Source organism: Bos taurus, chromosome 13 (assembly GCF_002263795.3).
Source record: "Bos taurus isolate L1 Dominette 01449 registration number 42190680 breed Hereford chromosome 13, ARS-UCD2.0, whole genome shotgun sequence".
Taxonomy (NCBI): Eukaryota; Metazoa; Chordata; class Mammalia; order Artiodactyla; family Bovidae; genus Bos; species Bos taurus.
In genome coordinates, this window is record NC_037340.1 from 52,787,112 (window position 1) to 52,859,200 (window position 72,089).

Sequence of the window (72,089 nt, forward strand, 5' to 3'; positions counted from 1 at the left end):
CTTACTCAAACTCATGTTCGTTGAGTTGGTGATGCCATCCAACCATCTCATCCTCAGTCATCCCCTTCTCTTTCTGCCATCGTTCCAAGCATCAGGGTATTTTCTAATGAGTCAGCTCTTTGCATCTAGTGGCCCAAGTACTGGAGCTTCAGCTTCAACATCAGTCCTTCCAATGAATATTCAGGGTTGATTTCCTTTAGGACTGACAGGTTTGATCTTCTTGCAGTCCAAGGGATTCTCAAGAGTCTTCTCCAACACCACAGTTCAAAAGTATTAATTCTTCGGCACTCAGCCTTATTTATGGTCCAACTCTCACATCCATAAATGACTACTGGAAAAACCATAACTTTGACTATACAGACCTTTGTTGGAAAAGTAATGTCTCTGTTTTTTAGTATTTTTTAATGTCTAGGTTTGTCATAGCTTCTCTTCTAAGGAGAAAGCATCTTTTACTTTAATGACTGCAGTCACCATCCACAGTGATTTTTGGAGCCCAAGAAAATAAAATCTGTCACTGTATCCCCATCTATTTGCCATGAAGTGAAGGGACCAGATGTCATGATATTCACTTTTTTAATGTTGAGTTTTAAGCCAGCTTTTTCACTCTCCTCTTTCACTTTCGTCAAGAGGCTCTTTAGTTTCTCTTTGCTTTCTGCCATGAAGGTGGTGTCATCTGCATATCTGAGGTTATTGACATTTCTCCCAGCAATCTTGATTCCAGCTTGTACTTCAGCCAGTCCAGCATTTCCCATGATGTACCCTGCATGGAAGTTAAATGAGCAGGGTGACAGTATACAGGCTTGACATATTGCTTTCCCAAATTTGAACTAGTCTGCTGTTCCATGTTGGGTTCTAATTATTGCTTCTTGACCCGCATAAGGTTTTCTCAGGAGGCAGGTAAGGTGGTTTGGTATTCCTATCTCTTTAACAGTTTTCCACAGTTTGTCATGATCCACACAGTCAAAGGCTGTAGTGTAGCCAATGAAGCAAATGTTTTTCTGGAATTCCCTTGATTTTTCTATGATCCAATGGACATTGGCAATTTGATCTCCGGTTCCTCTGCTTTTTATAAATCCAGTTTGAACATCTGGAAGTTCTTGGTTCACATGCTGTTGAAGCCTAGCTTGGAGAATTTTGAGGATTACTTTGCTAGCATGTGAGATGAATACAATTGTGTGGTAGTTTGAACATTCTTTGACATTGCCTTTCATTGGGACTGGAATGAAAACTGACCTTTTCCAGTCCTGTGGCCACTGCTGAGTTTTCCAAATTTGTTGGCATATTGAGTGCAACTCTTTCATAGCATCATCTTTTAAGATTTGAAATAGTCCAGCTGGAATTCCATCACCTTCACTTGCTTTGTTTGTAGTGATACTTCCTAACGCCCACTTGACTTCTCACTCCAGGATGTCTGACTCTAGCTGAGTGATCATCATATTTATCAAGATCTTTTTGATCTTTAAAAAGATCATCAAGATCTTTTTTGTATAGTTCTTCTGTGTATTCTTGCCACCTCTTCTTAATATCTTCTGCTTCTGTTAGGTCCATACCATTTCTGTCCTTTATTGTGCCCATTTTTGCATGAAATGTTCCCTTGGTATCTCTCATTTTCTTGAAGAGATTTCTAGTCTTTTCCATTCTATTGTTTTCCTCTATTTCTTTGCACTGATCACTGAGAAAGGCTTTCTTATCTCTCCTTGCTATTCTTTGGAACTCTGCATTCAGATGGTATATCTTTCCTTTTCTCCTTTGCCTTTTGCTTCTCTTCTTTTTTTCAGCTATCTGTAAGGCCTCCTCAGACAACCATTTTGCCTTTTAGAGTTTCTTTTTCTTGGGGATGTTTTTGATCACCACTTCCTGTATAAAGTTATGAACCTCCATCCATAGTTCTTTAAGCCCTCTGTCTATCAGATCTAATCCCTTCAGTCTATTTGTCACTTCTGCTGTATAATATTAAAGGATTTTATTTAGGTCATACCTGAATGGCCTAGTGGTTTTTGCTACTTTCTTCAATTTAAGTCGAATTTTGCAATAAGGAGTTCATGATCTGAGCCACATGAGTTCATGAGCTGAGCTGATCTGAGTCAGTTCCTGGTCTTGTTTTTGCTGACTGTATAGAACTTCTCCATCCTTGACTGCAAAGAATATAATCAATCTGATTTTGGTATTGATCATCTGGTGATGTCCATGTCTACAGTCATCTTCTACGTTTTTGGAAGAGGGTGTTTGCTATGACCAGTGCATTCTTTTGGCAAAACTCTGTTAACCTTTGCCCTGCTTCATTTTGTATTCCAAGGCCAAACTTGCCTGTTACTTCAGGTATCTCTTGTTTTTCTACTTTTGCTTTCCAGTCCCCTATGATGAAAAAGATGTCTTGTTTTTGGTGTTAGTTCTAGAAGGTCTTTAAGGTCTTCATAGAACTGTTCAACTTCAGCTTTTCCTGCACTCGTGGTTGGGGTATAGACTTGGATTACTGTGATATTGAATGGTTTGCCTTGGAAATGAACAGAGATCATCCTGTCTTTTTTGAGATTGCACCCAAGTACTGTATTTTGGACTCTTTTGTTGACTATGAGGGCTACTCCATTTCTCCTAAGGGATTCTTGTCCACAGTAGTAGATATAATGGTCATCTGAATTAAATTCACCCATTCCGGTCATCCATTTTAGTTCACTAATTCCTAAAAGGTTGATGTTCACTCTTGCCATTCTCCTATTTGGCCACTTCCAATTTACCTTGATTCATGGACCTAACATTCCAGATTCCTGTGCAATATTGTTTACAGCAATGGACTTTGCTTCCATCACCAGTCACGTCCACAACTGGGTTTTGTTTCCATTTTGACTCAGCCTCTTCATTCCTTCTGGAACTATTTCTTTGCTCTTCTCCAGTAGCATATTGGGCAACTGCCGACCTGGGTGTTCATCTTCAGTGTCATATCATTTTGCCTTTTCATGCTGTTCATGGGGTTCTCAAGGCAAGAATGCTAAAGTGTTTTACCACTTCAGTAGGAATATTTATAATGGGGGAGGCTATGCATATGTGGGAGCAGGGGATATGTGAGAAATGTCTGTACCTTTTGTTCAATTTTGCCATGAATCTAAAACTACTCTAAAAGATAAAATCTATTTAAAGAGAAAGGGAAAGAACAAAAATAAGAATAATAGTGATTGCTACTCAAGAATGGTATATAGGATTCAGTAAGATAATGGATGTGAAATATTGAGCACAATATCTGGCACATAAAAAGCACTCAATAGATTTTCAAAAATCCTTAGAACAGTAACTTACAGATTTACCCTCTCAATGAAGGTTAGATATTACATTTTTTTTTAGTGATTCCAATTGGTCACTTCATTCATTCATTCATTTATTCATCTACAATATCATTCACTTCTTTGGTCTTTAGTGAATATCTATGAGTACTTCATCTACACCAGACACTGCTTAGCGTGGAGGATGCAGGGCTAAAGGAAACCTGGTTTTCGCCCATGACAAGTACTTGTCTAAGATGGGGAGAGATGACCCAGATGACTTTAAGCCAGGTGGTCTAAAAAGACACAGTGAAGGGAGCCATAGATGAAGGAGAGGCCAACTGTGTTTGGGTGCAGCAAGTTGGGAGGGAAATGGAGAAGGTTTCTCAGAAGAGGAGAGCACATAAATGTATTCATGGAAATGGAAAAAAATGGATCCTTTCCTGTATAACTAACAGCAGGAAAACATACTGATAAAACAGCCACCTGCTCTGTGGCTGGTTAGGCTCCTGAGCAGTTCCTGCTGGTGTTCACTCCAATTTCAATTTCTTCAATAGATACAGAGAATATTTACTTTTCTTGAATGAATTTTGATAGTTTGTGTCTTTGAAGCAATTCATTTTATCTAAGTTGCCTGATTTATTAACAAAACGTTGTTCACATATGCCTCCATATCCTTTAAATAGCTGTAGCTTTTCTCATCGGAGAAGGCAATGGCACCCCACTCCAGTACTCTTGCCTGGAAAATCCCATGGACGGAGGAGCCTGGTAGGCTGCAGTCCATGGGGTCGCTAAGAGTCGGACACGACTGAGCGACTTCCCTTTCACTTTTCACTTTCATGCACTGGAGGAGGAAATGGCAACCCACTCCAGTGTTCTTGTCTGGAGAATCCCAGGGACGGCAGAGCCTGGTGGGCTGCCGTCTATGGGGTCGCACAGAGTTGGACACGATTGAAGTGACTTAGCAGTAGCAGCAGCAGCAGCTTTTCTCATGATATTTGTAATTTGTATATTGTTTAATTTTTCCCAGTCAGTTTGGCTAGAAATATATCAGTGTGATTCATTTCAAAAAAACCCACTTTTGGCTTCACTGGACAATAGGATGTTTGCAGAAATAAAATGTATAATTTAAACTTTTGACTTTCAGATTGTCCCCTTGATGGGAAAGAGGGTACCCATTGATTTGCCTTTTCTTCCTTCCTGCTGGACAGCCTGTGGCTTTTGCCTTCAGCTGTAACAGTCACCTGGAACCGGTAGGTGGAAGCTACACGTGGAGGATGACAGTGAGGTAAGATGAGGAAGCCTGTGTCCCCCTAACTGTTTCCCTTGGCTCTTATACAAGAGAAATTAATGCCCATCCTGTTTAGGACCCTGGCAGTTTGGGTTTCCCTGCTGTGGTTGCTAAGCATAGATCCTATCCAACAGAGCAAGACCACCTAATTTTGGGGTTCAGCCAGCAGACCCACTGCATCTCACACTTCACTACCACCTCTAACTTTAAGTCTACCAGAAATAAATGTGGTGCTGTGGCATTGGCCTGCTATTATGTTGTTTTATTGTTAAATTCTTCAGAAGCCAAGTTGCAGAGGGGTATTTAGCTATAGCTCTAAGACACATGTGCTTGGGGTTGATTAGAAATTCTACATGGACTTTTCCCATCACACCTTAGGAAATTTCCCTGAGGATGGAAACCCAAAGGCAGGGTCATGCTCTTGTTGGTTTTTCATCTCCCTGGAGAGAGACTGGCAGAAAGGATGCGCTCAGGAGACACTGGCTGATGCTTGATAGAGTTAAGGTCTGAGACAGGCCTCATGGAGATGGGAGGAAATGGAAACCTCTGGATTTCTTTGTTTCTGATAGAAACCAGAGCAGAAGTATGTCTATTTAACCCTTCCCCTCCTCACTCTGAACTGGAGCCCAGCCCCAAGGGGCACTTGAGAGAGGGGCAAAGCTTCAGGAGATGAGATGAGCTTCCCCATCCACAGCTCGGAGCCTGCTGTCCTGCAGAGAATGGGAGGCCCAGCTGCATTCAGACACCAGAAACAGACCCTGGTCAGAGCTCCTTGACACCAGGAGCAAACATGGACACAGATTCTGACGCTGACTGCCCACCTGGGGAACTTGAATTGGGCAGCTGAGGCTGGACCAGGTTGAGACGAGAAGGGGGAGAGGAGGCAGCTGGGGCAGGGCAGTGGAGCCCATGAATGGAACTGGCCTCAAGCCATCACTATAAGACCGCACTTCAGTGCACTTAGAGGTAGGGCAGAACTCGGGGGGCCCAAATCTGGGGGGACACACAGTGCAGAAAGTCTGCATTTATATACCAGCCATGTGGTGGGCTTCCATGGCCATACTACATCAGCACCAGTGAAATGGAACTTTATGGTTTTTCTCTAAATTTCCTCTCTCCCTGCTCCAACTCTAATGGATCAAGCAACAAAAGAAGAAGGAGGAAGTAAGAAGAAGGCATGGACAGTGCTTCCTACAAGCCTGGGTCAGGCCTGAGTTGAGAATAAGGAAGAAACTTGGAGCTGGATGTGAGGCTGAAGCTTCTGTTTAGATGGGACTGGTCCCTTATGTCCCAACAGTGAGCCATAATCGCCAAAATGAGGTTAGTCAGCACCGGTGACGGAAGGCTATGGGATCTTCTTGGGGTGATTTCAAGGGGCACAAACTGAGGAACCACGAGAGCATGTGTGAAGGTAGAGAAGGTTCCTGTGGAGTTAGCATTGCTTTGGCTGCAAGAGGAGGAGTGTGGCACAAGTTGGGGCAAGCCCAGTGTGAACAGAGGCTGGGCCACCACCCACAGCTGCTCTGCAGAAGGTTCCAGTGAAGACTGAAGTCCCTTCTCACTCTGATGCCCATAGAGGGTCCTGGAAGGGTTCACTTCGCCCTACAATGTCTGAACCTGCCTAGACAAGTCACTCCCTCCCAAGGCAGTCAATCTATTTTTGGACATCATCCTAGTGCAGTTTCCTAAACTGACTTGAAGTGTCTCTCTAGTTTTGCACCTGGAGCCACAAGGAACCAGCCCACTCCTTTTGGATATTGGAATGTGGAGAACACGGCTTCCCCAATGCCATCCCTCCTCCAGAAAGATATGGCCCCAGCCCCACTGTCTCCTTTTCCACCACCTTAGGCAAAGCAGCAGTCTTGTAGAGTCAGTGCTGTGTGATCACACTCTTTTTAACATTTATTTTGAGGGTAGTTGTGAGTGTCACAATGGATGGCTAACCATCATCCCCCGCACCTCCACAATGACCCAGGGGAGGAGCAGGAAAGTGCCAACTGCAGGCTGGGGATCAGCACACAGTCCAGACCGTCTTCTCCCCCAGTATCCATTTGGAGAATTGCTGGGTCAGGTGCCAGTCCGTGCCCACAACACTGAGGGTATGAGGGCTGAGCAGGGGCATGGGGCTCACACACTAGGCAGCATTGGGGAGAAGCTCAGGGAACGTGCAAAAGTGATCAAGTGATGGGCCAGGGTGGAACCAGCCCAGCCTGGGAGCGAGGCAGGGGTGTGTGCTGGAGGCTGGAGTTCCGGACCCAGGCCGCCTTGGGGTTCGGAGTGAGTTTCCCAGGCTGGATAGTGAGTATGGCAGGGGCTCACTCCACAGGCAAGTCCTGCCTGCTGCTTGTTCCCAAGTTTGTATGGGGCCACCTGGGCCCTTCACTCAGCCACATCAACGGACAGCATGGCCTTGATTGCGGGGAACTTGTTGCAGGAGAAGTTGGCAAGGAGCTGCTTGGTGCCACTCCGGGTGGGCAGGATCTCAAAACGCACGCGGGACCGCTCTTTGGGACGCAGGGCTGGCACGCTGATGGGGAAGGGCAGGAGTCAGTGTGAGGCCTCAAGTCCTGCTCTGGTCAAGGTCACTGCTCCTTCAACTCCCTCTAGCTGCCACCCTGGGTCATTGAGCCCCTTTAGCCCTGGGACCCCTCAGCAGGGAAAGTAGGAGTCCCATGAGCTCCCACATATAAGGACCAGCTCCAAGCACTGAAGACCTGGACTTCTCTTAAGTTCAAGTTTGGTGAACCCCTAAACCAAATGCAAGTGTGCATCCCTATGGGCAGATTCCCAAGTTCAGAGCCTAGCAGAGTTCTGTCTACCCTGCCTGGGGCTTTGGGGAGGTCCCTCTGACCCCCTCCCCGCCATCCCCTACCAGCCCTTCAGTGTGGGACTCACTCGATCTTGAGATTGCCCAGCAGCAGGCCGCTGCCCTCCACCATCAGCACGCAGTCCTTCACGGGCTCATCCAGTGGGTTGGAAAAGAGCATCTGCACGTTCACAGGCTTCTGCACCCGGGCCTCATCCAGCACCTGCAGGGAGAGGGCTTGACAGAGTCAGGGCTAGACTGCTCATCTCATCTGCCCTTGAAAGCCGATGGGGCGGTGCCTGAGACTTGGTCATGGGAAAGATATCGCTGGGGACAAAGGAAGGGAACACCATTTGGTTTAGTCCTCCTAAGTGCCAGTGCCATCCATGCAGGGGGTTCCTAAGAAATTGCTGTCATCCCCAGGCTACAGACAGGACACCCAAGCCCAGAGGGAGAGGCGGCAGGTCGCAGCAGCTGAGAGCACTTAACTTCCCAGCTGGGTTTGTGGGCCCTTTCTCAGTTCATCTTGGGAAGGGCAGCCCCCACTTCCCAGACATGTGGTCTGCACAGGGTCCTTTATCAGGGGCTGGTCAGAGAAGCAACCTGGACTATCTGTTTGCTCCTGAAGATGAAAGCTTGCACTCCTGCTGAGAAGCAGCCAAGCCTGGGCAGATGCGTCACCTCCCTGGGCCTTGACTCCCTCCCTGATAAAGAGGGCTCATCCCTCCCCTCCTCCTTCCTTGGACTAGAAGGAACAAATGAGATCATGGATGCAGAAGAAAGCGCTTTGGAAACAGAAACCGAAACTAGGTGACGGGTGGATTTTTCTTTTGAGGATCCCTAGAGGTAGCTACTTTGTGTTCATTTGGTTTTCCTTTTTGTTGTCACCAATTCTCCCTGCAACCCTTTTATAGTAATAAACCTGCAGTTCAGGTTGACTCAATAACTGAGAGATTTCTGGTTCCAGAGCCGTTTTCTCTTCTTACTAAACTTTGCAATGCCTGCCAATAATTTGTGCATAACTGAAAAGTTTTAGAGACCATGGTCTATATCACAATTTCTCCCATGGAACTCATTTAAGTGTATGACATGATTTGAAGGGTGAAGCATAATTTTATGCCATTGGGACCCAAGAATATATATAAATGTTGCCATATTTTTCACACTGATATTCAATTTGAGATTTTCCTATATTTGTTTTCCTTTCTTTATGGCTGCTTACCACTCTATCCTGTTGACCTAAATCTATACATACACCCAAAGAAGAGGATAAGAGCCACTTCAGAAACCTGTGTCTGACATTGTCAGTAGGTCACAGGCCAATGTGAAGGACCTCAGTCTTTGAAAGATTGTATAATCTGGTTCAAAAGTCCTCAATGCCTACTCCCAATCATAAATAAGACAATAGGGTGTTGCCCAAATTATTATCTTCTCATACAGATCACCCATGTGCCCTGCTCTGAGTCAGCTATGCATTAATTCATTCAATCACAATTAGATCATCTTGATTCTCTGAAGTCTAAAGTAAAGGAGAAGTTGTGTTAAAGGGCAAATGCATACAAAGATGTCCTAAAGAAGAAAGAGCAGATATTTATTTAAAGGATTAAATAATTTCCAGGCTGTGTGTATTCTGATTTCCTTTTAAAAGATGTTAGATTCTCTTGAAAGATGAAGCTGATTTGATATGGACATCTAAATGATGTACAGCAAAATTTTGAAAAAGAGAGAAAGCTATAAGCAAGTTTGAGGATACTGGATAAGGGAATATAATGGTGGAGAAACTAACTTTATCAAACATTGATAACTTTCACTCAGAATGTTTCATTTCTTGAAAACACCCTAGGAAACAGGGGCGGCTTCTACAATCATGGATGAAAACTTGCTGGGTGGGAAAGAAGGCAAGCCCGGAGCCCAGAAGCTCTGTTTGGTCCTGCTCGTGGAGGGGCCTCTTTCTGTTTCACAACCACTGTGATGGGCCTAGAACAGGGGTGGCTCCCTCTCCCTAACCTTGGAGATGATGGATCACTCTGGCCCCCATTCTGAAGCACAGCCCAGACTAACCAGGACAGTTAACCAGAGAGCTCTATTTCAGGCTAGTGTCAAGGAGCAGGCCCTGGGTCCCCCTGCCTTCTGTCTGAAATCAGGAATCCCTGAAGCTGGGGTGTAGCTTAGGGAGAGTGGGACGAGGGCAGTCACAAGTTACTCTAGAAATCTGGGGCTAGGGATGCTAGTGACATTGTGATGGAACAGCAATAACAAAAAAGGCAATTGCTGTCTAGACTGCTGGGGCAGATGGTGCTGCAGATTTGTGAGGAGTCTGACCCATGAAGCTCTCTATGGGGTCCCAAGGGAAGACCCATCTTCCTCATCCACTCATCTGCCTCTCCTTGCCTGCCAGCCCCTCATCCCTAGATTTGTGCTATCTGGCTCTGGCTGCCTCCACCCTGGGCTGAGGTTGGTGTGGGTAGGGACAGGCTTGGAGTCAGCCCCATACTTCCAGCACCAGTGCTGAGGAAGGGACAGAGTGGCTCCAAGTGCCTCCCACAGACCTTTGAGAGCCCACATGCCTGCATTCCTGAGAGGCAGCCTGGGAAGCAGAGCCTGCTGCCACAAAAATGAGGCATCCTCATTATCAACTCTTGGGAAGATGCTGCTGCTGGGTATGGACTGGCCAGATGTCCTGGAAAGGGCCCTGAGGTCTAGCCTTTGCTCTGGCAGTATTTGGCAATTCTTTTCTCTCTGGGTCTCAGTTCACTCATGTGTGAAATGGAAGGGCATGAAAGCTTGAGACCAGGTTTCTAAGAGTCTTCACTTCTGTAACTCTGGGGTCTAGAGTCAGGAGATGCATGTGAGTTATGCCCATTTCTGATTTGCCCTACAAATGTGTCTGGGGGCTGGGCTGTGGGTTCCCTGAAGGCAGGACCCAGACCTTGAGGTCTTCTGTGATTCCTGAGCCTAGCACAGCCCAGGACACAGCAGATGTTCAAAGCAAGTGAGCTGAAGAGCCCTCCAGCTGCTCCTCAGCTGGCATTCCCAGTGGGTCTAGAGCTGCAGCCAAAGAAGCCACAGGGCAACGTGCCCGTGGATCCTTCCAGAGAGGGAGCAAGGACATGCTTTGCTGCGCCACTGGCAGGATCATAGTTCCCTGACTGGGGATTGAACCTGCACCCTCGGCAGGGACAGCATGGAGTCCTAACCACTGGACCACTGGGATTTCCCAAGGACACTGCTCTGAGCAGAACTCTTGGCTGATCCTTTTGGTAGAGGCTGGAGCCGAGCTGGGCACTATGCTTGTCCTGTCGGCAGACAGGGCTTTCCCTGTGGTCAGGGAGGGCTGGACTAGCATGGAGCAGCGCCCCTTCAGCATCCCTTTACCTCAAGGGTCAAGGTGGGGTTGTCCAGGATGATGTCCCTCTCCACCACCACCTCAGGCTCATCGGTGACCTGGCACACGGCTGTAGTCCGGATCATGTTGTCCGCCTTCAGGTACTTCTCGTACTGAGCATATGCGATCTTTACAGGGTGCTCTATTTCTGGAAGAAGAAACCAGGGAGCAGCGTGAGAGGTGGGGTTGGCTTCTGAAACCTTAAAAGCTGATGCCAAGCCGCGTCAGTGTGGGCTGGCTGGGAGTACCTGGAGCCCAGGCTTGCCTGAATCTTCCCTACCAGGCCCTGGGGGAACACCCGCCTGCTCCACACCAGCTGCAGAGCGGGGGCCCTGGGACCAGGATGCCAGCTGGCTGGGCGGATTCCAGGAGGAGGAGCTCATGGGGGCTCAGACTTCCTCCCTGTCCTGGTAAATATCAGAGGGCGAATTTCCATCTAAGGGGCAGGGAAGAATATGAGTATTAACTCATTGCCCAATAAAGAAAACAGTAATGATGATAGCATGATAATAACTAGCAAGGGAAGCCAGGGGCTGTCTACGTAAGAGCTTGGTCCTCTCAGGTGACTGTATAGCCTGGGATCCTATTGCAACAGCATTGGAACCACCACCCTACTTCTGGTGTCTCCTGCTTCTAAGTCACCCGCATGCACCAGTCAGGTGGGCTTTAGAAGCACTTTCCCCTCAGATCATGTCACTCTTCTGTGTCACCTGAAAAATCTCCTGTGGTCCCTCGCTGCCCCAGGAATAAAGTTCAGACCCCTCAGTATGGCCCTGTGTCACTCTCTTCCTCAAAAGAATGTTCCTTCCCACAGTTCTCTTTGTCCTTTTAACAACACAGGTGCCTTACCACCTCCATGCTCTGAGTCACAAGGTCCCCTCAGATGGAGAGGCCTTCCCCAGCATTTCTCCGTTTCTCAAGCTTCAAGGCCCCTCTCTGACTCACTGGGCAAGCAAGGGTGGGGGGCTCGCCTGCCTCTGGGTGGTCTCCCCCTCCCTCATGCAGTCATGCTAGGTGGCTGGGGGGTGCCCGGCACCTACAGGTCACACACGCCTTGAGGTGAGGCTGTAAGGAGGGAGCTGTCTCTGTTTTTAGCACTGGAGGGATTTACCCAGCCTGCCCCAAATATGGAGATGACAGGCCCTGGCATCAGCTGGTCCAGCTCCCTTGAACAGTGAACCCTGAGGCTCAGGAAAGGAGGGAGACTTAACAGAGTCATCCAGAGAGTAGGTGATGACGTCAGGACTCCAAGACCATTTTGCCTGTTTCCTTCTGCCTTCCCATTTAACTCTGTTGCTTCTTGCAGAAGTACAGTTTTTTTTAAAAGCATTTCCCTCACATAAATTATTTTTGTCCTACAAAAATAGCTCTTCCCTTGAGCTTTGAAGGTAAATAACAGCCAGCCGGGTGCTTTTGTTATAGGGAAGATTTCTGCTCAGTTCTGCCAGAAGACAGGTTGCTAGGGGATGCTGCCTCTGACAGGTGTGATAGCTTTCAGTTTTTCTGCAGACAAAATTTTTTCAACGATGGGCTGTATAAGTAATCAGTTTTTATTAGTTCCTTATGTGAAGCAAATAGCCACCCCACCCTTATTAATCTGCTTTGTACGTCTAGACTTTCCATAACAGCTTGAAGGATTTTGCCATCTTGGGCACACCTGCCTGCTAGTCCTTCCACAGCCCCAGCCTCTCTCTGCTCCATCTTGTTCCCCTCCCATCTGTGCTACCCAGGAGAACCAACTCACTCTTCCTCCCGGAAGCTCAGGCCTCCAAGAAAACCCATCACTGTCACTGGAAATCAAGGAACTTCACCCACCCACTGGCAGCTGTGGGGGAACACTGGTGGGAATTCAAGCCCTCGTGGTATATTGCAACCCCTCTAGGGTCAAACCGGGAAAGTGATTCATTGTGGGATGGGGGTAAGGTAAGGTGGGAGCTGGAAAGGGGAAGGGGTCGCAGCAGTAAAACCGAGAAAATGGGTGGTGGCACTGGATTTCACATCAGGAATTCCAGGACCAGGATCTGGCATTGCCACCTAGTAGCTATGACACTTAATCTTTTAAGTGAATCACAATCTCTCCAAGCCTCAGTTTCTGGCTCTGTAAAAGGAATGCTGAAATCTGTTCTTGTAGAAGGTCAAATGTGATAGTACATAAGAGTATATAAGGAGCACTCTGCACACTGGGCAAAATGTATGTAAGGGGTATTGTGGTTTGTCTTTAACTGCCAAAGTCCTCTTCCTTTCTCCTCCAGGGCATGAAAGTATTTTGGTTGGCACCACCCCCACTTGTACTGCTCACCCTGTGCTGTTTCCTTCCTTAATCAGTTGATTTGGTTCCAATAGGAACTCTCCAACCCCAAGAGAATACCAGCTACCATGAGTGTGTGGCATCCCAGCAGCCTACAGGTTGAATTACCTTCTTCGGGATTCAGGGATTTAGTGACAGAGTCCTTCCACACCTCGTGTACAAGTGTGCCGTTGTAGACGATGGTCCAGGCTGTCATATTCACTGTCACTGTCTTTGTATCACTTGTTAGGTTTTTGAGCATTAGGATCAGGTTGACTTCTTTGCCCACTGTCAGTACACCAGCGACCTTGAACCTCCCAGAGATGCTAGGCTCCCGTTCCTCTCTTGCCAGGCTGCTTGCAGATGTTGCACTAAATGACATTGTGGGTTTAAGTTTCCTCAAAGCCTTTTCAAATACTTGTCTTTCCTGGCTGGAACCTGTGTGGTGGGAAAAGAGAGAAGTATCTCAGAGATGCGGTGGCAACGTGAACAAAGAACAGTGCCCTGCCTGGAAAGGTGGCCTGGAACTAACACTGGTTCTGCTGCTTGCGCAACGATTCTAATCCAAGCAAGTGTCTGACCTCCTCCAGGTCTCCATTTCACCCTCCTTAACATATGTCTGACCTCCAAGCAAGTGTCTGACCTCCCTCAGATCTCCATTTCATTCTCCTTAACATGAGGCTCACAGCCCAGCTCTTCCAATCAGCTCAAATTTCCATCGAGCTGTAGGGAAAGCTGCATAAAATACATAGCTTGATATTTTGCTTAGGTTAATTAGGTTAGATCCCTTCCTTCCTTCACTCTCTCCGTCTCTCCCTCCCTCCTTCCCTCCATTCCTTCCTCCTTCCCTCCTTTCTTTTAATAAAAGCTCCTTTGTGAGACTTAAAGAACAAAGCGTGTGTTAGTTGCTCAGTCATGTCTGACTCTTTGCAACCATGGACTGTAGCCCACCAGGCCCCTCTGTCTATGGAATTCTCCAGGCAAGAATACTGGAGTGGGTATCCGTTCCTTTCTCCAGAGGATCTTCCTGACCCAGAGATTGAACCCAGGTCTCCTGCATTGCAGGCAGATTCTTTAACATCTGAGCCACCAGGGAAGCCCAAAGAACAAACCGATAATTTAAAAAATAACAAGCCTGAGTTTAAAAAGATTAGAATGAGTTCATAAGTGAGAAAACTATGATTTAGAATTGCCTCACTGAAAAAAATTCCAAACCACTTTATCATGTTATTCTGTTTTATTTCTAATCATGCTTTGAGAATTAGAGAGTGGAACTTCTGTCTAGGTCAGTTGACAAGAACTTCCCACAGTTGGTATGGTTCCAGGTTATGACTAGTTTAAATTGTTGAGAGAGTTCAGGTTTCAAAAACACAAAGGTTGAACCACAGGATGGGTTCAGCCTTTGTTGTGGGTGCTGCTGAATGTGATACTATAAACAGTCCCCAGAAAGTGGCCAAGATTGTGGCCAAGAAACCATGGCTCTTGGGGCACTAAGAGCTGATAACCAACTCCAAGCCTCTGAGCCAGGGTAGACCACACAGTGCACATGAGTCTCCTTGCCTTGACTGGGAGATAGATCCACTAACGAGGCGAAGATATTGACTTTCCAGTAACATGGACAGAGATACTGAAAGAAGAATGACCATGTTTACCCTTCTGCCCCTAACGTCCCCTACAAACCTGTGAAATTTTAAGATGACTTATTAGAAGCACTTTATCATTTAGTGAAATCTTTCCTATAAGTTACATGTAACAACTGGCAGAGACCCCGAAGACATCTAAGCACATCATGTTAGAGTTAAGGTCCTAAAGAGGAGGAGTGTTTGGTCCAAGTTGTTGGTAATCTGAGAATTAGGGGTGGAAAGAGGGCCAGTCCCCAGAAGTTTAGACCTGAAGTCTAGTAGTTCCTCCCACACACCCCTGAAAAGAAGGCAGGCAGCCAAATTACCCGAGTTGATCGCTCCTGGTGGGCTGGGTTCCTTTTGGTGCCTTCCCATTCTCTAGCCGAGCTGTAAATCCACACCCAGGTCTGACGGCTGAGCAGGGAGCTGAGCCTCTGTGCCCAGAACCTCGAAGCAGTTGCGTTTGCACAATGAGGCTCAGAGCCTAGATACCTATATAGGTCACCTGCCGGGCTTACTCAAGACTAAGCTTCCTGCTACTGTTTTTTCCTTTGGTGTTGCTGTTGCGCAAATACTTAGCAACCCATTTTATGGGCTTTTCCTCCCTGCGGCCATCAGACACAAGCATCATTAGGTAAAGGAGACTGAGCAACAACAGGTGGAGTGATCAGTCCTGCTGTCACACAAGGGCTGGGGCATTGCCAGGGGTCTGGCAGGGATCCCTCCACCTGGCTGTGGCCCCTCCTCATTGCTCAGGAGGTTTGGCTGGGACAGCCAGAGCCCTCAAGAAGTGGAATTAAGGTGTAACACTCAGATAAGGGGCCCCACAGAATCACACAACTGTATAGACAGTGCGTTTTAAAAGTCACTTTGGGAGGTCATTCCGATGAGGCTGCAGATGTTCAAGTTGATAAAAATCATCACTATTTATTAAGTCCTCACTATGGGCCAGGCACTGCCCTTGATACTTTCTATACACTAGCTCATTTAAATCCCATTGAAGAGAGGCCTTGCTCTTCTCATTTTACAGGTGAGGAAGTGAGGGATCAGAGATGCTAAGAATCGTGCTTGAGGTTGCACAGCTATAAGGGGTAGGGCAGAGTTCACCTCCTGCCCGGGGTTATCAGTTCCTTGGCCCCTACTCTGGTTTCTACATCAGAACACTTTTGAGAATGCTTGTCACACTCAAGCCTGACCCCCAGCCTGTGAGCTCTGGAGGGGCAGGCACCCATCTGCAGGGTGCTTCCTGGCCTCCTGGAGTTGAGCATGAATGGGCACTCAGGGAGGTCTCAGTACATGTTTACTGACTGAGAGAAAGGCCATCTGACCCCAGTGGGAGGAATGGGCCGCAGAGGTACACTGGGGTCTAACGGAAAGCACCAATCTCATTACTCTGATGCCTCCAAAGGACCCACACCCAGCAGCTCATCCACCTGGACTTGGAGCCTACCCCCTGCTCAGCTCTCCTCTTTTGTATACGGCAGCCAGCAGCAGCAGCCATCCAGGGCACCGAACTGTGGGGTTTACTTTAGGGTGCACATGGGTACCTTCTCAAGAGCACTTTTCTTGACACCTCAGAACCAGCAGTGAGGACCCGCTAAAGCAACTATTCCAAAGCGTTTAGAGTGACACGTCGATCCCATTAAGGAGCGACTGGCCTGCTAGAGCAAGCATTAATTCACTGCGGCCTATTTCTAAAATGAACATCACCTTCAAATGTAGAATTTTGTCACTATTGAGATTCCTCAGAGATATTAATTTGCTAACACTGAAAGCAACTTCTGAAACAGAGAAACACACGTAATTTGTGTTAAACGTGGCCTCCTACCAGCTTCTAGGTGACTTTAGGGGGCTCGGCACTCAAGTGGATGCTGACGATTTCAGGGACTCGGGCATTGTCCTCATGGTGTAGGAGGTGTCTGCACCTCATCTGGCTTTCAGGGAGCCCACTGAAGCAGACAAAGCAGTCCCCATGTCTCTGGGGACTGTCCATTTCTTTTTTCAGAGGATGTTTCCTGCTTTCGCTTCTTAGAGGCAAGGGGAGTGGACTGACAGAGACCCTAGGGGGTCTTCTGTGGGGGCCATGTTTCTCCCTGTGATGTTCAGTCATGGTGCTGTCATCCTAATGGTGCAATTGGCAAAGGGACACAGCTGGAGACGAGCTAGACTGACAGCTGCCTGAGTCCTTCAGCACATTTCCGCTGGCACTGTGTCTGCCCCTGATGGTTTTGTCCCCACAGGAAACAGTCTGGGGAACTGGGCATTAGATGCCAGGGAGCAATCCTAATATTCAGGCACAGCTGGCTGAGAAAGCGGGAGGAGCATGAGCAAGTTTTCCTTCTCCCGCCTCAAAGCTGTCTTCCCACCGTCAGGCCCTGGGTGGCACAGCCCATCCAAGCCCCTCCTACCTTCTGGATACTTGTACTTTTCGGTGACATCCATGCGAGAGTTGCTGCCCACCGCCTTGGTACTGATGTACTTGCCGACGCTGTGAGTGTCTGCGGAATTCTTCTTCAAGGCACCGTTCGACTCGTAGATCCATGTGATGCGGTCGGCATTGACCTCCGCAAAGATGAAGGGCATGTCGAAGTCCCAGTCCACATTACCCTCTCGGATAGCGATCACCGAAGCAGGGCCGCACTGGAACACCCCTGGGGGCCAGGGTGCAGAGGTTGGATGTGTGCCAAAGCAAGGCCCCTCTGCAACAGCCCGCCTCATAGCCTGCTTCTCTGGGGGCCCTCCCCACCGCCCAGCTCCCCTGCCTCTACCGCAAACTCCTTCAACCCTGACTGTCTGCTCTCCTCTTGGGGCACTCAGCAGGACCCTCTGGGGCTACCGTTATCTTGTGCAATAGCACTCTGGTCAGACTCCAGCTCCACAGAAGACGGCCCACTCCCACATTCTGTAGGTGCATAATTGGTGCTAACTCCCTGCCCTCAGTCTGTTTCCTAAAGAGGAAAGTCTGACTGTCTTGTGCTCAGGGCTGCCTCTTTTCTACTCTGCAAATCATTCTTCCCAAATCACCCCCCAATTTTGGAAGACTTCTCTGCAAACCCAGCCTACAGAGATGTCCTGCTTCTTTGGGCCCCCAAGCCCTGACCATCACCTCCCTTCTTGAGCACTCAGCATAGCTAGCTCAGACAGCTAGGTAGGTAGGTGGGTGGACACATAGAGAGATGGACAGATAGGTAGATAGATTCATAGATGGATGGGTGGATGGAAGGACATAGATGTAGATACAGGTATAGATACACAGATACAGTTTTCTTCATGAAGTGCCCAGATGAAAAAGTAAGTTACAGCAGAATAGAAGAATATTATTCCATTTGTGTTTATAAAACAAACACACATTTATAAACCTGAAACAGTGACAGTGACTTTCAGCTTTTTTTTTTTTTTTTACCATGATCTCTAGAAATAAGATTTTACATCATGGCACATATATGGTCCTGAAACAAAAATTCCACAGGAAAATTCTTATTCTTAATGTCCAATACACTCTGATAGTTTCTTTTTCTTTCCTTTCCTCACTTCTTTCCATGCTATTCTATTTCATTTCTTAAAACAATGGTCACAACCCATTAACTTGATTTCATAACCACTAATGAGTTGCAGTGAGAAGTTTAAATAGTGGCCTAGAAAATATCTGGAAGTTACCCTCCTCACACCCAAATTCCCTGAATCTCATTGCTTCTGGTATAGATGTTGCAGCAAGGGAGGGGGGTAAGACTTCATTTTCATTGTAAATCATTTTGGAATGATTTGAATTTTTTTTAACCATTCTTAACCATGCATATATGACTTTTATAATTTTTTTAACTTTGAAAGAAACAACTGAAAATGAAGGTAATGGACAAGAATGCTCTGGAGATCAGGGGAGGGACGAGGAAAGGTTCCTGGAGAGCCCAACGCCTGAGATCTGATGGGAGAGTGGCCATCAGGGGCGGGGAAGGGCCAGCCTGTGAGAAGGAGAGCTCAGCCTGGCGGGGGACACCCAGAAGGTGAGAGGGGTGCTGGGGGCCATGAGCACAGAGGCCTGGAGCTGAGCCAGGGAATCTGGGCTAAGTCCCAAGGCAAAGGGAAACGGAAGGTTTCTGTGCTGGGAGGGATGGGCTACTAGAGGCTGTGTGGGAGAATCACTGTTGGCAGGGGACCTGTTACTCTTCCCTATTACCGGGCATGGGCCAGGGCCTTTGCGGCAGTTGTGTGGGAGCAGGGATGTCAGTCATTTAAACAGCAGCCTGAACCAAGCCAATTAAGAGGAAAATCTACTTTGAAAATACTTTTGTTTTAATCCCTCTCTGTGCCCCCAAAGGCAGAGAAGATTTAGGTGATCTTGCTGTGCCGCTTCCCACCATTGTAAAGATTGAGAGGTCATGACTTAGAGCCAAACCCAGAGAAGGGGGGCACCAGCAGGCTGACAGAGGATTGGTTACCTTGGCTTCTCTCCTGAGGGGTGGCGTCCAGAACCTGCCATCCATTGTACGAAGGGCCCAGGTCAGACCGCACAAACCAGGCTTCATTCCAGACGTGGAAATTCCTGCAGACAGAACCACAGGCTGCAGAGCGTGGCCAAGGCCGCTCAGCAGAGGAACGGTGAAGCGCCACACCTCTGACCTGACGGTGCAGCGCCCTCGCACTCAAGTGAGTTTACTCTGGGCCAGCTATTGTGCTAGACCTCCGCGAGCACCGTCTCCTTAAATTCTCACAGCACGGTTAAGGGGGTACTCTTTTTATGCTCATCTCATAAAAGGGGAAACTGAGGCTCAGAGAAGCCAAGCAGCTAACAATGCAAAGTCAAAGTGTGGCCCCAGATATGCCTAACTCCGAAATCACCATGTTCTCCTGCCTTTCTGAGAAGCAGAGTGGATCTAGGTTAGAGCCAAGACCCAGTGAGCAAACCCACACAGCTTTCTCTTGTGCATCCTGTTGGGGTACACTACTGTATTTCATGTGGGGTGAAAATGAATGGGGTGCAGCAAGATTAACAGGTCTGGCTAAGAGCCACAGAGCCCTGCAGTTGAGATCTGGATAAAAGAATGCACACACCAGTCCTAAAATATTCATCAGTGGAGCCCCCCCATCTCCCAATCTGCATGTTCTCAGTCATTGGTCCCCTCCCTCACCAGGTGTAAACAGTTATCCAGAGCTTTCTTCATTCTTTATTCTGCCCTCTATTCTCCTCCTCTCCAATCCCACAACAACTACATTAGCATTGGCAGTGTTGGGTCCAACTTGGAAGAAAATGTAAGTCTGACATAAATTCAAGTTCTATTCAACTTGAAAAACATTTTTTTTTTATATTCATGAGGTGGAAAAGATAGTTTTAAGCAGAGAACCAACTTCAGAATGATACATATGACTAGGTAAAAATATTAAGCTTTCATATACCAAGTAAACAAAGAGACTATCGTTCTGTGTCCAGCATAGAAGAATAAACTCATAATGAATGGATAGTCTCTTATGCAAAAACAACACACTGACAAAAGATAACTATCAGAGAGTAGACAGAGTAGGAGGATTTTGGAAGGGTGTCAAACTTTGAGGAAGAGACTAGCATGGAGGAAGTTGTGCTTTGGTGACCTTGCTCCCAAGGACAAGCTGCAGTAGATGTACAGAGCAGGGCAGTAAAAATTCCAACAGACAGTCCACATCTTTCTGACCTGAGGAGTTAAGAAACAAACCCTGGGTTAACTAGAATCACTAGAGAGTGTGGCAGAAGTCTTGGAAAGGAGAGTCAGAAAGCGGAACCTAGATTTGTATATTAACTCCACCTAAGCTTCTGGGTGACCCCTGAGCTAGGCATATACAAGGCAAACCACAAACAGTCCAGATAAAAGTTTTAAGAATGAACTGAAACTTGAGCTGCTGCCTACCACAGGTGAGACAGAGTTTGCAGTTTGAGTCTACCCCAGGTAGGCTCCTAAGACAAAATGCAGAATCAAGACAGCCAATGACCAGGATACAATCCCCAATTAATGAACATCCAAAGAACCAGAAAAATGTCACTTATCCTCAAAGCAAAAGACAATCAACAGAAATTAACCCTTAGATAATCCAGATGTTAGAATAAATAAAGAATAAAACTTTAAAGCAGCTATGATAATTATGATCAATGGAATAAAGGAAAATATGCTCATAACAAATGAAAAGAGGGAACCTCTTAGCAAAAAAATAGAAAATATAGAAAAATAACCAAATGGAAAATGTTAACTGGAAAAAAACACCTGAAATTAATTCAATGGATGGCTTACTAGCAGAACAGAGATAACAGAGGAAAGAGTAAACTTGAAGACAGATCAGTATAAATTATCCAGTCTGAAGAAGAGAGAGGAAAAAAGGTTGAAAAAATCAATAAAATAGGGAAAATATATGCAACATGTATACCAGACACTTACTATAAAGAATATTATAAAGTATTTACAAATCAATAAGATACAAAAGAACCTGTTCCCAGGTGGCTCAGTGATAAAGCCAGATTCTCCTATCTGCAATGCAAGAGACACAGGTTTGATCCCTGGGTAAAGAAGATCCCCTGGAGAAGGAAATGGCAACTACTCCAGTATTCTTGCCTGGGAAATCCCATGGACAGAGGAATCTGGTTGGCTGCGGTCCTTGGTGTCACAAAAAAGTTAGGAACTAAACAACAACAGGACACAGAAGAAGTCAAGCATGCCAGTAATGGGCAATGCGCAGGCAGTTTTCATAAGCAATAAAAATGATCACTAAACATATGAAAATAGTTTTAGCTCCACCACAATGAAAAGAAAATTAAGGCTGATTTGTGTTGTTGTATGGCAGAAAACAAGATAACATTGTAGAGCATTTATCCTCCAATAAAAAATTATAATGACAAAGAGATATTATCATACCTATGAGACTGACAAAGATGAAGGCATAGGATGATACCCATTGCTGTGTGGGAAAACAAGCACTGTCATACGCTACTGGTGGGAGTTTAAATGTGTATGACATTTGTGAAAGGCAATTTGGTAATCAGTGTGAAAAATCTTTAAAAATCTACATACCCACTGAACCAGTAATTCCACTTCTAGAAGTTTCTCCTATAAAAACCCTCAGATACATGCACATGGATGTACACGGAAAAATGTTCACTGAAACATTGTTTGTAATAGCAAAAATAATGGAGGAGAAGTTTACCAATAAGGAGATGGTTAGATAAATTGTGACATAACCATCCAAAGGAATATCATGCAGCCGTCCAAAAGAATGAGCAAAATCAATCTAGCATTTACATAGAAAGATGTCTAAATTATATCACCAAGTAAGAAAAATTACAAGAGCATGTATGTGTATGCATAAGCTTATAAAAATATATACTGATATGATGAACCTATTTTGATTTAGAAAATATATATTATTGAGATTTCTTACAATTATGAAAAAAAAAGTCATCATAAAAAAAGTAGTGGAAGTCCCCCGTAATTCCATTATCTTAGATAACCACAGTTTAAGTAATGGTTTGGTGTAAGTATTATGCATATGGACAGATTTCGGTGCATATGAACTAAGTTGTACATTATTTATTTCTGCAATGTTTTCATTTTCTATAATGAAAATTACTTATTACTTCTATAATTCTGTAATTACAAAATATGTGTGTTAGGTTGTTTCAGTCGTGTCTGACTCTGTGTGACCCCATGGAGTTTAGCCCACCAGGCTCTTCTGTCCATGGGATTTTCCAGGCAAGAATACTGGAGTGTGTTGCTATGCCCTCCTCCAGGGGATTTTTCCAACCCAGGGATTGAACCCACATCTCTGAAGTCTTCTGCATTGGCAGGCAGTTCTTTACCACTAGCGCCACCTGGGAACCTCTAATTACAAAATAAACGAATATTTTAAAATACGTGTATTATATAAACACTAATCGCTAACACAGTTAAGTGTCAACACAGAATAATACTAAGTGTCTGTGTTATATCTTAATCTTCACAGTGTTCTTATAAGGGAAGATAAGAATAAGTGTTATCCTCTTTCAACAATTATGGAAACTGAGGCATAGAGAAGTGAAGTGACTTGTTTAAGGTCTCAAAGTCAGTAAATAGGCAGAATGGGATTTTAACCCAGGCAGAAGGGCTGCAATGTCCATGCTTTTAACTGCCAAACATTATCTCTAAATTTTAATTTATTGATACAGGAAGATATTAAATGTTGTAAAACAGACCATTTAATTTGGTCCCATTTGGGTAATGATTACTCAACACACATATATCTGATGTGTGTGAGTATAAACAGCATGAATGTCTGGAAGGCTCTAACTCATAATATTATTAGTGTTTTCTTTGGGTAGCTGTATTACTATGACCCCCATTAATTTATTTTTTATTGTTTTATAATCAGGGAAAACTGTTTGCATTTTACATGTTGTAAAATGAAACTTGCAAGCCTTTCCGTAGGGACCAGATCCAGAGTTCTACACTATACAGTTGTCAGGAGTTAGAAGTGCTTCCTAAGTACTTATCAGGTGCACTATGACCCTGCTAGATTCTCCAGGGAAAAGGGGAAGAGCTAAAAAGTCAGTTCTAAAACAAGACAGAAGGGATAAGGCCTTGAGAGGTGAACAGATAATGAAAAAAAATCAACCAATGATAGGAGTGGGAAGAAAGCAATCCCTTACTCACTACTGTAATGAAACATAGCTCATTACAAAATTTCTGGAAGGCAATAGCAATAGGTTCATAAGCATTTAAAATGTTCATTCTCTAACCTAGGATATACATTTCTAGGAATCTTTCTCATAGGGCTAATCACTGACATGCTCAAGATTTCCATATAACAATGCCTGTTACAGTGTTATTTAAAGTAGGAAAAAAAGGGGGAATAGATAGGTAACATAAGGAATAGGAAACAGTTTACCATTATAGTGGGAAAAGAGATAATGGCTTTTAACATTCAATGGAATATAATACATTTAAAAATCTTATTTTTGAAGATTAATGACATTGGGAAAATGTTCATAATACCCTGTTTAGTCAAAAACACATGATTTAAAACTATGAAGTGGTTAGTTTCCAAGTATGGGGAAAAGCAGGATGTGTCTATTACATGCTCCGCCTTGTGCCCAAGTCTTATAAAATGCATGATCCCAATTCTATAAAAACAACAACTCATAAAAGATTGCATAGAAAACTATCAAATATTTAAAGTATGTGAACAATAGGATTATAGATGATTTTTACTTCTTTATATGTTTTGTGAGATTTCCTACAGTTGTAGGAGAAAAAAGTCATCAAAAAAATTATCTCCAAGCAGACCCACAAAATCTTTTTGGTGGGTTATATTTTTTGTCGGTTATATTTTACCCAGGAGAAAGCAGGAGGAGTGTGGGAAGATGATCTTAGAAGGGTAAGAGGGCAAGAGAGGAAGAGAAAACATTTTGAGGAAGAAAAAAATCAAATTTCAGATTCATTTTGTTTCTGGCAGAGAACCTTAGGAGAAGGGTGAGTTGGTTAAGATATACAGGTGAGTGGCTATGTTTGAATATTTATTTGCAAGGCAAGAATTTAAGACAAAGTAGATAATAAGCACATCCTGGTTCCTCCCTTGTTTGAAAGCCAGCACTTTGCTCACACTTACTTGGGTGTATGTGCCTTTCAAGTGCATCATCAAGCATGTGCTGGTTTGTTTCTGGTTGTGTGTCACACTCTTTTCTACCTCCCAACCTTGGGTTCCGCTCCTGTCTTGAGGGTTTCCCCAGTAAGAGCACATAGAAGCGCAGACTGAAGCATTTATTTTACAAGAAGCTGATCCCTGCCCCTCCTTGCTCCTCCATTCAAATCAATTCTAATTCGACCTTTGAAGTTTCTAAACCACTGTCCCTAGAGACAGCAACTGAGTTATGCTGACATTTGAATTCATGGGGTTAGGGGACCCTCTCTAGAAGTGACCCAGATTTCCACCCCTTACACTGATAAAAGCTTATTTGTCTTTCCAAATGCAGTTCAGATACTAACTCCTTCAAAAAATCTTGTCCTAACATACTCAAGAAAATTAGAGATGCCAAGGGAACATTTCATGCAAAGATGGGCTCAATAAAGGACAGAAATGGTATGGACCTAACAGAAGCAGAAGATATTAAGAAGAGGTAGCAAGAATACACATGGGAGAAGGCAATGGCACCCCACTCCAGTACTCTTGCCTGGAAAATCCCATGGACGGAGGAGCCTGGTAGGCTGCAGTCCATGGGGTCGCCAAGAGTCGGACACGACTGAGCGACTTCCCTTTCACTTTTCACTTTCATGCATTGGAGGAGGAAATGGCAACCCACTCTGGTATTCTTGCCTGGAGAATCCCAGGGACGGCGGGGCCTGGTGGGCTACTGTCTATGGGGTCGCACAGAGTCGGCCATGACTGAAGCGACTTAGCAGCAGCAGCAGCAACAATATACAGGAAAACTGTACAAAAAAGATCTTCATGACCCAGATAATCATGATGGTGTGATCACTCACCTAGAACCAGACATCCTGGATTGTGAGGTCAAGTGGGCCTTAGGAAGCATCACTACAAACAAAGCTAGTAGAGGTGATGGAATTCCAGTTGAGCTATTTCAAATCCTAAAAGATGATGCTGTGAAAGTGCTGCACTCAATATGCCAGCAAATTTGGAAAACTCAGCAGTGGCTACAGGACTGGAAAAGGTCAGTTTTCATTCCAATCCCAAAGAAAGGCAATGCCAAAGAATCTTCAATCTACCACACACTTGCTCTCATCTCACACATTAGTAAAGTAATGCTCAAAATTCTCCAAGCCAGGCTTCAGCAATATGTGAACCATGAACTTCCAGATGTTCAAGGTGGTTTTAGAAAAGGCAGAGGAACCAGAGATCAAATTGCCAACATCTGCTGGATCATCGAAAAAGCAAGAGAGTTCCAGAAAAACATTTACTTCTGCTTTATTGACTATGCCAAAGCCTTTGACTGTGTGGATCACCACAAACTGTGGAAAATTCTGAAAGAGATGGGAATACCAGACCACCTGACCTGCTTCCTGAGAAATATGTATGCAAGTCAGGAAGCAACAGTTAGAACTAGACATGGAACAACAGACTGGTTCCAAATAGGAAAAGGAGTACGTCAAGGCTGTATATTGTCACCTTGCTTATTTAACTTATATACAGAGTAATCATGAGAAACGCTGGGCTAGAAGAAGCACAAGATGGAATCAAGATTTCTGGGAGAAATATCAATAACCTCAGATATGCAGATGACACCACCCTTATGGCAGAAAGTGAAGAGGAACTAAAGAGCCACTTGATGAAAGTGAAAGAGGAGAGTGAAAAAGTTGGCTTAAAGCTCAATATTCAGAAAACTAAGATCAGTGTCTGACTTTGCTTTTTTGGATTCCAAAATCACTGCAGATGGTGACTGCAGCCATGAAATTAAAAGACGCTTACTCCTTGGAAGGAAAGTTATGACCAACCTAGACAGCATATTAAAAAGCAGAGACATTACTTTGCCAAGAAGGTCCATCTAGTCAAGGCTATGGTTTTTCCAGTAGTCGTGCATGGATGTGAGAGTTGGACTCTAAAGAGAGCTGAGGGCCAAAGAATTGATGCTTTTTAACTGTGGTGTTGGAGAAGACTCTTGAGAGTCTCTTGGACTGCAAGGAGATCCAACCAGTCCATCCTAAAGGAGATTAGTTGTAAGTGTTCATTGGAAGGGCTGACGTTGAAGCTGAAACTCCAATACTTTGGCCACCTGATGTGAAGAGCTGACTCATTTGAAAAGACCCTGATGCTGGGAGGGATTGGGGGCAGGAGGAGAAGGGGACAACAGAGGATGAGATGGTTGGATGGCATCACCAACTCAATGGATATGAGTTTGGGCAAACTCCAGGAGTTGGTGATGGACAGGGAAGCCTGGCATGCTGCAGCCCATGGGGTTGCAAAGAGTTGGACACAACTGAGCGACTGAACTGAACTGAACACACTCAGAGAGTGCCAACCCTACCTCTATGCTGTCTCTGATTTAACTTCTGTTCCACAATCGCCCAGCTTCCTGTGCAGCTGGGAACTCCTCTAGTGAGGTTCGCGTATCTCACTCCGCTTGCTGCCCAGTGTCCAGTGTGGGGTTTGACATGCAATTCATGCATCATGCTCTCTGAATTGAATTGTTCCGGAGCCCTGCCACTCTTGCAGCCTTGGTTTCCGTGCTGTGGGTCTAAGCAAGCTGCTCCAGCTACTTTGGGGACTGGCTAACTAGTAGTGGAGGTTGGTGGCCACGGAGAGATAGATGCCTTAGGAGTTAGGGCTCATGTAAGGGTGTGGGTTATGACAGTTCTTCTCCAGTACTGACCAACTCCACTTCCCTGATCACAAGAATGAGCAATCACCATTTGCCTTCCACCTCGGAGCTCTGTAAAGGCTACAAATAGAGTCAAATCTGTGACTTGAGAAACTGGGGGATCAAGTCAAATGAACCAGGAAAACAAGCCAGAAATGTCAAGATTAAGATAAAGTTGGCCAAACTTTTCTAAAATATTTGTTTTCAGGCTTCAGAGACCTCCTTCACAGTGGTACAGAGGGGAGCCGTAATAAAGAAGCTTTTCCCAGAGTGTCCCGACTCCAAAGAAGTAAAAACTCCGGAGCCTTGTGCCTTTTAAGTCAAACCACTGGCATGAGCAGAATGGCTTAGAAGAAACCAGACCCCACTGGATGCTATAATGTGATTCAAAGAGAGCTCCAGAAGAAATTGCTGAGGTCCCCTGACCTAGCCCTTCATTTTACAGACAGGAAACTGAGGTACAGAAAGTTAAGGAACTTACATAAAGTTAGACACTTATTGAGAGCACCCAAATGTCTCCAGTTGTTTACCAGTGCTTCTCCCTGGGCCTCTGGTTTCTCAGGCATGAGATAAGTGGGTCCCTCTCTAAGATCCCTCAGAGATCTTAAAGCTCTTTGACCTGGAATAGTCTTATTGACAGATACCTGTGTCCACCTCTAGCTTGGACACTATTTCAGTTCTACTTTGGGCAAATCGTTTCTCCCCACTGAACCCTGAGATAGCATCTAGTGTCATAGAAAATTTTCATTTGCCACCTAAGTGTGAACCAAAGAACCCAGATTCTTCAGCTGGTTGATGTCCAGCCACTGTCCCAACCCCTATTCTGGAAAATCTCAAGTTATGCGGTCAGATTTCTCAAACATCAGTCAGGAATAGTGATAACATTCTTTGGCATCTCTCTGGTGCTTCATAGTTTACAAAGTGGCCTGGGTTCAAATCCAGGCTCCATCGTTTCCAAGTTATCTGCCCTTGAATGAATGACACTATGTCTCAGGTTCCTCAGCTGTAAAATGGGGTGATCACAATAGCGCCTACTTCATTGTTTCTGAAGAGTACATGCAGGCATTCAGAAAGGGACCTGAAGCACAATTGCTCAGCAAATTATTATTGCTGCTGTTTTTATTATTAAGCATTCTCAGGTGCTTAACCTCACTTGATCCTTACATTCTATTACTTTAGGCAAATCTGAACAAGGTTGTAAAAGCTTTTAACGTTTGCAACATACAGATTCAGATCGAAGAATTTCTGTCCAAACTCAAACTGTCCTTTTAATAATAGGCAAGGAAAAAACATAGGTTAGTAATTTCACTCCAGGCATAAAATGACTTGTGAGCTAATTCCCTCCAACCCCTGGCAGGAACCACTTTGAAGTGACTCTTGGGAGGTGTAGCTCTAACTCAAAAAGTAGGGTGAGCTGAAGAGTCACAGAATCAAAAAGTTAAAGAGGCTTAAGCGAACATCTAGTTCCAAGCCAACATTTACATTTCACTGATGGGAAAACTGGGGGCCAGAAAGATGGAGTGGCTTATACAAGTTCTAGAGCTAGATGGTGGTGGGACTGGAACTGGGGTTCAGGAATCCCTGTGTACACACCATCCAGTGCTGGTTCCCCACCCACAGTTGACAGGGAAGGGGGAGGAGGGGGAATGCTCAGCACCCACTGCTTTCTGAGGAGGGTTCTGATGAGGGACCCCCAGGAAAAATCAGAGTTTTACGGCCTGACACTCTGCAGCGAAGCCAACAGAAATGTCTCCAGGGGTCCAGACTTGCCCCAAGGTGATTATATTTAGAATAAATTATGAAGCTAATGTGTAGCATGAACCAGTAACCAAGAGATCTCAGGTCTAATTCCAAATTCAGCTCAAAGGCCCCAACTTTCTGTTCCCAGGAGGTCTTCCTTGATGGCTCCCTCTCTGAGTTCCCACAGTACTAACTGTCTGGCACACTGCATCACTGCTGCTGCTGCTGCTAAGTCGCTTCAGTCATAGACGGCAGCCCACCAGGCTCCCCTGTCCCTGGGATTCTCCAGGCAAGAACACTAGAGTGGGTTGCCATTTCCTTCTCCAATGCATGAAAGTGAAAAGTCAAAGTGAAGCCGCTCAGTTGTGTCCGACTCTTAGCGACCTCATGGACTGCAGCCTACCAGGCTCCTCTGTCCATGGGATTTTCCAGGCAAGAGTACTGGAGTGGGGTGCCATTGCCTTCTCTGACTGCATCACTAAATAGCCTCTAATGGCCTCCCCACTTTTTGTGCACTAACAGCACCAGAAATGCTCTCAGCAGAAGGACTGAGCCTTATGCTTTCTGACCCCTCTGCAGTTCCTAGTGTGCAGGATAATTACAGAAGGGTTAAGCCTAAGGGGACCACCCTTTCCCCTCAAATCAGTCATCTTGTTGGAACAAGCATCTCTTTTTCTAAAGGAAGACAAAGCCAGGAATGGCATTGTCCCAAGGATCAGAAAAGGTTGCAATGGGATTTTGGATACAATAACAAAAGGAAAAAACAGGGAGAAGAAAAGACATTCATTTATGAGAAGTTGGAAAACAAAACCTCACGGTAAGTAGCAGCATCACTAGAGAGAACATTATGCATGTGTAGATTAAGGAAAAACATCTGAAATAAACTTTCTCTCCCCCATTAAACACTAGCATCCATGTGACCTTGGGTGAATTACATACGCTTCCCTCCCTTCAGAGGGGAGGGGATGCTTACAGTATTCAGTGCCATTATTGGTACGGGCTGTTGTTTATTTGTTTTAATATCTCTTTCTGTTAATTTTAATATTCCATTGACTTTATTCTATTAGTTACCCTAAATACATTTCAGTAAAGTTGCATCTACTTATTCTGGGAATAATAAGCAATAAAGAATTTTTTATGCAGACTATCTCAAAGTTGAACATTTGGAAAAAAGATGACATCTGTTATTAAGTTATCTAGCCATGTATATGCATGTGAATGATTATTATATGTATATCCTTTGAGGATTCAAACAATGAATTATTGACATATGCATGTAGTACTTTATATACGTAGACATCTATGTGTATATACACATATAGACATAATTATTTTCATATAATATAATTCAAACAATGGATTATTGACATATGCATGTAGTACTTTATATACGTAGACATCTATGTGTATATACACATATAGACAATTATTTTCGGTTGCCATCTGGTAATAACTTGTCATATGGTATAACCTTAAATAGCTGTAACCATATCTATTTTATGTATATAAGCAGCTATACAAAGTTATAGACATATGTCTGTAAGTTTTATTTTTATTTTTATTTTTTTTGTCTGTAAGTTTTAGATAACCTACTTTCAGTTAGCATGTATTATATATTACACACATATATGCACATGTCATATTTATGGTTTAGAAATATATATATTTCCAGTTACATATAAAGTTTCTTATTTTCAGTTGAAATCCAGAATAAGCTAACATTTTATTCTATCAATCAAGGTACAAAGAAAGTGTATATATATATATATGTATATATATATATATGAGAAAATATGTCACTTTTCTTTAAGAAAGCCCGTTAAGTCATATGGGTTGCCCGAAATGACATACATTATTCTTCTTACTAGAAAATCAATGATTTCAATGTTTCTCTTCCAAAATATCATAGGGTCTAGGGGCCCCTATAAATTCAGGGCAGTTTCACAGAGCCCAGGAATCATATTTTTCACTGGTATCAGAGCTTTCATCTGGTGGCAAGATAAAATGGACCATCAGCATTTGCAGAACTCTGAGAAGGGTTATTTTGGGTCTTGCTAGCTTCGGCATTTCCTTTCTACACTTAATCTTAGCCAAAAGGCCAAGATATGACAGCATTTCCATTCTAAACCATGTGTTGACATGGTACTTGCCTCCTGATTCCTGTTGGGAGCTGGTCCCAGGAGCTGGGGAGAGCTAGGGAGAAGCTGCTCGGATTGGTGCTCAGAAAGGATCAGATACTCACCACACACTATCACTGCCTTTGTCCATGGGCCGTCCCAAGGGGTCGTAGTAGACATCCACACTGAGGTTTTGGTCTGTGTCATGAGCTGAGTTGAAGTTGGTGATCACTCGGGAGGGAATCCCCAAACATCGCAACACTGCAAGTCAAGGGCAGTCTAAGGACTCAAGGTGCAGTGGAGACAGTACCTGGGGGCACCCCACTGCTGCCCACCCATCCAGCAAAGGCACACCTCATCCAGAATACCTGTGTTGAGGGTTCCAGCAAAGACCCAGCACTGGCCATATCGGACAGGCCTGAAGCCAGATCTTTGCCACTCCTTGAGGATTTCCACGCTGCCATTCCAGTTCCTAGGATCCCGGCCACCAGTGTAGCTACCGCTCCAGTTCCCAGAAATCACGCCACTGTCATCATTGCCATTGATCTGGGAAGGAATAAACCCCAAAGGAATCAGCACAGAGAGTGACAGGCAGAATTCAGGGGGCAAGATAAGGAGTTAAAGAAGGGAGACTCCCTCAAGTCTCAGTGTCTTTCTGGGCAATTTGGATAATAATTGTGATAATGGGTATCAAGAAGTTTATGAATTTGAAAGTGCTTTCCTTAACAGGCCATGTTTGCCCCTAATTCACATGTCATTCCCAGCTCACAGAGAAAATGAAGGCTCCATGGCTTGTCAGTGATGAAGCAGGGGTAGAAAATCAGCTCACAGTCAATTCCTGGCCAGAACTTGCAGGCTGCTGCCGCCTGACTTGAAGATCCATAGTTTGAAGCTCTCTTTTGGTGTCCTGGTCTTCTAAAAAGATCACTTTAAAACTTTAGCAACTAACTTATTCTTGAAAAGAATAAAGATGGACTTCCGCTTTTCATCCATCCATTCATTTCACTCAGCTTAATGCATGATTCTTGTATTTGGGTGTTTTTGTGTGTGCTCAATCACATCTGACTCTGCAATTCCATGCCAGGCTCCTCTGTCCATGGGATTTTCCAGGCAAGAAGACTGGAGTGGGTTGTCATTCCCATCTCCAGGGTATCTTCCTGACCCAGGGATCAAACCCATGTCTCCTGCTTCTCCTGCATTGGCAAGCAGATTCTTTACCACTGCGTCACCTGGGAAGCCCTTGATTCTTGAATAAGTCACATGAAAAGAGCACTAGGCTAGAAATCAAGAGACCTGAATCTCTTAGTCTGAGTCTTTTAGAGACTCCTATTGAAATATTTAGGGACAAAATGATGTGATATCTGGAATTTATCACATAATCCATGGAGAAGGGGACACAAATGAAACAAGACTGGCCTTGGGTAGGTATAATGAAGCCGGTGACAGGCATACAGAAGTTCACTTTACTTTTTCCTCTACTTTTGTGAATGTCTGAACTTTTCTATAATAAAAAGTTAAAAGAGGGACTTCCCTGGTTGCCCAGTGGTTATAATCTGCCTTGCAATGCAGAAGATGTGGGTTTGATCCTTGGTCAGGGAAACTAAGATCTCATGTGCCACAGACCAACTAAGCCTGTGAGCTGCACTGGGTCCAGGCACCACAATGAGAGAATCTGTGCACTGCAACGAAGATCCACAACTGTGTGCCACAGCTAAGACCCAATGCAGCCAAATAAGAAGAAAAAAAAGTTAGAAAGAAGAAGGAGAAACTTGAGTCACGAGCCCAGCCTGGCTGCTTGTCAGCTGGGTGATTGCTGACAAGCCGATGCATTCAAGCTCACCTTCCAACACAGGAAACAGAAGAAGCAAGTATGCCCTTATGAAACTGATTAGCGTTTACCCCTACGTCACAGTGAGAACTGCTCCCTCACTCTGTGGGGGTCACAAGACAAGGCCTGTGAGAACCAGCAGTCTGGAAATGCAAGGATCCTTGCCCACGACCAGCTGACCCAGCCTTCACAGCCCCTCTGTGTGCTGGGTAAGCTCTGCACCCTCTCCAGGATGGCCGGGCTGGAATCACAGGATCAGGGCCACGGGGCTCCTTCAAGATGGAAGACTGCACGGCCCATCTCCATCTCTTGAGTCACAGGTGCTCCAGCCTCCAGTGTGGTAATCACAGGCTCATCTCTGACTGAAAGCCGAGTGTTTCAAAGCCCCACACAGGCCATAATTAGCTCGTGGTCCAGCCCAACCAGGAGGGCTGGAGAGAGAGCAGGGAGGTGCAGCTGAGGAGCCTGGCTCTGAGATCAAGTGTTTTGTCCCGAGGGCTGGAGTGAGTCAGCAGCTGCTAGGGCCAGCTTCCTCCCCCACCCTCTCCTGAGCTGAGGAGGCTCAACTTTCTAAGTGGCCTAAACACCAGCTTTCCTAGACCTTGGCCTGGGCTTTAATCCCACCCTTCTAGGACCACTTGGTTTCCAAGGTTCAGCCCAGGTCCACTCCCTCTCTGGACTCTTCCTGCCACCCTGGTTCCCACCGTCTCCTCAGTGCCTCCACACTCTCTGTGCCTCCCCACACCTGTCCTGCCAGGTTCAAGTTAAGAAGCCCTGTCTGATGACCCCCAATATCTACCATGTAGTCAGGAGGTCGTTCAATTAACCATGTAACTAGCTCATTAGCTTGGATATTCTCCAGCTCCAAAAAGACTGGAAATGCCTAGTCCATTAATCACACACACACAGAAGTTGACACTTCTGAGTAATTATTTAGTTTCAGAGGGTTAAAGTTCAAAACTCTCTGACTTTTAGCTTTCTAACTTTTGAGCAGGTTATCCCTTGTTTGGACATTTTTCTGATGGAGATGTTTTCTACCCACTGAGTAGAGAGCATTCCTCCAGCATTCAGCTTGTGTATGTGTCCAGCTAATGTGTGTGTTTGGATAGGTGGGGTAGGTTTCTCACGTGGAGGGAGTGGGTGAGTGAAGGTGGCTCTAGGCGGGCAGTTGGAGGCCTTATTCTGGCTGGACTCACTCGAAAGCTAAGTTGTGAGTGATTTCCTTCAGCCCCCTGGCTTCAGGTTCCCCATCCAGAAGACGACCATGTCAACCTCTGTCCTCCCTGCTGGCACTCAAGCCCTCTGTGCTGAGGAGGGGATGAGTCAGAACAAAGGAGCATAGCCCCTTCCCCAGGAGCCCCAGGGATGGAGTAATGTCTCAGGTTTGTGTCCTCCCAGCCCTGGTGGACCCCCACAGATCAAGTCCTTGTCATCTGAGGAAGGCCTCACAAAACAGTGGGAAGGGCTTGGGAGCCGGCAGCCTGGGTCTGGTTCTGCCTCTGCCACTCACTCCTGTGTATCTCAGGCAAGTCCTTTAATTTAGAGGTGTGTCATACTCTGTGTGTACAAAACGGGGATATAATAACCACCAACTTTATTTTGTGAGACATCAACCAACAAGATGAGTGGTTGTGCCTAACCCATAGCTGAGTTTGATATAGGGGAACAACTAGTTATTATGGTTTTCTCATCACTCACCATTGCACTGAGAACCCGGCCAACATATTTGGGATCGTTTCTGTGGGCCACATCCGTAGCAGGGTCACGGCGAAAATTCAGACTGTTATCCAGGACTGAGAGGCAAATGTTCAGGATGCCTTCTTCAAACTGTTCAAAATGGGGCCATATGTTACTATGAAAGAAATTGCAAGTAGTATCGGCTAATTGAGGGCATGGAGGCTATGCTGGTAAGAGCCACGGGCACTGCCCATATCTCAGCCCCCGCTCCATGGCCCCCAGAACTGAGAGGCTGAGGAACAACCACCCACCTGGCCTTTAACCCTGAGAACTCATCCAGACCTCTTGCTGTACACAAGGCCCTGTACTGAGGCCCCTCAAGTTTAATGAGACTCCCTCACTGTTACGAACTCGAGAGCAGTCACTTGACCTGTGTGGGCCTTAATTTCACCAGCTGTATAACAAGAGATCAGGCTGAGCACATCTCAAAGTTTCCATCTAGTTCTGACATTGATCTCTAGCATATCACTTAGACTTTGGGGAACTGATTATAAAGTGCCTCACTAAAATTGGAATTTGAAGCCATTTTCACAAAATGGAGAAGGCCAAGCTCTTTCTTGCCTTAGAGTCTTCATATATGCTGTTCTTTCTTCCTCCAATGCCTTTCCCCAAGATATCTATCCAGCTCCCTTGTCTCCATTAAGTTTCTTATCCTAAGTTCCTTTCTAAGCAAGGTTCTCCCAGATCACCCCATCAAAAATATCCTCCCTTCCACCCCTCAGTGCACCCACCCCACCCCTTTTTCTTTTCTATGAAATTTAACACAGAACACAACATTTAAAACTCAACATATAAAATATATGGCATTATACTGAAGATAGAATACATGGCAGATGTGCCCTGGTTGACTCCAGAAAGGGATCTGGACATGGCAGAATGTGCACCTGTCCACCCTCTGCTGGACATCCATGGCACTCCATCCAAGGTGCTTCATTGAAATACTTTATTTGTCTGCCGGAAAGAAGAAAATATGGAGGGAATCCCTGGATGTGGCTAGCTGAGCAAACTCGGGAATTCTGTGGATTCAGATGTCATAGTACCATAGGACCCTTGGAAGGTCGAATGCTCACACCAAGGAAATTTCATCACATTATGATGCGGAATGAATAACAGAAACTATACTGTTGTGCAAGTCTCTACTGGGCCTTATCTTCATTCATGCATCATGGTACCAATAACACGTTGTTGCATCAATTTAGTTATGTGTCTGTTTTGCCCATGAAAGTGTGACCTCTTCAAAGACATGAAATATGTCGTATCCATCTCCTGTATCCATAGGTGTACCTTGGCCCCTGGCACATAGTAGGTCATCAATGAATGGATGAACAAATAAGAAGCAGGCAAATGGACAGATTTGGGAACTGCCACCTATCTGTGGGGTCTGCTGTGGAGCTTCTTTGGGTAGAATAGGGACATTACTGCCAGCCTCTATGACCCTTTTACCTGTCCGTAGTTCCAGCCAATCATGCTAATTCGATTTGTGCTTCCCACAAAGATGATGCCAGCATCTTCCTGAACATATTCCTCTCTCTCAGCATGGTTACTCATAAAGACACTATCAGCTGTTTGACAAGAAAAAAACAGATAGCAGGGGATAGAATCTTACAGAGAACTATAGAGACTCGTCCTTTTCTCAGTCCTGAGTACCCACATGGTGGCTGAAGCAAGCCACACCTTCAACCCTTCCCCCAACTCCACTGAGGAATGAAGCCTTGGGCTAAAATGCTTCCACGTCATATCATGAGAACCATAAACTTGAAAGAGAAGCTGGGATGACCTAAGAATCTGAAAATGAGATCTCTGGGAATGAAAAACTTGCTTCTTCGGGCACAAGCTGTCTCCATGCTGCAGAATGATGCTGTAGTCATGACACCATACTATAGAGTTTTCAAAAACTCATGAGATCCTTGCAATAGCCCCAGAAATAGCAAGCTGTCCATCTAATGGTGAGGAATTTGAGGCTCAGAAGGGTAGAGAGACTGCCAGACTCACATAGTGGGTTCAGAGGCAGAGCTGGGCCAAAACCCCTGGCTTCTGACTTCTAGCTTCTGTGCTCGTCCCCTATTCCACAAACTTCCCCTAATCAAACCTGAGCCCATGAAAATCATTCCCTCCATCTCTTTTCCATGGACATCCCTTAGCTGATGGCTGGGAGTGTGGGTGTTTGGATGCCTACCTTGCAACCAGGGGTTAAAGAGCAGTATGAATGTCCCAAGTTTCAGCGTGGAGTCACTGCCCTGGGAGGAGATCTGCATGTTTAGCGTGTACCTTCCAATGGGTGCATTTGCAGGACTAAGGATGGAGATGTTCAGAACATTGTTCCTGCTGGACACAAGTTGTGCACCCCAGCCGCTGCTACTTGTCCCATTGGAGAGTGGAAACACAGCCTTTGTATTGGCCGACTCTGAGGGGTAAGGCCCTGGAAAGACATAGGACAATGGAAACCAAGTAGTCTTGGCTGACTGTGGAGAAACCAGATCCCAGTATAACTGCAGAGATTCTTTGGGAGATGTTATACAAAGAAGCAGCATGTTATGGCACTGGAAGCAACTGGAGATCACGTGGTCCAAATCCCTCTTGAGGTTAAGACTGTGACCCTCAGAGATAGGTGAAACTTGACTCTGCTAAGTCAATGGTAGATCTGGGTTAGAGCCTGAGGCCACCACCACCGCCGCCCCTTGGATGCACAGCCCCAAGGTTTCCTCAAGGTGTGTATGTGGGAGGGGGGCAGGGAGCAGTGAGCAGGTACCTGTGGAAGCTGTGAATGTCACACGTCCTCCAGAGCTGAGACCTTGGGATAAGGTCAGTGACACTTGGAAGAGTTGGCCTCTCCGTACCAGGAGATCCTTGCCATAGAACCTCTCTGTGTGATGTGCCTGCCGGTTGGAGGCTATCTGCCAGTCGACACTCTGGAGTCCTAAAGCCATGAGACAGAAAAGAGGACTTGAGATACTGGGAGAAAAGGGATGGTGGCATATAGGAAAAGGTGTAAGTTACCAAAGAGACAGCTTTTGGACAGGGCTAGCTGGGGAAGAATCTTCTTGGAAAAATCACATTAAAACGCAAGATGGCAAGCACTTCACAACCTACTCCCACCCGCATTTTCAGGTGGCTGATGCTTTGCACACACTACCTCGCCTCCCCTGCCACCTGGCTGACTGTCACTCAGCCCTCAAGGAAGTAGCTTCCCCCAACCAGCGAGGAAACTGAGTAAGCCATTCTGTCCACGCTATCCTCCTTCCATTGTAGACAGTGGCGCACGTAGGACCGGGAGGAGGCCGCTTCTCTTGAATCTACCGCCCTGCTTGGGCTTCCTCTGTGTCTTCCCAGACGCCAAGTGCCTTCTATCACGCCAACACCCAGCAAATGATTACTGTGTCATCTGTACTTTATATGTGCAACACCTTGTTGTCGGCCTATGCCCCTGATGCTGAGAAGGATTCTGGGAAGCATTTTGAGGCCCAGAGATTGGGAAACCACTGGCCTGGAGGGCCTTTCAAAGGCTCACTGGTAAGAGTGGTCTCAAGCCATGAGATCCCTGGATAAGACCCTGAGGACAAATGCCTCAAAATCTACCTCCAACTTCTCAGATGATTGTGTAGGTGAGGGAGCTAAGCTGAGAAGGGTCATGAGAGATTCCATGGGATATGAGGAGTTCAACCTTTCTAAAGCTTTTGAGATATTTAATTCCTTTGAGTTATGTTTGAGACTTTACAACATCCAATCTTCTGCAAATGAAACTGGTCTCTGTCTTTACGATGTGGTCACAGCTATGATGGGAGTGTGACGACTCAACTCTTATTTATATATGTCTGCCTCTGTTCATTAGAATGTGCCTTCTGTATCTTTATATTCTAATGCCTGGCACATTGCTTGACTAGATTAGGACAATCAGATAAACAAATGAAGGGCTAAATGAACAAACAAACATAAAACTAATGTCATGCAATGACCTTCATGACTAGGGCTCCAAATTTAGTCTATAAGGAAAGGTGTATATGGGGTATTCATTAATGTTTATAGAGAGATTACCTGTTATTTGTAGGACACTATGTAAGGTACATGTTGGGGTGTGAAAATGTATGAAAATTAGTTTTAACCCTCAAAGAGCTTCAGCAGTGCATAAGACAACATGTCAGAATGAATGATGAGAGAAATCCAATCTCCTCCTCCAACCCAAAAAGATGTCTAGGAGATGCAGGCAAGAATCACTTTCAGTTATAGGAATCAGAAAAAAAATTCATCGAAAATGCCAGGCCTTGAAGGAAGAGAGAATTTTGTCAAGCGCATTTCAGACAACAGGCAGAGAGACCGAAGGCCCAGAAGAGCAGGCGTATTTTTGGCTGGAGCAGAGGTCTTGTCTGGAAGAGAAAGGGGAGACAGAGGGCATGGCTCCAGGGCAGGCCTGGGGCTGGGGATCCTCCAAGCAGCTCCAGGGGTGGGCACAGGCTCATCATCGACTCAAGTGGGATGCAGAATCTGGGGTGATGAACCAAGGTTGCTGCTGAAGCAGGCTTAGAAGGTAATCGTGCCACCTGCTCAGTGTACTAAAGAGTCATTCATTCACACATCCACTCATTTATTTATGCATTGAGCAAATAACTATTGAAAGAATAAATTAAAAAGCTTTTTTTCTTAAACTCAGGGAAACGAAAACATTCATGCAGCCAAGTATCTACTGATTGAAGAGAAAGGCACAGAGGGAAAGGTGGGACAGAGGGAGATGAACATTCCTGCCCATAAATGTTGAACGGTGAGAGCTCAGATCTTGGGTGGTCTCTGGCAAGCATCAAGCTCTATATGACCTGCAGAGACCTGGCTTACTGAAAGTTAGGACCCTCTAGGGCAAAGTCCCCACCTTCTAAACCCTGCCTCTTACCAACTGCACTTACTATCATCTGTGCATGGGATTTGGTAGAGATTTACTCACTGTCTCGCTTTAGAAAAAAGAAGAGCTCTTAGGTACAGTGGTCTGAGGTCACACAAGTCTCCCCAGAGATTCCTCTCCACTCCCAAATCCAAAAGGATGTGTGTCTTCTCCCCAGGAGAAGCTCACTATTCTCAACCATGGGTTGAGAACAGGAAGTATGTCCCCAGACAGCCCTCTGATAGCACAGGTTAAGGAATGGGGGGCAGCAGGGATTCCCATCTGTAGCTGGTTTCTGCCAAGGCTTAAGCACTGTTTGCTAGCGCTGTGTCAAGAGCAGAGGCGTCTCCACAAATAACAAATGTTGACGAGGGTGTGGAGAAAAGGGAATCCTTGTATACTGTTGGAGGGAATGTAAATTGGTACAGCCACTATGGAAAACGGTATTGAGGGTCCTTAAAAAACTAAAAATAGGACTATCATATGACCCAGCAATTCCATTCCTGGATATCTATCCAAAGAATAAAAAAAGGCCAATTCAAAAAGATACAATGTTCATAGCCGCATTATTTACAATAGCAAGCTATGGAAGCAATCTAAGTGTCCATTAACAGATAAATAAAGAAGATGTGGTATGTATGCACAATAAAATACTACTCAACCATAAAAAAGAATGAAATTTTGCCATTTGCAATAACATGGATGGACCTGGAGGGTCTTATGAAATCATTCTGACAGTGGAAGACAAATACTCTGTGTGTGTGTGCGCGTGCGCGTGCGCGCGCATGCCCATGTGCTCAGTCACTCAGTGGTGTCCGACTCTTTGTGACCCCCATGGACTATAGGCTGCCAGGCTCCTCTGTTCATGGAATTTTCCAGGCAAGAATACTGGAGCATGTTGCCGTTTCCTACTCCAGGGAATCTTCCCAACGCAGGGATCAAACCCTCTTCTCTTGCATGTTCTGCATTGGCAGGCAGACTTTTTACCACTGCACTACCCAGGAAGCCAAATACTATATATTATCACTTACATGTGAAATCTAAGAAAATGAAACAAATGAATGAATACAACAAAACAGAACAGACTTATAGATACAGAGAACAAACTAGTGGTTACCAGTGGGAAGAGAGGGCAAGATAGAAGTGGGGGAAAAGAGTTACAAACTGTTAAGTATAAAATGAATATAAAGATAGATTGTACAGCACAGGAAATATAGCCAATATTTTATAGCAACTTTAAATGGAATGTAATCTATAAAAATTGAAACCCCATGTTATAGATATGAAATTAATATAATATTGTAAATCAGCTACACTTCAATTTTTAAAAAGAGATTTGCAAGAAAAGGGGGGAATCAACACACAGAAGTACACACGGCCAGTTCACATAGGTTTGCCTAAGTCCTGAAAAATAAAACAATTCTAATTATTAAAAAAAAAAAAAGTAGAGGTGTGTCTCTTTCATCCCAGAACCCAGCGGCTTGTCTGTAGGGAAAATGATGAAGAAAAGACTGGGCTCTAGGGTGCCTTGACTGCAGAGACACTGAAAGGAGATAAAGGGCACTTTGCACACACTAGGTGGGGTCCTCGGCTGACAGAGATCATCTCTGCCTCTCCCACCGTGAGCGCTGGATGAGAGAGTCTTGCTTCTCCCTGGAGTGCTTATGGGATGTGCAAGGCTTCTCTGAGCTGCAGGGTGAGGAAAAACAGGACTCACATTTGTCATTAGTGTCCTGTGTGTCAACTGCTGTTAACAGAACACAGAGCAACTTACACACACCATGGATGAAATCTTTATAGAAACTAGAAACTGGGTTGGGGGGATAAACTAGGAGCTTGGGATTAGCAAATACACACTGGTATATATGAAAGAGATAAACAACAAGGTCCCTGGGTAGAGTACAGGGAACTATATCAATATCTTGTAATAACCTATAATGAAAAAGAATATATATTTATGTATAACTGAATCATTTTGTTGTTCATCTGAAACTAACACAACATTGTAAATCAACTATACTTCAGTTGAAGAAAAAAAGAAACTGGAAACTAACACTCAGAGAGATAAATATCTTAAAAATTTTTTTTTAATTTTATATTGGAGTATAGCCAATTAGGAGAAGGCAATGGCACCCCACTCCAGTACTCTTGCCTGGAAAATTCCATAGATGGAGGAGCCTGGTGGGCTGCAGTCCATGGGGTCGCTAAGAGTCGGACACGACTGAGTGACTTCACTTTCACTTTTCACTTTCCTGCATTGGCGAAGGAAATGGCAACCCACTCCAGTGTTCTTGCCTGGAGAATCCCAGGGATGGCAGAGCCTGGTGGGCTGCTGTCTATGGGGTCGCACAGAGTCGGACACGACTGAAGTGGCTTAGCATAGCATAGCATAGCTAATTAACAATGTTGTGATAGTTTCAGGTGGACAGCAAAGGGACTCTACCATACATTTACATGTATCCATTCTCCCCCAAACTTCCCTCCCATCCAGGCTGCCACATAACACTGAGCAGAGGTCCCTGTGCTATACAGTAACACCTTGCTGGTTATCCAATTTAAATATAGCAGAGTGCACATGTCGATCTCAAACTCCTTAACCAAAGGAGATGAATGTTTTATTTGAGGTCATGTACTTAGTGACTGACAGGCCTTACCCTCTCTGTTGCCATGGTCTCCTGTTCTCCACCTGAGAGGGGAACCCTGGCAGTTCCTTCAGTCCAGAATACACCCAGGTGGTGAAGAACCTCACTACACATTGTCCTCCCTTCTGGCATTTGTATTCTGATACAGAGGAGAGGATGAGTCACTGGAAGGCCAATGCATCCCAAAGGCATTCTACATGAGACGTGAGAGAACGGGAACATCCCTGAACCCCCAAGTGGGATGGGCAGGTTGAGAGCATGCTCGCAAAGCTCCCAGGTGGTTCCTGAAACCCTTCTTCGGCTGGCTGCCTTCAGTTGTCACCCCACTTCTGAACCCTAGGATCAGCTTGCCAGTCCAAATCAGTGATCTGATGATCCTGTTTGTGGATTATGCAGGGGCCTTTGTTTTCCCACCTGCCACCCCTTCATGTAGCACTAATCTCAGCCTGAGTTTGTTCTAGAAAGGAAAGAGCAGGGGATAACCTCAGATATGCTGATGAAATCACCTTAATGGCAGAAAGTGAAGAGGAACTAAAGAGCCACTAATGAGGGTGAGAGAGGAGAGTGAAAATGCTGGCTTAAGACTCACTATTAAAAAAAAAAGCTAATAAGATCATGGCATCTGGTCCCATCACTTCATGGCAAATAGAAAGGGAAAAGGTGGAAGTAGTGACAGATTTCCTTTTCTTGGGCTCTAAAATCACTGCAGATGGTGACTGCAGCCATGAAATTAAAAGATGATTGCTTCTCGGCAGGAAAGCTATGACAAATATAGACAGTGCATGAAAAATCAAAGACATCACTTTGCTGACAAAGGTCCGTACAGTCAAGGCTATGATCTTTCCAGTAGTCAGGTACAGACGTGAGAGTTGGACTATGAAGAAGGCTGAGTGCTGAAGAAACGATGCTTTCGAACTGTGGTGCTGGAGAAGACTCTCAAGAGTCCCTTGGACATCAAGGAGATGAAACCAGTCAATCCTGGTTTCAGAGAATCAATTTTAGAGAAATCAACCCTGAATACTCATTGCGAGGACTGATGCAGAAGTTGAAGCTCCAATTCTTTGGCCACCTGATGCAAAGAGCTGACTCACTGAAAAGACCTTGATGCTGGGAAAGATTGAAGGCAGAGGCTAAGAGGTCGACAGAGGATGAGTTGGTTGGATGGCATCACCAATTCAATGGATATGAACTTGGGCAAACTCTGGGAGATGGGGAGGGACAGGGAGGCTTGACTTGCTGCAGTCCATGGGGTCACAAAGAGTCGGACATGCCTTGGTGGGTGAACAACAGGGCAGGGAATAGGGGAGGTGCACAACCATCTGAGTTTACAACTTCATGGATGTTTATGAGCTTCAGAGCTGTTCTTTGTGCCTGCTTGGATGAAGGGCAGGGATGAAAGGAGAGTGGCTTCACCCCTACAATTGACTCATCAACAGAGACTCTCAGAAACATCAAAGAGAGTAACATTTTGGAGACTGAGCATCTCCCCCGACTATTATTCTGGCTGTGAGGACTTGGAGTCCCAGGAAGTGATTTTCCCACAGTGGGATGTCTCTGGACTCTTATCCAGGGCCCGTCTCACAATCCCATGCTGCCTCTTTGACTCACTGCTTAACTCCACCAGCAGGCCAGGGGCAGTTTCCCCATCTTCTTTATTCTGAGAATATCAGTGCCACCAGCACCACTGATGTGGTAGTGACTGCTAAATGTCTATCACAGTGTACACTCACTCCTCCTTTCTTGGTAATAAAATCCTTCACGCTAATGGCCAGGCTCCCCTGCAGCTGGGAGTCATGTGAATGAGTTCTGGCCAATGACTTATAGGTGCAAGTTAAATGTATTAATTCTTAATTCCTAGGAAACCTCTTTGGTAAAAAGTGAGGTGAAATTCACCATTTTAACCACTTAAAGCATACAATTCAGTGGCATTTAGTACATTCACAATGTTGTGCAACCATCAACACTTTCTAGTTTCAGAACTTTTTCTTCATCCTCAAGATAAATCCCCCACCCACTAGCAATCACTTCCCACCTCCCCAACTCTAGCCCCCAGCAACCGCTAATCTGATTTCTGTTCCCATAGATTTGTCTGCTCTGGTCATTTCGTATCAATGGAGTCATATAGTCTCTGAGTCTGGTTTTTCACTTAGCATTATGTTTTTAAGGTTCATCCATGTGGTAGAGTGTATCAGAGGTTCATTCCTTCTTTATGGCTGAATAATATTCCACTATGTTGATACACTGTATATTGATAATCCATTTACCAGTTGATGGATATTTGGGTTGTTTATACCTTTTGACTCTTCTAAATAGTGCTGCTCTGAATGTTTCTTTGCAAACATTTGTTTGAATACCTGTTTTCAATTCTGAGGAAACCTCTTTTTCCAAAATAGTTGGCAAAGGCCCTTAGCCTGCTTATTTCCATCTTCTTCCACCTGCTGTCCCAGGTCTGGGTGTGATGTGGACTCGGTCTAGACCACACATGCCTTTCGGATGACAGAGTAGGGGCCTACAAGAGCCCAGGCCCCTCAGGATTGTGCAGCTGCCCCACCCACCAGAACTGCCTACATCCAGTAAACGTCTGTCTTGTTCATTTCTTTAAGTCATTGTTATTTGGGATTCGCTGTCATTTACAGCCAAACCTAGCTGCATGTAACTGGTAGTGTAATGCCCTCCCCTCTTATTCTGTGGCCCACTCTTGGCAGGGATAAAAAGAGAAGCACAGAACAGATTCTAGACTGTGAAACGTGACTCACAGGACAGATACATTAAAAATCATCTAGCCAAATGTCTTCAAGTTTTTTGTTAGAGACTGCATTAAAAAGGACATTTTGTACATTGCTTACACACATGGGTTTATAATTGATGTGAAGTTTCCCAAAACAGTATGAACCCTTACTATGCACAATGCACAGTGATATTTTCTACTTCATTTTTAAAATAATTTGCTGGTCCCAATCCACTAAACTGATTTTACAGCTTGCTAATGGTGAAAACTGGCAGCTTGAAAAGCAGCGATATGATGCAATATTCCCAGTGACAGGTAAAACAACTGAGGTCCTGGAAGGTCTACTGAGGTCACCGGTAGTTGAAAGTCAGAGCTTGGCCCACAAACCGGGTCTTAGATCCTGGTCACTGGGAGGCTGTTACTTGCAACACACCCCTCTCCTCTGGGCATCAGGATGTCTCCAGCTCCTGGCCAGGTCCTCCCTCACCCCAGCCCTCACCAGTCTCTTCTTTCTCTCTCTAGCCTGTGCTGCTTCCCTTCATCTTTCCTCTGCATTCAGACATTTTCAATCCTGTGCAGCATGGGTGGTACAATCTCTTGGTGCTCAGGTGGTGGGGAAATAGGGATTCCCTGGGGGGCACTGAGCAAGGGGCTGGCAAGGGTGCCAGGACAAAACTGAGTGAGCCCTGAACTGGTGGTTCGAGCAGCCTTGAGCAAGGTCTCAGCCTCTCTGTAGAAGGGAACAGTGAAACCAAATATCCTTCCTTGTAGGGTGTTGGTTGGGACCCCACAAGCACCCATCACTGGCACCTGGGCTCCTGTCAGTAGTACAGAGGTCTTAGGATCCCACACATAATGGCACCAGCGACACAGGAGGGAGAAGGGTTTGAGCTTTTTCTGGGCTGTCATGGAGGACCTCAGATGGGCAGACAAGGTGCTGAGTGTTTTACTTGCATATGTCCCTTCACAGTTACAAACCCCTCTGATGTTGTCATTCCCATTTCACAGATGAGGGATTTGAAAGTCCAGTCAAATGTCATCACTTGCCAAACATCACACGCTCAGGCAGAGACCGGCCCAAGCTCACACTGAAGCCAGTGCAGCCTGACCATGTGCCACTCCAGGCTGCACCCTGCATCTAGCCGAGGGGGTGGTGGTGGCGGCAATGGGCATGAGTCCAGGAAGCTGCCAGGGAGAGGGGAACACCCACAGCCTCCTCCTTGCCTCGACATTACACGGTTCGCATGAGAGAGGAAGGAAGGACTCCTGGGTCCCCTTCACTTCCAGAGAGAGTTTCAAATTTCTTAAACCCTCACCGTGCACGAGGAGCACCTGGAGAGTTCATATTAGCCTAAGCCCCACCACTGGGACAGCACTGGTTGCTTAAACTCTACTGGTGATTCTAATATGGAACCAGAGCTGGAGTTGAGAATCACTACCTTAAGCCTACGCAGTGTCTATTTACACTACGCAATCAAAGCTACTTTCCACGAATTCTCTCCCCCAAGCCACGTGGCCACTCTGAGCGGGAGGCAGGGGGGCAATCACTATCTCCTATTTACAAAGGAGGAAAACAGGCTGAGATGGAGGACTGCAGATCCTTCTGAATCCCTTTCAGCTCCTACCAAGATGAGAGGCCTCGTTCCCTCTACTTCCATGCAATGGGGAAAGAATTTCCTCTCTTCATCTCACACCCAGGCTGGCATGCGGGCCCTGGGGACCAGAATGATTGCCCCATATGTGGAGCACAGCCCAGCGGGGTGGAGGCTGAGCTGGGAAGTTATTTGAGGTGAGCAGAGCAGCAGGGACACAGGCGTGGGGGCCTGGAAATGGAGAAGGAGCTGCCGGCCTCTGAGCTCCCAGGAAACGTGCAGACCCACAGCCCAGAATGATATAGGTCCTCTGTAGGTTGGGGCCTGAAGCCAGAGAGGGTGAGTCCTGAAGTCAGCACTCTGCCTAGCTAAGCTGATGGTGGAGACACTCACCGGCCTAGTGGGACAGGGCGCCTGTCCCCGACACAGAAGTGCTGGACTCCTGTAGGCAGAGGTCTGCATCCATATTTGACCCTTAGGGACTCTGCCTCAGGGCCTCTGTGTGGGCTCTAGGATGGGGAACCCCTTCGCACTGGGCCCAGGGTCTGTGTCCACAGCCTGCATGTCTGTCCAACATGGGGCTCTGGCCTTGGTGCATGGAAGGCAGAGGGTGACAACCACTGTGGGTAGAAGGCTGCCAGGCCTTCCTCCACCATGTCATCCACCCAACCCAGGCTGCCGTCTCCACTGGGAGGCAGAATAATCACACCCCACAGATCCCAACAAGAACCTTAACCTGGGAGCCAGAAACAGCCCTCTCGCACCAGCACGCTGCAGCCCCGCTAGTCCCCGGGTCACACGCACCCGACCACCCATGTTTCTTTTCCTTTTCCCTCCTGTCAGAACACTCCTCACCCCCAAAACTACTTCTGACCAAGTCCAGCTCATCGTCCACACCAGCGCTACCTGGTGCTACCTGGGGCCTAGGGTCTCCCCTACCCTAAACCGCCACCAGGGTTAATCCCTTCCTCCGCTTAGGTTGTATAACGCAACCTAATGACAGTCCACTGTGAACCCACCATGGGAAGAGACTGCCCTCTCGATCTCTATGCTTCTGCTGCGCATCGTGGCTCCTTCCCTGAGTGTCCAGTAAGCAAACTCATTCATTCAGGAACTCAGGAATTCATTACTGAGCCCTGCCTGGCTGCATGACTGGGACAGGCCAAGAACCACAGGTGTGACAGCTTCAAGGGAATGAAGGTGTTTCCTTGTCTCTCTTTTTTAAAAATTGATTTTCTCCGAATTGACCATTGTCCACATTTCTCTGTGACCTTTGGGCATCTGGTGGACCCAGAAGTTGAGTCTTAAGAGTGCAGTGTCCCCAGGAGTCACAGACATGGACACGCTGGGCCCCTGGGGATGCCTGCAGGGCTCTCAGTGGGTGGGCTGCTGTGCGTGCACATGCTCCAGGACTGAGCCCCTGCCGAAGCCCATCGCCCTCCGCCCCCTCTTTCCTTTCATGCAAGAGAGCAGTCAGTACTGGAAGGAACCTGGAAGTCCCTCCATTTCAAGCTCTTCATCTTGAATTGGGAGCTGGAGGCTCAGCAGTAGCAGTTGGTAACAGAGTTCAACTGAGAAACCAGGTTCAGTATTGCTTTCCATGTCACAGATTTCACCCACAGTCATGGATGAGCTTGGAACTGGTGGCAGAAAAGATGCTACTAAAACCTAGTCTGGGCCCAGCTATCAAATTTCTGTGGGACCCAAGTAAGGGCAACTCATCATCTGGCAGGAGGGAAGTAGGGAGGGAGATGGCCTATCCCCTCTTGCTAAAGTCTACAGAATCCAAGGTTCCCCTTCTTAGCAACCCAGCACTGTTGCATATTCATGGGAAGAAGTCCGGGATAAGGGAAGAGTCCATTTTTGCAGCCACCCTATCCTGGTCTTTGTGACCTCTGAAGTAACCAGCATTCCCCTTTTGCATCGTGCTCAGCGATTTCTTGGGCAGACCTTCCTGCAGCCTTAACCTCCATTCACAATATTTTACTGGTTTGACTCATGCCTTGTTTGGGTTTGGCATCGCTGCCAACCCACTAGGCTGAGCACCCACGACAGGCAATAATTAGCCTGCTGCTGAGCGGGGGCGCTGTCTAAGCAGAGCCCAGTCCTCAAAGTGACCACAGAGTCAGAGAACCCGTGCTCCCCAGCAGTGCTTTTTCACACCCTTCCCTGGTGCCACTCTTAGGGACTGTCCTCGGCATACCTGCTCCTTCTGCTCCTGGTGGTTTCACTCATCAAGTCACTTTCAAAGAGCCTGCCAGCGCTTCCGGATGTGTAGTTTACTTAGGAGCATTCCAGCACCGCTGATGGTTTCTGTTAAATCGACTTACACGCTGTCATCCCTCCCTCCCTTGTAGCTCTGAGACGTGCTTTTCTTTGCCTACATTACTGACAGCTGGTAAAATGACATTGAGAAACAAGGGAAGCAGGTGCCAACTGGCTTGAAAGGGCAAAGCTTGTCCATCTAGCTAAGGGGATATGCCTCTGGCTGCACTGAAGAACCTGCCCTATACTCAGGACTTCGTCCCAAACATGCTCTAACCCTGAGACCACACTAGAGGGACTAGGCAGGCATGGAGAAAGAGTTGCCTCTGAAGAGAACCTTAAAAAAAAAACCAGGCTCTAGCTTTCAGAGCCCCAAAGGCAGCTGTCATGAGCTGGGCACTTTGGCCCCTCAGTAGGCCCAAGAGAAGCATGGGAGTCCAGCGGGGACTAGCAGAGAAGATGCCATGCACTCACCAGACATGTTTCGCTTTCCTCTGCCTCCTCTCTGGCTCGTCTGGGAATGGCACGGATGGTGTGGGGAGACTGACTGCCTTGCTGGGATCGCCTTGCCATTTATAGAGGCCTCTCCTACACACCCCAATTAGAATTCTAATGAGGTAGGCGAGGCACCAGGTCATTCCTGTAGTGCCTGTAAACGTTTCACTTACGACATACTTGTCACCCAATGGAAGGTCATACCTGCTTGTGCAAGACCAGTTTGGGAAGAAGAGGGGAGATAAGAAAAAAAAATGCAGAGTTTGATTTTATTATTTTTTTCAAGATGAACTACTTCCTGGATCACAGGTTTCAGGAAATGATGTAATGCTTGTCCAGAGCTGATGCTGAGAAGTCCCCTGGGGTCAAAGAAAAGTCTCTGCAGAACCTAGAGCAGAAAATTGCCTAATGCTTTCTCATCGTCCTGACATGCCAGTGGTCTCCACTTGCACGAGGGGCGTGAGATACTCATCACAGTTCACTGTACAGGTTGCTGTGTGCCAGAAATGGCGTGTGATTTGTGGTTAGAAGCACTTGGTTCCAATGCTGGCTGGGTCCTGGCCATCACTGGACCTTGAAGTCTTGGAAGCCTTGTCTGTGACTTGAGGGGAGGCCCATCCACTCTTCTCAACTCAAGATGTGGGGGAGTAATCAAATGAAGTGATGTGAGTGGAAAGTGCATGGATGTGTACCATGTGGATTAAATCCAGTTGTCATCTGGAATCAGACGTCAGTTTAATTCCAGATGTGGGGTTGGGGTCAGTGTTAGTCATTCAGTTGTGTCTAACTCTTTGCCATCCCTTGAACTGTAGCCTGCTAGGCTCCTCTGTCCATGGAATTCTCCAGGCAAGAATACTGGAGTGGGCTGCCATTCCCTTCTCCAGGGGATCTTCCCAATCCTGAGATTGAACCTGGGTCTCCTGGGAGTGGGGGGAGGGAGGATCATTCTTTTCAGTGAGGCAGTGAGGACAGCCAGTGAAGCTATACTGTGACACGACTTCATTCTGGTTCTGCCACACGTTGTCTGTAAAACTGGAGGGCAAGTCACGGGCCTTCTCTGAGCCCAGCTTCTACACCAGTTTTAAAAAATTAAGAGGGGGGGGAGACTCTCATTCTACATTTTTTGTTTGCTTGTTTGTTGTTTTAAGGGTATATGTATATATATATATTTAAAGATCCTATGGTGGCTATATACAAGTTCCAAGCTTTCCTGTGATAGACAAGGGAGTTTTAAAATATAATGATAATGCTCCAAGGGTTTGTGACAGAGAGGAAACTTCTCAAGGCTTCCGCCAGACTTGGAGTGGGAAAGCACCATGACACAATTAGGTCTTTAGGGAGAAGATGGGAACGCTGGACCCTGAGAAAGATGAGACTGAATAAGGCGGATGGGAAAAAGGAAATCCACGTCATCTCTCTGTCGTCTGGGCTCCCACAGCACTTGGTGCCTGTTAGGACCTCTCTTACCACATGCATCTCCCGCACTGGGGCCGTCTGGTTACGTCATCTCTCTGTCATCTGGGCTCCCACAGCACTTGGTGCCTGTTAGGACCTCTCTTACCACATGCGTCTCCCCCACTGGGGCCGTCTGGTTACGTCTATCCTCTCTGTCATCTGGGCTCCCACAGCACTTGGTGCCTGTTAGGACCTCTCTTACCACATGCGTCTCCCCCACTGGGGCCGTCTGGTTACGTCTATCCTCTCTGTCATCTGGGCTCCCACAGCACTTGGTGCCTGTTAGGACCTCTCTTACCACATGCGTCTCCCGCACTGGGGCATCTGGTTACATCTATCCCCATCACTCACTCTCGAAAGGCCCAGGCTATGTGTTACTCACGTCTTCTCAGAACCGAACATGGGCTTGTCGCATGGCAGGAGCACACCTATTTTTGAATGCGTGGATCAATCAATCGATGTAAAGTTGGAAATAATAATTCCCGTCAGTGTAGAACCCAACCTGGGTAGGCATTGGCTAAACACTTCACGTGTGTCACCTTTTCTTGTCTTCAGATCAGTCCTATGGCATAGGTGCCATTACCTCTGCTGTCTTACAGGAGGGAGAAATTCCCACCCCTATGTGAGTGACTCCAGAGTCTTTCTGCTTAACCTGGAGGTTGGCTGCCTAAGTGAGGTGGTAGGTCAGCCATTCCCAGGCCTGGCCGCTCTGCATCCATGGCCCCATGGAATGTGGTCGCTGTTGGCTCCTGCAGATGATCCACAAGAGAGCAGAGCATAGAGAGGTAACAGCAAAGTGAGCTGGACCCTGATCAGCAGCTGGGTGTGTGGCATGGGTCCTGGCCCCTGCCGTGGGATTGGCTGAGACTCTGGGCAAGGGTCTCACTACGCTGAATCAGTCCTGCCAGAAACCCAAGAGCTGTGTGAATCCAAGGGAATGAGTGGATGTAAAGGGCTGTGCATGCCCTCAAGAGAGGGATAAAGAAATGGATGGGGGAGTTGCTTATTACTGCTGTTGTTGTTGGCCTGAGAGCCAAGAACTAGACCCTTGGCATCTCTTTCAGTGACCTGGCAGGGAAACCTGTCAGATGACAGGTAGGCAGCTCTGCCCTTATACTCTGAGATCACACAGATCTGGGTCCAAACTCTGGCTCTGACATAGCCCTCCTCTCAGAGTCCTGGTTTTCACATGGGTAAAGCTAAGCTAGAAGCTCAGGGAGGGTCAAAGGAGAGCATGAACACAAGTGCTCAGCACCGCCTCTGGCACCGCTCAGCGTAGCCCCTTCGTGCTGATGTTATTGGTGTTCTCAATGCCCTTAAAGCACTCCCAAGTGTCATAGATTTTGCAACGGGACCCACAGTGTGGACAATGGTGCCTGCCCAATGACCCCTTGGCATCCCCTTGGAAGGATCTGTAGCTGATCACTCTTGACCCCAAGGTGGTGTGGCAGAAAGATGCCCATGCTGGATTCAGAAACCCCAACTGAAAGCCGGGCTCTGGGGCTTGCCCGCTGTGTGGTTTGCAGAGTCATTTTCCTTCTCTGAGCCTCAGTTTTCCCGTCAGCCTACCCAGACACCTCTCAGCACTGTCGTGAGGCTTCAAACCCTGAAGTCATAGATATGACACTCCCCTATAGATAGGGTGGTGCCGGGTTGCCTCCTCCCATGCCTGCCACTTGCTCGCTGGTCCCTGCAGCTTCTAGCTGCTCAGCAGCAGGGCCTTGTGTCCTCAGCCTGAATCGACTCCCTGTTAGCAGCTGGAGGATTGCACCATGGCTGCAGCTGCAGCCCCAGCCTGCAGGCGGGCCGTAATTTGCATGCTGTCACAATCTCAGCTAAATGATTTTCAATTCACAGGTGGAGTCACCCAGCTACACGCAGGATGAAATTCCTGCTTGGCCACCCACTTTGCACCTCAGACTCCAGTTAGAATGGAACGTGCAAATATGGACTTAAAAAAAAGAGAGAGAGACACTAATTGATCATTTGCCTTTTTTCTCCCTCTAATTGAGAGATTTAGAGTTGCTGAAAATTTCACAACACATGTAAAGGTACAGAACCTTATAAGAATCATCTAACCCCCAGCCATTCTCCCATAGTAAGAATCCTGTTTCCTGACACATATCTCTTGAAAACTCCGGTGACAGGGAATGCACAGTCTCAAAGCAGTCCCTACATGAAACAGGCAGCTCTGCCTGTAACATCCATGTCGGGGATGATTCTGTTTAAGGCACGTGTTCCCCTTCCTGTTTTACAGGAAGTCTGTGAGGGCAGGGGCTTTACTGTATGCTTCACTGCTCCATGCTCAGTGCATCACTGTGCCCAGCGCATGCGGTGGGCTCTCAGTAACTGGAGTTCAAAGTGCATTGAGAGGACTAGAAAGTTCCTCCTTTTTTTTCCTAAACGTTTTATTTTGTATTGTGGTATAGCTGATTGACGATGTTGTGAGTTTCAGGTGAACAGCAAAGGGACTCAGTCATACATATACATGTATCCATTCTCCCCTCCCATCCAGGCTGCCACATAACATTGAGCAGAGTTCCCTGTGCTATACCGTGGGTCCTTGGTTATCTATCTGAAATACAGCAATGTGTACATGTCCATCCCAAACTCCCAAACTATCCCTTCCCCTCATCCTTACCCCTGCAACCATAAGTTCTTTCTCTAAGTCTGTCTCTCTGAAAGTTCCTCCTAAAAAGTCTATCTCCCTTGAGCTTCTGCCCATTGATCTTCACTGCTTCTCTTCCATCCATCACTGACCCCACACAAACCCACCTGTCCCCTCTTCACCCAACAAAGATCACATGCTCCCCCAAATATGCCAAAAAAAAAAAAAACCCTTCCCTTCCAACAAGTCTTTTCTTCTTCAGATTAAGCATCAGTTTCTCCAACCATTCCTGGGGAGTCACAATTTGGAGACCTCTCATCTCCTTGATGAGATCAGGTCATCCCCTCTTCTGAAACCTTCAGTGGCTCCCCAGGGCCTCTCGCAGCTCAAGTTCTTTAGTCTGGCATTCAAGACCCTCCAGTGTATGTCCAAATGAATTCTGTTTTTTTTTTTCTGCTACTCTTACATTAACTCTCCTATTCAGCAAAACACACCTAATCATTTTTCCTGGAATCCCATATGTTTTCCCTGCCTCTACACCCATTTGTAAAATGCCCCTGCCTGGAACACCTTCTCTATTTCCTCTGCATCAGGATCTCTCACTACCAAGCCAAAGATCTTCCCTCCTCGTGCTCAATGCAGTGTGCTGTTCCAGGAAAGAGGGCTGGTGCTAAAAGAGGCAAACTGAGGTTTAAGCCTCAGACACACTCTTACTTATCACAAGCACACATTTTTATAATCACACAGACCTTAGGCAAATCACTTAATCTCTCTGAGCCTAAGTTTTCTCCTCTGAAAAATAGGTCTGGTGATGCCAGCACCACTCACCCTCCAGAGCATCCTGAGGAATCCTGTGATGACACATGTAAGTGACAAGATGCAGTGACTTCTCTCCACCCGAGCCTCTGCAACTTGCCCTGTGTCACTCATCAGGCACCTAATGATACATGATCTGACTCAGGAGGGGAGCGTGTGGGTCTGGATGGTTGGCCACCTTTTCCTGACACCAGGCTCTGTGCTGAGTTTCACATCAGTTGACTTTTAAGTGTCACAACAGTCCTCCGAGGAAGATATTTTCAATGCAATCCCATTTAATAAATAAGAAGCCAGAGGCTTAGAGAAGCTAAGGAACTTGACAAGGGTACACAGCTAACCAAGTAGCAAAGCAGGATGTGAACCCAGGTCTGCCAGACAGCAGAGGCCTCTCTATGCTGCCCTGTCCCTGATGAATCCTCCAGTTCAGTGACATCTGAGTGACTCTGGACCTTGCATTCAGGAGAGTGTTTCTGATTCTGGGGATGATAGTATTAGTAACTCAGGGCTGAACAGAAGGAAGCGTCCCTGCAGAACTAATATGAAAGCCTCGACTTTAATGTGTTTATGCCCACATTTCCCACTCTCACCCAAACGAATAAAGCAAAATGCTGGAGGAAGAGTAGAAGTGTAAAAGTCCTTCATAGCTCATGTCAGCACTGATTTCTTACAATGCCTGTTGAGGGGGGTCAAAGGTAGTCAGAACTGCAGACATCCAGCCTTCAGGGAGCTTCCCTCAGGGAGGAAGACAGGAAGCAGTTTAGGGAGAAGCTGAACTTTTCTTAAACACAGAGACTGATAAGAGCTGAAAAGAGGTGCAGAACGAGTGACGGGCTCCAATTACAGAGATTAAAAAAAGACCTACTTATTGAGGAGAAGGCGGGAAAAGATCAAAGAGAGGACAGCAATCAAGTCGTTCTGGGAAAAGACTGAACATGAGGTTATGGGGAGCACCCAGTGTGAGAACAGTGGGGGAGGGTGGGGGAGGCTAGCCACGCCCCAGAACAGGGTGAGGACATGGATCCTGGGCATGAGGAAGGGACCGCAGGGGGCAGCCCCGCTCAGCACACGTGTGTAATCTCTTAACAGGAGGGGTGGTTCAATCTGTCCAGCTGTCACTCAGTCACCTCTTTCCGGTTGGGGCCGGAAAACCAACCAGGAAAGAGAGGAGGCCACAGCCCACCACCTGGTGGCTTGGGGGACACCACCCGGAAGGCTGGCGATTTGCCCAAGAGCACAGGCACCAGAAGGGCACCAGGAAGCAAAATGGACAGAGGGCATGTCTCTGGGGTTGAGTCAATCCTCAGAAAGGAAGCGACCCAGAGAGGTCATCCAGCCCAACCCTTTCTTTCACAGATGGGAGAACTGAGGCCTTTAGAGAAATGATTTGCCTAAGGTCATGGAATAGCTGGCGTGGGCTCAGAGCTTGGAAAGTGTTAAAGGTCATTTGTCCAACTTCTTTATATGCAGAGTACATCATGCGAAATGCCGAGCTGGATGAAGCACAAGCTGGAATCAAGATTGCCAGGCGAAATATCAATAACCTCAGATATGCAGATGACACCACCCCGATGTCAGAAAGCAAAGAACTAAAGAACCTCTTGAGGAAAGTGAAAGAGGAAAGTGAAAAAGCTGGCTTAAAGCTCAACCTTCAGAAAACTAAGATCATGGCATCCGGTCCCATCACTTCATGGCAAATAGATGGGGAAACAGTGGAAACAGTGAGAGACTTTATTTTCCTGGGCTCCAAAATCACTGCAGATGGTGACTGCAGCCATGGAATTAAAAGATGCTTGCTCCTTGGAAGAAAAGCTATCACTAACCTAGACAGTACATTAAAAAGCAGAAACACTACTTTGCCAATAAAGGTCCATCTAGTCAAAGCTATGGTTTTTCCAGTGGTCATGTATGGATGTGACAGTTGGACTCTGAAGAAAGCTGAGCACCTAAGAATCAATGCTTTTGAACTGTGGTATTGGAGAAGACTCTTGAGAGTCCCTTAGGCTGCAAGGAGATCCAACCAGCAAATGCTAAAGGAAATCAGTCCTGAATATTCATTGGAAGGACTGCTGCTAAAGCTGAAACTCCAATACTTTGGTCACCTAACACAAAGAACTGACTCGTTGGAAAAGACCCTGATACTGAGAAAGACTGAAGGCGGGAGGAAAAGGGGATGCAGAGGATGAGATGGTTGGATGGCATCACTGACTCAATGAACTTAAGTTTGGGTAAACTCCAGGAGTTGGTGATGGACAGGAAAGCCTAGCGTGCTGCACTCCATGGGGCTGCAGAGTTGGACACGACTGAGGGACTGAACTGAACTTCCTTCCTCCGAGGAGAGCACTGAGGCCATGACACCCGAAATTAGAATGCATGCTTCCAGTTCATCACCCTCTTTCTGCTGCCAACTTTCTGTTAAGAAACCCACCTTAGAAAGGCCTCTTGGTTGAGCTGGCAAGAGTAGGGAAATATTTTTCAATCTTATCAATAGCAGAAAATATTAACATTGTTAAGAAGTAAAGTGAAGTGAAAGTCACTCAGTAGTGTCCAACTCTTTGGGACCCCATGGACTATACAATTCATGGAATTCTCCAGGCAAGAATTCTGGAGTGGGTAGTCTTTCCCTTCTCCAGGGGATCTTCCCAACACATGGATCAAACCCAGGTCTCCCAAATTGGAGGCAGATTCTTTACCAGGTGAGCCACAAGGGAAGCCCAACAACACTGGAGTGGGTAGCCGATCCCTTCTCTAGCGAATCTTCCTGACCCAGGAATCAAACCAGGGTCTCCTGCATTGCAAGCAGATTCTTTACCAACTGAGCTATCAGGAAAGCCCCAACATTGTTAAATACAGTACAATTATCACAACATCTGCTTTTATATTCACCATCTCCCAGATCGTTACCTGGTTCCTAAGGAAGCAGATTTTAGTACAATTGCCATGTTACAGGGGAGAGAATGGAGACCAGATTCAAATTTAAAATTCTGGCCTCCAAATTTTGTCCTCTTTCTTCTGCATTTCAGGTCAAGTGCTAATAATAAATGGGAAAAAAGATTTTCAGGGTCACTCACGTGCTGGATGATTTATAGTAAGTAACTTGTATGTACCATGTTTCACTTTATTGTTGCCACCTGACATAAGTTACTTGATATAAATATGATTTATGAAGAATCTACAGGTTTGGGAAGAGGTAAAGGGCTGTCCAGGGGAGTATGAAGGGGGAAGGAGGGCTGGGCTAGGAGTCGATAGCCTCAGGGCCCTCTCTGACACTTGCTCAGCTGCTCAGCCACAGGCTGGCTCAGAACCAGATGCTCCCTCTCAGGGCCCATTTCCCCAGCCTCCAAAGTGCTAAGGGAATTGAGGCAGTTACTTTGCACTGGTCCTGCCTCTAACCTGGGCCCTTCCCATGGTGCCCGAAGAATCAACAGATCTTCCACTGAGGTCTCAAAAGAGAAGAAGAAAGATTAGAGAGAGAGGCAAAGATTTTTCTATATTCCATGCATTTATCCCAATTTATTATGTCCACAGTGTGCAAGGCTCTCTTTAGACACTTTGGGAAATTCAAAGATGAACACGTCTCAGAGGGCAATTTGTACCAAAACATTTCAAAGTACACATATACAAATGTATTTAACACAATGATCCATAAAATTTGTTAATAAGAGGAAATATTTTGGAAAAAAAAGAGTCCATGTTCAGTAATAGGAAGTATATTAGATTGTGGCAGATCCACACATTGGTCCAGTGATGGTAGAGTGATTCTGTCTGCCTGTGCAGGGGATGCAGGTTCTATCCCTGGTCTGGGAAGATTCCACAAGCCAAGGGCCAGCTAAGACTGTTCACCATGACTATTGAGCCTGTGCTCTAGGGCCCATGAGCCACAACGACTGAGCTCGAGGGCCACAACTACTGAAGTCCCCTTGCTCTAGAGCCTGTGTTGCAAAACAAGAGAAGCCACTGCAATGAGAAGCCCGGGTACTGCAACTTGAGAGCAGCCCCTGCTCGCTGCAACCAGAGAAAGCCCCAAGTGCAGTAACGAAGACCCAGCGCAGCCAAAAATAAATTCATTCATTAGTTTAAAAGAAAAGGGATGATGTAGATATGTAAGAATTTGACACTGAAAGATGTTAATATTAAGTTAAAACACTTACATGAATGAATATATTTAAGTAAGTATACATGAGTGTGATACATATACATACACTTGCTCTCAGAAGAAAATCTAGTATTCCAGCCTATCGAGGGCTATATACAAGAATGTTAATAGTGGTCTATCTGTGTGGTGTGATTAAAAGATAATCTTGACACTGTATGCAATTTTCTATTCTCTCAATTTTTATAAATCATATCACACTTTTATAATCAGAAAAACATATTACCATTCATTAAAAATTACCATATTATCACTGACGTTACTGATATACAATAACATGAAAGAAAATCTTAAAACTTTATGTATAGAAGGACCCAATTTTGATACACCTATAAAGGTAGAAATTTTAACTGTATGAATTTTTAAAAATTGACGTATAGCCAATGTATAATATTATATGTTACAGGTATACAATATAGTGATATAGTAATAAAGTAACTCACAATTTTTACAGGTTGTACTCCATTTATACTTACTATAAAACATTGGCTATATTCCCTGTGTTGTATGATATATTCTTGTAGCTGATTTCATACCTAATAGTTTGTATCTCTTAATCTCCTATCTCTATATTGCCCCCCTTTTCCCTCTCCCCACTGGTATCCACTAGTTTATTCTCTACATCTGTGAGTCTGCTTCTTTTTTGTTATTAAATATAGGAATTTTAAAAGCCTCGAATGTACAACAAAATGCAAATGATTTGCATTCCCTGATTTTGCTTTGCTGTATTGTCTGCTGTCTAGAATGAATGGGCAATAATAAATTATTAACAGGCAAGTAAAATTATGTAACAAGAAGGTTTTTATTTTTCTTAAAAAAAGTATTAATAAAATAGAAGAAATGTGAAAGTGCTAGTCGCTCAGTTGTGTCTGACTCTTTGCGACCCCATGGACTGTAACCTGCCAGGCTTCTCTGTCCATGGAATTCTCCAGGCAAGAATACTGGAGTGAGTAGCCATTTCCTTCTCCAGGGGATCTTCCCGACCTAGGGATTGAATCCAGGTCCCCCGCAATGCAGGTAGATTCTTTAGAGCCCCTGCCTCTAAAATGTTGATAGTCTAACAGAGGAGATGAGAAGAGAAATGGGATGACATGGTACAGCAACATTCTGCGAACTCACCGAGATGGGAGCAATCACAGTGGAAAGGGGCTCAAGGAAAGATTCATGGAAAAGACACATTTGAGCCACACCTTAAAAGGTAGGTGTGAACAAACAAAAATTGGAGGAAAGGGCATTCTCAGCAGGGAAAAGGCCTGGAATAGGCTTAATCACACATGACCAGCTCTCAGTCTTTCTTTCCCACCCAACCACCATGCTTAGTCATCAGGGTCATCCACACCTTTTCAAACAAGGCAGTTCTGAATGAGTGCAAAGGGTGCACTTTCCATTCTGGTTTGATCTTATTGTATACTGGATAGGGAAATGAACATGGATTCATTATATATATGTGACTTATACTCATAAGTCACTTAGTTTTTTTATGTGACTTATGTCACATGAATTATTTTAGTTTGAATTATTGGTTCTTGGCAAACGGGTTTGATTGGCAGTTTTCATCTTCACCAATTGCATCTGATACTAACAATTCTTTAATTCTCATGGACAAGTGGGGATTTACTAATTCATCAGATTCAGATCTTAGTTTCATGCATCTATAAAGAAAGCTATAAATTATAGAGGGCTCAGGCTTGTCCTGGCATCCCTCTGCATAAAGCTTTTCCTAGGCACCACCTGCTTCCAGCAGGCCCCAAACACCTGGCCTCTCTTCAGCTTTGGTCCCAGGAAAGCAGCTAGGAGCACTTCCTCTGGCTCACAGTCTCTGTTCTTAATGATTACATTTCAGTGACATTTGAGCAATAAATTGACTAGAGACTTGGATGCTAATCCTGGCTCCATCACTAACTCAGTTGGAGACCTTGGAAATGAGGGGCTTGGTGTCCGTTAGTAGGCCAAAGCTTCTCTTCAGTCCCCACACCATCACACATTCTACACACTCTCATCCAAATGCTTATTTGGACACAGTGATTGTCAACAAGTGTGGTCCTTTCTCTGAGCTCCCCTGAGAATCTCAACAAAATGGTCTTCATGTGTTTCACACCTGTAAGTCTTAAGGTTTGCTGCTGCTGCTGCTAAGTCGCATCAGTCGTGTCCGACTCTGTGCGACCCCATAGACGGCAGCCCAACAGGCTCCTCTGTCCTTGGGATTCTCCAGGCAAGAATACTGGAGTGGGTTGCCATTTCCTTCTCCAATGCATGAAAGTGAAATGTGAAAGTGAATTCGCTTAGTCATGTCCGACTCTTAGCGACCCCATGGACTGTAGCCTACCAGGCTCCTCGGTCCATGGGATTCTCCAGGCAAGAGTACTGGAGTGGGGTGCCATTGCCTTCTCTGCTTAAGGTTTAGGATTCTAGATTTAAATGATCATCAAAAGAGCACTGAAAAAACAGACACACACAGTGATGCCTGCACATACTTGTATGTGCTTAAGCAATAACTGAAAAGGTTTAAGTAACAGTGATTTTCCTCTAGGGAAGAGACGGAGAGTCTGGTGGTTAAAGAAACAAAGACACAGACTTTTCACTGTATACTCGTTGAATTTGTTTACTGAATACATATTAAGTTAGGAACATCAATTGGTTGCATGTAAAAGAGACCTGAGAAATGATGACTTAAGCAAACATCTTTTGTATTCTTACTAAATAAGAATTCTGGGCCAGGCTGTCCAGAGTTGATACCAAGGACCCAGGATCCTCCCAGCTCTCTGTTCCCCCTTCTGAGGTTCCAGCCTAAATCAGGCCTCAAGCTCATAGACAGCTGCTCCAAGTATGACCCCTGTGTTTCTGGCAGGAAGGTGAAAGGGCAAAGAGTATTGCCTGCTGACTGTGATCCTTTAAAAAAGCTTTACTGGAAACCCTCCTCAGCTTACTTCTGCTTACATCTCATTGCTCAGAACCTGTGTGGCTCTGTCATTTTGGACTGAAGGGATGCTGGGACTCATGCCACATCATGCAATACTGGGATTCTTTTAGTAAGAATGGATATGAGCTTTGTGATTATCAGTGTATGTGCTGTCTTTTTGAAATTAAGACTATCTTTTACAGCAGTTTTGAGTTCACAGCCAAATTTAGGGAGAGGTGCAGAGACTTTCCATTCACCTCTGCCCCAACACATGTATAGCCTCCCCTACTATTAACATCCCCCACCAAAGGGTACATTTGCTACAACTGATGAACCTACATTCAGCTCAGTTCAGTCGCTCAGTCGTGTCCAACTCTTTGCGACCCCATGAATCGCAGCACGCCAGGCCTCCCTGTCCATCACCCACTCCCGGAGTTCACTCAGACTCATGTCCATCAAGTCGGTGATGCTATCCAGCCATCTCCTCCTCTGTTGTCCCCTTCTCCTCCTGCCCCCAATCCCTCCCAGCATCAGAGTCTTTTCCAATGAGTCAACTCTTTGCATGAGGTGGCCAAAGTACTGGAGTTTCAGCTTTAGCATCATTCCTTCCAAAGAAATCCCAGGGCTGATCTCCTTCAGAATGGACTGGTTGGATCTCCTTGCAGTCCAAGGGACTCTCAGGAGTCTTCTCCAAGACCACAGTTCAAAAGCATCAATTCTTCATCACTCAGCTTTCTTCACAGTCCAACTCTCACATCCATACATGACGGCTGGAAAAACCATAGCCTTGACTAGATGGACTTTTGTTGGCAAAGTAATGTCTCTGCTTTTCAATATGTTATCTAGGTTGTTCATAACTTTTCTTCCAAGGAGTAAGCGTCTTTTAATTTCATGGCTCCAGTCACCATCTGCAGTGATTTTGGAGCCCCCCCCAAAAATAAAGTCTGTCACTGTTTCCACTGTTTCCCCATCTATTTCCCATGAAGTGATGGGAATAGATGCCATGATCTTCGTTTTCTGAATGTTGAGTTTTAAGCCAACTTTTTCATTCTCCTCTTTCACCTTCATCAAGAGGCTTTTTAGTTCCTCTTCACTTTCTGCCATAAGGGTGGTGTCATCTGCATATCTGAGGTTATGGATATTTCTCCCGGCAATCTTGATTCCAGCTTGTGCTTCTTCCAGCCCAGCGTTTCTCATGATGTACTCTGCATATAAGTTAAATAAGCAGGGTAACAATATACAGCCTTGACGTACTCCTTTTCCTATTTGGAACCAGTCTGTTGTTCCATGTCCAGTTCTAACTGTTGCTTCCTGACCTGCATACAGGTTTCTCAAGAGGCAGGTCAGGTGGTCTGGTATTCCCATCTCTTGAAGAATTTTCCACAGTTTATGGTGATCCACACAGTCAAAGGCTTTGGCATAGTCAATAAAGCAGAAATAGATGTTTTTCTGGAACTCTCTTGCTTTTTCCATGATCCAGCGGATGTTGGCAATTTGGTCTCTGGTTCGTCTGCCTTTTCTAAAACCAGCTTGAACATCTGGAAGTTCACGGTTCACGTATTGCTGAAGCCTGTCTTGGAGAATTTTGAGCATTACTTTACCGTATCATAATTACTCAAAGTCCATAGTTTACATGAGGGTTCACTCTTGGTTTTATATATTGTGTGGATTTGGATAAATGAATAATGATATGTACTCATCATTATAGTATCACACAAAATAGCTTCACTGCCCTAAATTACTCTGTGCTCTGCCTATTCTTCCCTCCCTTCCTCAATCCCTGCAACCACTGACCTTTTTATTGTCTCCATAGCTTTCTCCTTTCCAGAGTACCATATAGTTGGAATCATACAGTGCTTAGCCTTTTCAGATTGTATTAGTAATTAGGTTATATTAGTAATATGCCTTTAAATCTCCTCCATGTCTTTTCATGACTCCATAGCTCATTTCTCTTTAGTGCTGAATGATATCTCATTTTCCTCACATAAAACAGGTTATTTATCCATGTACCCACAGAAAGACATTTTGGTTGATTCCAAGAGGTAATTATGAAGAAAGCTGCCATAAACTTCTGTGTGCAGGTTTTCATGTGGACATAAAATTTCAGTTCCTTACAGTAAGAGTATGTTGAGTTTTGCAGGAAATTGCAAAAGTGTCTTCCAAAGTGGCTGTGACAGCTTGCATTCCCATGAGCAATAAATAAGAGTCTCCGTTGCTCCACAGCCTCTCGAGCATTTGGTGCTGTCAGAGTCCTAGATTTGGGTCATTCTGATATATATGTAGTGGTCATGTATTGTCTTCAAATATATACATTTAAATATATATTTAGTACATATTTTATATAATGTCTGGGAGTTGTTCCACATGTGGATGTAGTTTTGGTATCTTTGTGCAGAGAAAATGAGCTCCTCGTCTTACTCTTCTGCCGTCTTGTTCCTGTCATCTGAGGTTATTCTTAAGAACTGCTTTGGTTTTCCTAGGACTGGAAAGCCCAAGTACCCCAGTATGACAGAATGCAAGAAATAGGACCAAGAAATGAGATATTCAGGTTTAAGTTCCTGTTTTTGTGAGCAAATCACTTCCTTTCCCTGAATTTCTACTTCCTCAAGAGAGAAAACAAACAAAAACCCAGAACAATTAGGAAACAGGAAGACAACTCAGGCCAGTCCCAAAGACTCAAGAGCCAGGACCTAAGTCTGAAGGCCCACAATCTCCCCCTCCTGAATTCTGCTTCCTCTCCTCCCATAAGTAACACATGCTCTCTCTGTCTCTTTCTCTCTCACATCCATTAAAATGTTTAGCTCCCTCTCTTTGTGCCTAGCACAGCCTCAGGGTCCCAAAAAGCACCTGAATTGCAGAGCAGCTCCAAAGAATTGGATGCTGGATAAATTGACTGGTGTGTTTGCCCCCCATCCATCTACCAGTCCCCACAAGCTGAGGGAATGTCTCCCTCTAATTATTTTCCTAAGGAACAGACTTAAGTTCTAAGGAACAGACTTAAGAAGATGAAGTAAAGATTTGCATGCAACATGTCATTAAGATTGATGGCAAAGTCTGCACTGATATAATCTACCCTGTTGGTTTTATGGATGTCATCAGCATTAATAAGACTCAAGAGAATTTTTGTTTGATCTATGACACCAAGGGTCGCTTTGTTGTTCATCGAATTACACTTGGGAAGGGCAAGTACAAGTGTGCAAAGTGCGAAAGATCTTTGTGGGGACAAAAGGAACCCCTCATCTGGTGACCCATGATGCTCACATATCTGCTACCCCGATCCCCACATCAATGTGCATTGACACCTAATAAATGAACTTGGAGACTGGCAAGATTACTGATTTCACCAAATGTGACACTGGTAACCTGTGCATGGTGACTGGAGGTGCTAACCTGGGAAGAATTGGTGTGATCATCAACCTGGAGAGACATCCAGGTTCTTTTGATGTAGTTTATGTGAAAGATACCAACGGCAACAGCTTTGCCACCTGGCTCTCAAACATCTTCATTATTGGCAAAGGCAGTAAACCATGGCTCTCTCTTTCAGTGGGAAGGGTACTAACCTTACCATCGCTGAGGAGAGCAACAAGAGACTGGCACCCAAACAGAGCAGTGGATAAAATGATCTCTATGTGACATGACTGGAAAAGTTTTTGTACTTACATATGATAATACATTTAAAAAAACCTGTTTCTCTCCTGCAAAGCTCCGAAGGATTGTTGAACAGTGCTGCAGATGAGGATTTAGAATAGGTAGAATTTATTATATAGGTATTGTTAGAATTTCCAATACCTGGTTACATCAGAAGACTTAGGCAAGAATCATTTTCTAGTAGGAAAGCTAAGAGATGCGTCTGAGAGGAAACAGAGGTAAGCAGGCAACTCCTACATAAAGGGAAACTATGGAACTAAAGGGTAGGGCTAAAGTAGACTTACAAATCAAGTAGGTACATAAGTCAGTCAGTTTGCTTCCTCCCTCCTTCCTCCCTTCCTTGATCTTCTTCATCTCCTGGGAGTAGAAGAGGAAGAAGGAGAAAAGCCCTTCAAGGCCTGCCATGTGCCAGCCACAGTGTTGGGTTCTGGACAGTTTCCCACCCTTGTTCACTCACGTAACATATTCATGGGTTTTGCCATATCTACACACCAGGTATGGCATCATCTACTTAGTATTTTTCTTTGAATCAGCTCTCTTTTCTTTTTTTCCTTTAACTTGTATAGCTACTTTAGCCTTCTACCAATCAATGGCATCTATAGAAGGGCTTGGTAGGTTAGTTATTTTTCTAGTGCATATTTAAATCAACATATAGCTACTAGAAGTAAAACAACATTTGTCCCCATGTCATAGTTACTCATGCCATACTTCAGGATACATCTAGATTAGCTTCTTCAGTCTTGGCTACCACTCCCTGGTGTAGAGATGATGGTCCTCCTCCTACACATGCAGAAGCCAAGGTTCAGAGGGGTTGTAACTTGTTCAAGGTCACAAAACTAGCAGAGGCAGAGTAAGAATTGAAGCCAATTACATTTCTAAGGCCCGTGCTCTTTCTCTTAACACTGCCCTACAGTGGGAAGGAAGGAAGAAAGGAGATACACAAAAACGAGATCTTTCTGCAGAGTTCAATGCATTCATCCACCCAGCTTGCTCAGTTCCTAGGAAGAGCCAAGCCCCACAGCCCATTCTTGCCTCCCTGGAGAACTGGTTCCCTTCATCATGATCAAGCCCTGTACCTGGCACAGACCTGGTGCTTGATTTGTCTGTCAAGTGGTGGCTCTTCTCCAAGGGCAGATCCTGAAACAACTGTCCTGGTGCCAAGGCTCCTAGAAGCCATCTTGAACCCTGCCCTTTTTTGCTGCCATCACTCAGACCACTGCTTTTGTTTCAGCTTCTGGTCTGGGCAAACAGGCCAAGGCTTTGCCCTCAAGCTGGGACTTGAGCAGGGTTTGGTATTTTAGGTAGTGGATTTATGACAGTAGCCATTTCTTCTGGAACATTTTGACAGCATTCCTAATCTTTTCTTTCTACCAACAGCATCTGGTTGCCTAGTATAGAGAGAACACACTTGCTTGGCAAAGAAGGGCAGGAGCTTCTGCCGCCTCTCCTTTGGCCCCTTCACCTTGGTCCTGCTGACGTGTGGTCCTTCCATGAAAGTGACAGAACACAGTCAGGGTCATGTGGAGACTTAGCCTCAGCGTACCTCCTGCTACATTCTCTGCCCTGCCAATGGCTGGCTCTAGGTCTGGGGGATGCGGGGTGAGAGATGAGAGAAGAGGGTCACGAGTAATGGGGCAAAGGAACTGATATTTATTATGGGCCTCCTGTGTGTCACACACGGTACTAGGTGTTCCATACCTGTTATTTCATTAAATTCTCTCAACAACCTACAACCTTAACAAGTAGGTGTTATCATACTCATCTTATAGATGAGGACATCCAAGCCTAGAAAGTTAAATGACTTGTTTAAGGCCGCACAGCTACCATAAAACAGGGCCAGGATTCAAGCCCAGCTCTGTCTGCCTCCAAAGTCCCTGGTCTTTTCCCTACATCAGGCTACCGTGTCTCTGGGTAGGGTATATTATGAGGGGACTTGGAAATCGTCTAGTTTGGGATCCCCTAGGCTGTGTGCATCAATACACCAGTTCTTCAGGGAGGAGGAGGAGGCCAGGAGATTTTGGAGAAAGTTGGTTTAAATAAATTAAATTGACATCTTTTCTTTGGGATTTCTCAGAGCTTTTAATATCCTACTGTGTACATGAGTCTCTGAGAGGGAGCTGTAGTATGCCACATCACCTAAATTACTGTTTTTTTGCCTGAAAAATACCAAGAAACCCATGTTTTTACAGCATTTTGGAAGCAGAAAAATACAAAGAGACTTGTGTTCTTAAACCTTTTTGGAAAATATTCATCTAATCAGACTTCTTTATTAAACTGGAGGCAGGAGACTTGCCCAAGTAATACAATAAGCAGAAGCAGGGTAATTCCAAGCACCCCCACACCTGCGTTTCTGTCTCTGTGGAGAGGCTCTGCCCATTTCATTAGTTGTTAGGAATAAGGTAAATACCCAGCACATGCCAGGTGCTGGGGTTAACATGGCACTGTGGAGAGGCAGCCACATGGCAGTGCAGAGATGGCACTGGCGATGCTGTGGCAGCATGTGGACCTCCCGTGAACCTGGCTCAAAGGCCTGGAGAAGGCTTCCTGGGAGACTGAACAGATCAGGGACTGGCTCCTGTGAGGTGCCGTCTCAGCCCATGGGAAGCTAGAGCCTCTGCCCCTGGCCCACACGACAGGAACAGCAGAGCTGCCTTAGGACCTCCAGTCACATCCACAAAGCCCTTCCTTCTCTCGTGACAGTGAAAGAAGCAATTGGCAGAGGCAGAGATTCCTGAGGAATTCACTGACAGTGGTTGAAATCCCTCTGCAATGTAAGTAAACATTCCTGGCCTGACCACAGAATGATCATGGAAAGTCTGAGCTGGAAAAGAAAGCTCAGTGACTAATCTGGTCCAGGCTACATGGGGGCATGAGGCCTGGAGGCTGAGGTCGCACGTCACTGGGATCCAGTGAGGGCACCCCCCACAGTTCATGTGCAGTGTGAGACCTTAGGCTATCGAGGTGGAAAATCAAAATGTGATGGTTATGAGGCTGCCTCCTACCTGTGGGGATTGGGTGAAGAAAGGGGGAACTGAATCAAGTGCCTCCGGCCATGGAGCCTTCCCAATTCAGTTCAGTCACTCAGTCTTGTCCAACTCTTTGCAACCCTATGGACTGCAGCATGCCAAGCTTCCCTGTCCATCACCAACTCCCAGAATTTGCTCAAACTCATGTCCATTGAGTCGGTGATGCCATCCAACCACCTCCACCTCTATCGTCCCCTTCTCCTCCTGCCTTCAATCTCTCCCAGCATCAGGGTCTTTTCCAGTGAGTTGGCTCTTCTCATCAGGTGGCCAAAGTATTGGAGTTTCAGCTTCAGCTTCAGTCCTTCCAATGAATATTCAGGGTTGATTTCCTTTAGGATTGACTGGTTGGATCTCCTTGCAGTCCAAGAGACTCTCAAGAGTCTTCTCTAACACTACAGTTCAAAGGCATAAATTCTTCAGTGCTCAGCTTTCTTTATGGTCCAACTCTCACATCTATACATGACTAATGGAAAAACCATAGCTTTGACTAGACGGGCCTTTGTTGGCAATGTCTCTCCTTTTTAATATGCTGTCTAGATTGGTGATAGCTTTTCTTCCAAGGAGCAAGCATCTTTTAATTTCATGGCTGCAGGCACCATCTGCAGTGATTTTGGAGCCCAGGAAAATAAAGTCTCTCACTGTTTCCATTGTTTCCCCATCTATTTGCCATGAAGTGATGGGACCGGATGCCATGATCTTCATTTTTTTGAATGCTGAGTTTTAAACCAGATTTCACTCTTCTCTTTTACTTTCATCATGAGGCTCTTTAGTTCTTTTTCACTTTTTGACATAGGCGTGATGTAATCTGCATATCTGACGTTATTGATATTTCTCCCGGCAATCTTCATTCCAGCTTGTGTTTCATCCAGCCCGGTATTTTGCATGATGTATTCTGCATATAAGTTAAATAAGCAGGGTGACAATATACAGCCTTGATGTACTCCTTTCCCAATTTTGATCCAGTCTGTTGTTTCTTGTCTGGTTCTAACCATTGCTTCTTGACCTGCATACAGGTTTCTCGGGAGGCAGGTAAGGTGGTCTGGTATTCCCATCTCTTTTAAGTATTTTCCACAGTTTGTTGTGATCCATGCAGTCAAAGGCTATAGCATAGTCAATGAAGTAGAAATAGATGCTTTTCTGGAATTCTCTAGCTTTTTCTATGATCCAACCGATATTGGCAATTTGATCTCTGATTCCTCTGTCTTTTCTAAATCCAGTTTGAACATCTGGAATTTCTCAGTTCAAGTACTGCTGAAGCCTAGCTTGGAGAATTTTGAGCATTACTTTGCCAGCATGTGAAATGAATCCAATTGCGTGGTAGTTTGAACATTCTTTGGCATTGCCTTTCTTTGGGATTGGAATGAAAACTGACCTTTTCCAGTCCTGTGGCCACTGGTGAATTTCCCAAATTTGTTGGCATATTAAGTGCAGCACTTTAATGCATTATCTTTTAGGATTTGAAATAGCGCAGCTGAATTCCATCACCTCCACTAGCTTTGTTTGTAGTGATGCTTCCTAAGGCCCATTTGACTTCACACTCCAGGATGTCTGACTCTACATGAGTGGTCACACCATTGTGGTTATCTGGGTCATTAAGATCTTTTTTTTTTTTTGTATAGTTCTGTGTATTCTTGCCAGCTTTTCTTAATATCTTCTGTTACCTTCTGCATATCTTTCTTAATATGCTTCTGTTAGGTCCATACCATTTCTGTCCTTTATTTTGTTCATTTTTGCATGAAATGTTCCCTTGGTGTCTCTAATTTTCTTGACGAGATCTCTAGATTAGAACTTTCATCCATAGTTCTTCAGGTACTCTGTCCATCAGATCTAATCCCTTGAATCTATTTGTCATTTCCACTATATAATCGTAAGGGATTTGATTTAGGCCATACCTGAATGGTCTAGTGGTTTTCCCTACTTTCTTCAATTTAAGTCTGAGTTTGGCAATAAAGAGTTCATGATCTGAGCCACAGTCAGCTCCCAGTCTTGTTTTTGCTGACTATATAGAGCTTCTGCATCTTCGGCTGCAAAGAATGTAATCAATCTGGTTTTGGTATTGGCCATCTGGTGATGTCCATGTGTAGAGTCTTGTCTTGTGTTGTTTCAGGAGGGTGTTTGCTACGATCAGTGCATTCTCTTGGCAAAACTGTTAGCCTGTACCCTGCTTCATTTTGTACTCCAAGGCCAAACTAACCTATTACTCCAGGTATTGCTTGACTTCCTAGTTTTGCATTCCAGTTCCCTATGATGAAAAGGACATCTTTTTTGTTGGTGGTGGTTAGTTCTAGAAGGTCTTGTAGGTAATCACAGAACTGTTTAACTTCAGCTTCTTTGGTATTAGTGGTTGGGGCATAGACTTGTATTACTGTGATATTGAATGGTTTGCCTTGGAAACAGAGACCATTCTGTCGTTATTGAGATTGCACCCGAGTACCGCATTTCGGACTCTTTTGTTGACTATATGGGCTACTCCCTTTCTTCTAAGGGATTCTTGCCCACAGTAGTAGATATAATGGTCATCTGAATTAAATTCACCCATTCCAGTCCATTTTAGTTCACTGATTCATAAAGTGTTGATGTTCACTCTTGGCATCTCCTGTTTGACCACTTTCAATTTACCTTGATTCATGGACCTAACATTCCAGGTTCCTATGCAATATTGTTCTTTATAGCATCGGACTTTGCCTCCATCATCAGTCACATCCACAACTGGGTGTTGTTGTTGCTTTGGCTCAGTCTCTTCATTCTTTCTGGAACTATTTATCCAGTAACTTCTCCAGTAGCATATTGACTACCTACCAACCTGCGGAGTTCATCTTTTAGTGTCATATCTTTTTGCCTTTTCATACTTTCATGGGGTTCTCAAGGCAAGAATACTGAAGTGGTTTGCCATTCCTTCTCCAGTGGGCCACTTTTGGTCAGAACTCCCCACCATTACCCATCTATCTTGGGTGGCCCTTCTCAGTAGGTCCTAGGAAAACATGACTAACTGCTTTGGACTCCAGGGGTGGGTACTGAGCCCTTCTCAGACTCTGCCTGCAGAGCACTGTGTGCCCTTGTTGGGGTGCAGGGGTCACTTCCCATCTCTCTGGGCCTGTTTCCTCATATCTAAGAAGGAAGAGGTTGGGTTTGTGATGTTTATCAGTGAATGATCCATGGAAAGGAGTTTCATATCAAAGACACAGCATAGCTGACGTCCTTCTGTCTTTCACTGCCCTGTTCTACAGCCTTATCCATTTAATCCCTGGCCATTTACCTGCCATGTTTTCTGTCTTGAGATTACAGAATCTGTGTTCAGGAGACTCAAGGCCCAGTCTGGACAGGCCATGCTATTGGCAGAGAATAAATTAAATTTCAACTAACCTGCCAGAGTGAGACTAGGCCTGATGGGGCCACTGCCCAAGCTGCAGGAAGGAGAACCAGCCTGCCCCAAAGGACCCTCTGAAGAACATGGCCCCTCACCCTCTTTTGGGCCCACAGCCACAGGCAGGGGCCAGCACCAGGAACTGATGGCCAGAGCATTGAGGTATTGACATGGTGCTGCCTGTTGCTGTGACAACCCAGAACAGTTCCAGGTCATGGACCGTGCCATTTCTAAAGCTCTAAAGTTTCCTGAGCTCAGAGACCATCCTTCCATCTTGCACGCACTCCCCTCTCAGTGGGCATTTTTCTGAGGTCGGAGGTAGGCAACGAGGAACCAATCTAGAGAAAGTGCCTGCTGCAGTTCAGACTATCTTTGGAGCCCAGTTTCAGTTCTGAAATTTGGACAGGAGGACAGCCATAATGACAATGGGACTGGAAACCCAATTCTTCTTGGAATGTGTTCAGGGAGCCCCCTCTGACTGAGATACTTGTGTAGAGCTGAGTGGCTGCATGAGACAGAAGTATCACAATTAAGGTCTTCAGCAGCTGACAGGCTGTCATGTTGAAGAGGGATTGTCTTTGTTTGGAATGAGCTCCAGTGTAGAAATATCAGGGTGGCAGGTTGGGCTCAACATAAGGGCAACACTTTCCAGAACTCAGATCAAGAGAAACAACACTTCAAAGGATGGTGGATTTGTCCACTGCTGTGGGACAAGTGGAGGCTCAAGGACATGACAGAAACGCTTTGAAAACGGTTGGCAGACAAACCAGGGTCAAGCAGGTTACCCTAGAACGTCAATTTCAGGAAGGGCCCTTTCAGTTTGGAGACTTGATTTCTAGAATATCCCTAATAGAAGATGCTTGCCCTTTTGGGTGCCCAGTAGTGCCTGAAACCTTCCTGAAAGAAATCACTATCCAAACATCTTTGGATTTATAAAAAAAAAAAAATTACATCTTTTCTCTCATCATTGGCCATCATTCCTCCTTTGGGGCCTCCTTATAAACACTGGGAGTTTTAAACTTCTTTTAACACTTCTCGCTTCACCCTTGAAATTCCTGGAGAATAAATAAACAGTATCTCCCTTGTTAAGGCATCTGTCCTATAAAGTGGGATTCCAGTACCAGGTGCTGCTGGGGGATTTTACGTGTGGGTGTGTGTGTTCGTGT

The 72,089-nt window shown here is 45.5% G+C and overlaps 1 protein-coding gene and 1 pseudogene across 1 annotated transcript; one reads left to right on the forward strand and one right to left on the reverse strand.

Annotated features, from left to right (window-relative positions):
- Positions 1–6,422: 6,422 nt before the first annotated feature.
- TGM3 (transglutaminase 3) lies at positions 6,423–49,000 on the reverse strand. Its single transcript, NM_001101848.1, is given in 13 exon segments — positions 6,423–7,072; positions 7,441–7,574; positions 10,727–10,884; positions 13,153–13,461; positions 17,054–17,296; positions 19,082–19,185; positions 30,929–31,064; positions 31,172–31,349; positions 34,330–34,458; positions 35,812–35,930; positions 36,545–36,787; positions 37,118–37,285; positions 48,937–49,000. Coding segments are annotated over 13 exon segments (2,076 nt in total). The 5' UTR covers positions 48,944–49,000; the 3' UTR covers positions 6,423–6,924.
- Positions 49,001–63,052: 14,052 nt separating this feature from the next.
- On the forward strand, positions 63,053–64,693 carry LOC100848770 (small ribosomal subunit protein eS4-like; annotated as a pseudogene).
- The last annotated feature ends 7,396 nt before the right edge of the window (positions 64,694–72,089 follow it).